This window comes from Fusarium sambucinum, chromosome II (genome assembly GCF_050947815.1).
Source record: "Fusarium sambucinum isolate potato_lamoka chromosome II, whole genome shotgun sequence".
Lineage (NCBI taxonomy): Eukaryota > Fungi > Ascomycota > Sordariomycetes > Hypocreales > Nectriaceae > Fusarium > Fusarium sambucinum.
The window spans coordinates 4,881,241-4,938,855 of NC_139293.1; the positions used below are offsets into that span (position 1 = coordinate 4,881,241).

A 57,615-nucleotide genomic window follows, 5' to 3' on the forward strand; every position below is an offset into this window, starting at 1 on the left:
GAGTATTACTTCTTTGGCAGCAGGGAAGGACTCACCCAGCTCGATCAAAGCTCGACACGCCTTTGCGAACGTCTCAAGCTGAATTGTGCTGGTCTCAATACCGAACAACACTCGGAATGCACAGATCGAAGCCGCTTGTATTATATAGTGCTCGTTGCATAGGGTGTACAAGGCTCGGAAGTGCCACATTACCCACATGGCGTTGCTTGCATGTACGTAGGACATAGTGACGGGATGAAAGGGCCTAAACTCTTCCTTGGTTAAATCGTCAAAGGGCCGGAGTACACTGATGATGAGGAGCTCGATGTTAAGGCTGCAGTATTCATGTCAATACTAGCAATGGACACTATGTAGGCGTGCGGTTGACTTACTGGAGCAGTATAGCGGATGGCAGGACCGCATTCTCCACCCTCAGTCTTTCCGAGAGAGAATACTTCTATCTCGTGAGCTCCGTGTAGAGCTCCAAAGCCCTTTGTGTGTTGCGCCGAGGCGGCCAGCCTTCCTCAAGCGGAGTCAAGAAGTTGAGTATTTGTTCCGTAATTTCCGTGAGGTCGCATTCAGCGTCAAATATCTCCCCCCTCAACGCATTTTGCAGAACCACAGAGACCGGGTATGGAAACCACCAGTAACCTGGGTTAAACTTTTTATACAGCGGTGACGTAGCTTGGTCGCGCCATGACTTTGATCTCTTCGGCTTCCTAATGACGGAACGGCGGCAAAGTCCGTGAATCGACTTCCTGGAGAGCTAGTTAGGAGAGGTCCTTCAACACAATCCAGACGCCATGGCTTACTGATCCCAAATGCAGAATCCCCATGCGATCCATGACAGCGCGTAGGCTTCTGTACGCTGCCGCAACCCAGCAAGAGTGACGTCGGCGGAGCGTGTGATCTCTTCGAGTCGAAGTGCTAGGCATCTCGCTTGCATGCGACTATGGTAACCCAATGCCGTCACCTCACTACCCAGAGCTCCTTCGTAGATACGCATTAATGCCAGGCCCTGTACTACTGGAAGGGATGGGCCGGTATCTTCCAGAGCCAATAGGCACACTGCTTCTATAGCAAAAGCCTTGCCTCGTGAGTTTAGATTACCTGGCATATAAAAGGTCACTTGGTTCTTTGTATATAACTGAAAGTTTATTTAGCGAGTATATGCATATGTGGTAGTACGGGTATAATACTAACGCAACTGACGGCTAGAAGGGCGTTAATAAGAAAGGGGGAGTAGAAGAGGAGTATATCCGGTGGGCTCGATAAAGGTGACGAAGGATCAAGGGATTTGAGGTCTTCCTCTAATATAGTCCGATCTATGACACGGTTACAGCTTGTATCCCATGTCTAAAAGAGCATCAAGAGATGACTCAAGAGTTTGTCATCGTTGGAGACTGTTGTCCATCGCGCAATTGGAAGTATGTATCCAGGCAAGTCGATAAAGACTCTATCCTCAGCATATCTATACTGTGTTTCCTTCCAGGGTTCTTTAAAAACGTGCTCTGGATGATCGTATCTGAAAAGATCTATTAGTTCATGGATGCGTCCCTGGGACCTGAACTGTATAAGCATACAGCACTCACGGGGAGGTAAGTCGAGGTTAACCAAAGCTGAGCGGTCCTTCCCTTGCTGAAAGCTGTACTTGTGGATCGCCATTCAAAGACCCATAAGGCACGGCCTGATGCGATGGAACCCTCTGAGCAGGTAATTGTTGAGGTGTAAATACGGGGGATGATGTGAGCTCGAGGAGTAGATTTCCTTCTTGAATGTCCTCCGTCACAGACTTGACGTCTCCTCTAGCCTGGATTCGACGGAGAATCTCCTTAACTTCCTCCGGCTGTTGCGTCCTGAGTGTGTCGTACAGATTCTCATAATTAACTATCTGCTCCTAGAGCTTATTATACTTTCGTTTTATAGCAGCCGACTGCAGCTCGCGCAGATAAGCAGCATATCGGCACTCCCGCCTCGGCGCGATATATATAAAGCAGCTGGGATGCCTGCTATTGCATTAGATACTTAAGGTTAAGGGGGCAAAGGGGATTATAAGATAAGGCTTTACTTATATAAACTTTTCTACGGTAATACTTATTATATATAAGTTATATTTTAATCTTTTATTATTTAAGTAGCTTTTTAAATAAAAATAAAATAAATAATAAGTTAAATAGTTATAATTAAAATAAAGTATTAGCTAAATTAAAAATAAAAAGTAATTTATAGTTTCTTTAAGATATAAATAAAAATTAAATATTAATAAAAAATAATTAAAATTAAATATAAAACTTAAATTAATTTATTATTAATTTACTTAAAGACTTATTTTATACCTATTAGTATAAATACTTTATTACCTTAGGCATTAATAGTAGCTATAATGCACTTAGTCTTTTAGGCTAGTGTATTTACTAGGGGGAAGGGGTGCTAATAGACTCTATATCTCCCTCGCATAATTAGCTTAAGGACCCTAGAGGTCTATTAAGTTATAACTGGCTAAACGTCAGAAGGAAACCTTGCCTGGTTATTTATCCTGTAAGAAGAGTCTGAATTAGTGGGGGAGATGCACTGGGTGCAGGGTTCAGCAACCTACTTGACACTATTATGATGTACCTCGAATCTGGCAACCTTTGACGCCAGGGGTCTCCTCAATTGATATGGACAAGCTGCGTTTTTCCTTGTCTGAGATGGTAACAAACTATAAAACCGGTCTCTGTGGACAGTGCAATAGCGTCGTATTTGTGACATGAAAAATCTTGTCTTTCTCGGCACTATCTGCGGTATTGTTTAAACCAGAAGACATCGCTTTGCTGACAGAGGCATATAACGATGACTTGGTTACGTCTTCTAGCCCCTACTGGTACAGTGGGATGCAAAAAGTATTCGCAGGTATGCAGATAGACCCTGACTTCTCCAGTTAGTAGCTTAACTTAGCTTAGGTATTTAATACTAGAGTATCCTCCTGATAAATATATAATGTAAAGTACTGAGAACCTGGCAAGTTACCCTCGGCTAGCTTCCGAGTTTCAGGACTATTTGCATACCTGCGAATACTTTTTGCATTCCACTATATCTTACGCAGTCATTTTAACATCATACTCAGGCACTATTCTTCCTCTATTAAGGATTAGGGTTGCAGCATATAGCTGCGAACCGATTATCTCAACTGCCTGGCCTAAAATATCTCACGCAAGAGCGCGAAATCAGATTCATATCTCAGCGATTATATTGCATACTCCGTGCAATGGCCGAGGAAACAGTCCAGGACTGCCTGGCGTTGCAGAATACTGCCCTGAATGCCGAAAAAGCTCGACTGCAACGGGAATATGCAAACCTCGAGGCACTTATTGCGGTATATACATCGGGAAGGGAATGTTATTTAAGCCACCAGCACCGGCCATCTAATGCACCAGAATCAGTAACGGCAATAAAAGACCATAGTGAAAAAGGGGGAGCGGATAGATATTCGTCAAGATAAGGCCTATGAAAGATAGTGGGGATGATCGTAGGTCTTACTGAGGTGCATTGCTTATAATCTGTTCCATTCTCTAGGGCCCCACACAAGTACGCATTGTAAATCTTGCGAGCATATTTAGGGACAATAAATCTACATCTATTAACTTCGTTTATAAGTAGACCTGTACTTGCTTTATAAGCTAATTCCAGACATTCCCGATGCGAGTTTTACATTATTACATACTTGCTTTCGGCTTCGGTCTTCTATCTGGGTTGAGGAGGAACCACGGAGTATATCGAGGAGTTAGAAGGGCCTTGGTGACTACCAGATCAGTATTCCTTAGATCTTTGTCTTTATCCGGTTCTTCGGCGTGTATATCTGCTTCAACTCGGAATTTGCAATCCGTATCAATGGAAAACGAATGGAACGAAGATTAAGGTTGTCGCAACTCCTATCAAGGTATCGCACTAACCAACACCAAGTGCTTCAAACGTAAAGTCCGTAAATAGCGGCCCAGCAGCGCTGCCTAGCGACCACACGAAGGTCTTACCCGCTATAATAGACACAGAGAAAGGCGTATACGTCTCCGTAAGATAGCTGGCATATGCTCGAATATAAAGATCAATAAATTACAAGGGAATATGCCCCCGAATGTTAGAGCTATTAAATTAATCCTGCTTTCAAGGTCAACCACTGCTATTAAGAAAACCCTGGCGAACTTACGCCGTCTGGCCCGTCCAGCAAAACTAAGATATTGTAATAGCAAAGCGTATTCGCCTAATCATAGCCGTTATTAACCGGACCCCAGGTTTAAATAACTAGCTAAGTCTCATTTATATGATTAAATTAAATATTACTATAGGGTTTCCCTTTTTAAGTAGATCCTAGAGGTTAATAAGAATGCTAAAAATATTATAGAATTTAGCTAAGAATACGGTTTTAGCTATCTCCTGACTAGTAAACTTCTAAAGTGTAAAGTAAATGCATAAAGAAAATTAAAAACGATATAAGTTGAGAGGATAATATAAAAAGCTTTTCCCCCCGGCTATATATCTCAGATAGAAGTATAAAAATAAAAGGTCCTGCGTAAAAGCGCAGAAGGCCGAGACTAATTATAGTCTATTGCCTCTTTAGAAACTCGAAGATCTTTCGTAATATATATTAGGCTTCCGCACGGTATACTCGATGCGATGTAAGTCTGTGTTAAATCTCACGTTTTGACTAGGCAGAGGCGATGTCCGCTTAACCCTGACTCAAATGCTTCAGCCTTTACCCAAATTAAGGATGCCCAGACAAGATAACAGAGAACAACCACCTTATCCAGTCAAAGTCCTGAGTTGTAACATCTCCTTCCAGTCCTTCTACTTAACCTAGCCATCCTTACATCCAGATATCACGCCCAAAATTGAGCTACCAGATTCCTCACCAACCGTCAACTTCGCTAACCGACGTATCCAATTATTATGCGGCTGCCGGTCCGGATCGTTCGCTATATGTATGATGCCTGGCGGACAATGGCTCTCCATACGTAACTTGCTCTCTTCAGTCGCTTCCGGCTCTTCTTGCTGAATGGTTATGAAACTCTGCAGTACGCTTGAGTCGCTAGGCGTCATGCGACTGAGGACTTCTTCAAGTACTCTTTTCGGCAAGTAATAGCCCCTCCCCTGATCGCTGAGACCTTTCTGCGCGATGAATAGTGTGGCCATGGCGGCTCTGGCATCTGTACCCCCCACATCCATACTAGACACTTCTGGCTCGGAGGAATCTCGCGCCATGAGAAAATCGAGCTTGGTAAGAGCCAGCAAGGCAAGCATGGCTAGGAACTGGACCAGCATCATGTTGCCGTATTCGAAGCTATGGCGGAGATAGTGGACGCGCAGAATGGTCTCAAAGTAGGCTCTGTACTTGGCAAGAGATTTCTGGAGCTCGTCTTGATCAAGCAGAAGTGGCGGCGAGCCGCTATTCCCATATGATGTTAGGATTTCGTAAAGTTGGATAAGGGCATAGTAGTAATGGAGGCTTTGGTTGATCATCAGTCTACTCTATTCTTGGTGCAATGGCGGAACGGGGGTGTATCACTGCCCCATACAAGACGAACGATATACTTACTGTAATTTGAGTTGCGATGGAAAGACGATATGTGACGGCAACAACGGGCCTGGCAATGTGCGGTACCATGCTTCTAGCTTCTCTACTGTCTCAACGATTCTTCCTGCCCCGCTTCGAACTGCTTGATTATCGCTTTCATTCGTTGAAGCCTGAAGCATGGCCGCGTTAAGGACGAGGCTGAATTCGACCCTGGCCTTGAAAGTATAACGGTACTGCATTGGCACTAATATCGAAGTCGAGGGGTACTTGAGCCAACTCTCGCCATACCAGTCGGGGTTGAGGTCCGGCTCGGGCAACGGACTTTGGGGCGGAGTTCGCAACAGCGGTGCTGTCTGGAACTGAAAACTCAGCGTACTATATTTAATTAGCGAACTGAAGCACCGCATTGGTTATGATAGGGTTTATGTTTCATACCACTGCCAATGAAAGAGTGACCAAGCCGTAAGATCATAGGAGTGGCGTAATTTCTTGTGCATTATATATGTTGTCGGCTCGAACAGCCCCAACTCATGAGCAATATCGATAGCCTGGACTAGATACGCTGACGCCAGTTTATCTATACCGAACATGTTTACAATGGTATTGATGATGAGAGCAGCTTGTAGAGTCGTCAAGCTTCTCTCACGGGATTCTTCGACAGCCCATAGCCTTTTGGCCTCAGCGAGAAATTTAGAACCCAGGCTATCCGGTTTCCAAAACTCTGCTGGTTGTGAGAGGTAGTTTTGGCAATGCTAGACAAGAGAAAGGTAAGTATAAATGCAAGAGGAGCCACGAGATATATAACTCTTAATATTCATAACGACTTACACATCCGACCGCTAGGATGGCGTTGACAAGAAGTGGAGAACAAAAGGTGCTAGATCCAGCCAGCATATCGTCCAGGAAGTAATCCTTGTGAAAAAAGGTAAACCAATCGTATTCGTAAAGAAAGTAGGCATGTATGAATGTTCTCATCAGGTCATCGTCAGCATTAACGGTAGTCCACTTGGAAGGCACAATCTCATCCATCCTAGGGTCAACAATAGAGGCTGCGTGAACCGGCCTCAAGTACTGGGCTTTATACTTCTGTTCGGATTCCGACAGCGGCGGGATACTGACTTTGCCGGCCTTATCATTCTCAGTCCACTCGTAAATCAAGGAGCGAATGAAAGGGTTCGTCGGAGTTTGCAAGTATGAGGGCATTAGGCGTGAGTAAAGAAACTGATAGCGATATCTGGTTTCGGGCTCCAGTTGAACTTGAAGAAGGAGATCTGCTGTGCTGAGTTGATGCGCCATAGTCTCGGCATCGGTACCGGCTCGAATACGACGGACAATCTCGTGGGCTTCAGCCTCTGGCCGAGTCTGTATAGCACGATAGACAGTAGCAGCAGGATGCGACACTTGAAGCGCTTCTAACCTCTGCCTATAATTACCTTCAGGTGTTTGCCGGTAAACACAATCAATATGCTTTGCTCGGCACTGAGAACATTTCGGCCGAGCACCGTTGCACTATGCAAAACATTTAGCCCACGTTTTAAATGAACCTTCAAGCGAAGGGCTACTTCCCGAGGTTAGGGCTTAAAGAGACTAGGTTTAGTAGTGACGTACCTTGATTTTCCGTTGTCGACAGGATTCGCAGGCTAAAGATGTAGAAGCTCCTCTTCGTACTAGGGGAGCTGTTCGATACTCAGCATGGGTCACTACGGGATGAGGGTGCGGAGCTGGGAGTATAGGTCGAAGATTAGTCCCCTGAGTTGATTCGCGTGTTGACGAGGTCGAAGGATCTGAGAAATTGGAAGTTCCGTTTGGCATCATGACGTTCGTAACGACGGTTGCGGCGTTGAAATATATGCAAAGCTACGGCCTCCAGCTATTTAACTGAATGCTAACCTAGTCTCCTAGATAAACCTTTCAAGGAAACTTTCAGGTAAAGCCAACGTATAATTTACTTATAATGTCCCTCATGATCAGGTAAAAGCCGCCCCTTGCAGCAGTTGTTTCTTTAACAAGAATGATGTCATGGTGGTCAAAGGATGATCCTCACATGCGGCAATCTTGCGCACGTTTTTTCCGCTATTGATTCGATGGACCATATTGACGTATCATATCTGCCTCAACTGGTCAGCCCGTTGCGCCGCAGCAAAGCCGAGGGAAACATGGGCAATCCCATCTATGACTTCCTGGGTCCTACGTCACTGATAAACCCAAATTCTTACATAATCCGGGGAGAGACTGAAGAAGCTCCATAAGGTTAAAGCTTACCAGATCAGAGGATCTAGAAACGTACACAACAGGCCTAGACGAGGGATTCCTGCAACGGGGAACAACTAAATACACACCATAACCGTGACATTATCACACCGTGGCTTGTTCCCAGTTAAGTTTTCATGATCGTATGGCATCCTGCAATCCTGGGTTAGGGGTTGTTTCTTCGGATTATCTCCTGGCGACCCTATTAGCGCATTCTCGCTGAGACCTGGATAAGATGGAGAGGATGTGTCTGTGCCACGTTCGCAGTCGCTTGGTGGCTGCCTGTCAAAACCCCTGAGCCATGCCACCAGGATCTTTGCCTTGACGAAGATCATGGAATGTAGAGAAAAGTGCAACTTGATCCCAAGTTTGCGGACGCCTCTGCTGTCCCCCTCCGAGGTTTAGGCTGGCCGCCTCCTCACCTGGTCGTTGGCCCATCAACACAGCCTTACTGCCCTGACACCCTAGACCGTGCCTAGGGCGTACAAGCCTTGGAAAAGCCTGAAATGGGGGCTAGAGGCATGCAACCACAACCCGCAGGCTCGGACAGTCACAACATCTGGCTGATATGGTACCGACAGAAGAGACGTCAGACCTGGCCTCCCTTGCAGATCCTGATGATGGGCAGGAAAATGCCAACCTTACGACAGATTTGGAATACTACCAGATGTCTAGAGTTTACGAGGAAGGAATGACCCCGGTGACAGTTCAGTGCGCACGGAAATTTCTATTGACAGTCTCCCAGCGGAGAGTAAACAGAAGAGCATCTACGTATAACGTTACTTGCCAAAAATAAAAATAAAAACCTCCAAGGGTCTTTTCCTCAGGTTATTTTCCGAGATCCCCAAGATCGAATAGAGGCTTCCCGATGTCATTCTCTTCCTGACATCCTCCTAATTGTTCAACCATTGTAATAATAAAATATTCGTTATCATGTTAATCCGTATCCTTCGTCAAAGATCGTCGTCGTGTCTGCAAATCGCATAACTACTGTTTTCTCCAGTATTTCGTCCAATTGCAGTAATGCTCAGGTTATCAAGGCTGCTGGCATTGCTTTTTGTCTCCTAGGTCTTGGATATAGCGATGGGCTTCGTTAGCGATGTACTCCTGGATAAGGGCGCAGTCGCAGTCGGTGTGCTGAAGGAGCTTCATCTTGAGGTTATAGACCTGAAGAGTTAGGTCTGTCGCACAGGTTGACAAGTCGCGGTTAATCTGCTCCATGTCCTTTTCGGCAGACTCGAGTTTTCTCTCATCTTCTTGCTTCCTGATGCGGAACTTATTGGACGCAATTCGATTCCTCTCCTGGACTTTTCTGGTGTAGGCGTTATATTTAAAATGCGCAGACGAAAGATTCGTCGCTGCAGCCTCGTTGATACTGCCACGCTTTTTTGTATTCTCGTGAACTTCTGCTGCTGCTTTTGCTTTCGCTTTTGCTTTCTTGGTGGAATCGCGTCCTGATGACTTTGCTGGAGTGCGCTTGGCGTGGTTCGGTTTCCGTTTCTGATTGTCCGATCGCGTTGATGAAGAGCGTCGTCGACCGTCCGAGTTGCTAGGGGATCTTTCAGGGCTTGTTAACTCGCAAGTTCGTGGTGGTGTGGGATACTGCTGGGAGAGGATAGAGCCGGTCAAGTTGGTTGAGGCAGGAGCATATCCGTAGTTGAGAATGAAATCCTCGACATCGTATTCGTGCTGGGCGTTGCCGCCAACGGCTTCAGACGGCCCTGGGAAGTTGGGCTGGTCAGCGGCCCAACATTGCTCCCACGCAGGATGAGACATGGTGCCAAAGTTGTCAATCGCCGACGGTTCGCACATGGGATCCATCGGTGGAGCGGCGCTTTGAGCCATGGCGAAGGCTGGGTGTATGTCTGTTTAGGGACTTAGTGTAAGCACGGAACGGTCATGAAGGGGTCGGCGTTGGACCAAGGGAGGGCCATACATACCCATTGCACCAAAATATACGAATTGGACTCGACGTGACTTGATGATGCCTTAAGGACTGAGTTGAGTAGAGATATTGATGAAAGATGATCGGCTTGAAAAAAGGGACGAAGCGAAGGAGACTCTGGACGATCATAATGGAAATAAGGAAAGAAGCAATAGCAAAGTGACGATTGTGAGACGTAACCAGCAAGCCACTTGCCATTTTGAAAAGACGTTCATAAGAGGAGCATGGGGGGAAGGGCAGGGAGGGGAATCGGCCGGAGGAGATTGACCGGACAAGAACTTTAAAGCATGAGTGTTACTTGGCCTGCAGTGAGGAGAGTACCGTAGACCATCGGGGCAGAAGAGCCAGATGGCCAAAACATGCCATACGTTCTCCTGGCGGGGGAATAGGCTACAGCCTTCATAAGAGGCGGCCACAGTGGAGCGAGGGGTTTGGAACCGTTATAACCATGCGACCGATGTCATGTTGAAGTGAATAAAAGTCCACGATGTCTAACACGAGAGGTGGTACCAAAAGCTGTATCCGTACGTAGAGTATATATTAGGGTACTATGATTACCATTTCCTGAATCCCTGCTGTCTATCTGCACCACATATCGTATCACAATTTAACCTCGATCAATTGGGATGGGAGGCACAAGCAGAGAGCTCAATATGAGCTACAAATGGAAGCCAGTACGTTAAGGAAAATCAAGTGAAGCTTCTCAAGGGTATTAGCACGCAAATTCAGATACAATTGACACTTGAAAAGAGCTACTGAGTTTTGAGATGGCGGAGGTTATCACCCGGTGGACCAGCGTTGGGGACAAGCGAAGGGCCAATTGTAGGTACTTGACACGTACAAAGAAGCAAAATGAGAGTTGAGATGAGTGAGGAAGCGGACAATGCAATGGCTGTCGGTTGCTCCAGGGTTCAATGAGGCTGTTATTGGACTGACCCACAGTAAAAACCCGAGACTGGCTTGGATAGAGGTGCAGTTACGAACTAAGTGGGCCTTAAATGCAGTAGCTCTAATGCACTGTTCCGTCGCCTTTGATTCGTTGGGTGCATTCGGTGGCTGCCAACTGTATTTAGGATAAGTCAGGATTTAATACGCTATCCCCTAGAATAAAACCTCGGAGCTATAGAACTTGTTAAATAAGGATTGTCTATTGGAATGAAAGAAGCCCTGCCGACATACTTTTTTTTTGCGGCCTGTTGATGTTTTTTTGGGCACTGTCTAGATTTTAAGCAAAATGCCCCCCGTGCCTGTCCTTTGACACATGCCCCACGACGCCCTCAACCCCCTCGTATCTAATTCGCCAGCCAAGGAACGGGACCACCGAGCGCGTCTATTGGCTGTTGCTAAGCTCTGTCCTATCAGAAGCCAAGGTTTCCTCCGTCCAGAGGCCAACGTTTTGCAGCACCACATAGCGGGGCCGCTCGCTTTGACTTAAACCTACTGTACTCGCCACGGTTCGTGGTCTTGTAAAGAGATGGTTCCCGGGAATGTACTCCCCAGTATCCTATTTGCAGGATATCAAGCATGCCAGTACCATGTGCGTCAAATATGCCTAAATAACGACGCGTAGAATGCGTCCACTCGTGAATGAGTAGAGTTAGCACCTCAACACCTAACAGCTCTTCGCAACTCATACACATAGAGCCTGCCGCTTGACCATTCCCTTTGACCGCTGGATACGAAGGCTCTGTCTGCATGGACTCGATGGCAGCCCCCGGTATTGAGCCAGGTTCGTTCCGCTTATTATGAAGCGGCCCAGCTTTCTTGTCACACACGAAATCGGCCGCGTCTGGTGAGAAACAATTTTGCAAGTGCTAGACATGTGCCAATGCGTCGCGTCACCTTTCTCATCCTGCGCCCCCCAACCCCCTTTGTCGATTTTGATACTTTGCTCCGTTATGATTAATTACGGGAACTTGTGCTGGAGATGTCACTGGCTTACGAGGAATGGCATTGAGGAGACGGGCCAGTGGGTGTTGCGATCACAGAAAGCGCACATCATCTGCTAATCTTGGCGACAACTAATATTGCCTGCACGAGGGCTTCAACAGACTTCATCGAGATCCTCCAAGCCGTTATCCTTCGGAATTCGCAATTAATACAAAAGACACTTTGAATTGGGCCATTCATCATCCATATGAACTCCCTCTCCACCTGGGGTGTGATGCCTCGAGACGTAAGGGGGCTCCATCCGGCGATTTGTCACTAGGCCGCTTTCATGTCTTTATCCGCTCATCACATTACGTGACGCCCTGTCTTGATCCTGTCCGTTCTCCTGGGCGGGCTTTTCTGCCAAAAGGCCTCGCTTGTTCATGTTTCTCGACATCTCGCCCAACTCTACCATTAAGACGTCTCCCGAGGCCTTCAAGCCCCGAATAATCTCATCGCAAGCTGAGATGCCCTGTATTCTCTATCAATCTCGGAAGGGATGGTGTGCTCGGTGCAATTCTTCATCACATCATCCCCAGCTGATCGCCGAAAGGACTGTCTGCACCAGGGTTTGCACCAGGGCTCATTTGTAACCCTCAGCACAGCAGGCCCGCTCAAGCTGCAGCCACTTTCCCGTTCATCTCTGCCACCCCCGTCCCCCTTCGACATCCATGATCCATCCCAGGCCCTCGCGCGAAGCCTTTTATTACCTCCATAATCTCGTTCAGTCGCTCTCTAAGCGCTTGGCATACTCTCAAGCGTCTCCAAAAAAACAAAGAAAAGAGGGCGTGGGGTGGGCTTTATTTCCGCGGGGCGTTAGGATCAATAACTCATCGGATTCATGGGTAAGACAAAGTTATGGATGTCGCGAATGAATTAGATAGAATAGATTGAGGATAACGCTCCAAGAATGTGTCAGTCAAATGGAATGGGTATGCTTTGGCGAGTGTGAAAAATCAAACAGAGGGCGTCGCTTGTCCTGGCCCAAGCAAAACCCCTAGACCCCAGCTGGGGCTTTATGCTAACACTGATCAGCACCCAATATTGGCCAAGGGATGATTACACTCAAATATTTCCAGCAGTGTTTCACTTCTTCGGCAGAATTTAACCACTGGCAATCACCTGGTTGCATATCAGTGGGATCCTACTAAAGTAAGAATTTGAGGTATTGTTGCCCCAGAGGTGCGTGGTATCTTGAACTGCATTTCCATCGTCCTGTCCAAAAATCTCGCAAGTTGCCTTGTTACAACCCCTTCTCTGGCAATGGACGCCGTTGTCGAGGGGATTTCGTCTGAGCTCCCCTGCGAGGTCCTTTTCCCAACCTTTCTTGATACAAGGCCTCGAAGGATTGTTGTCGTAACCTTGTTGACGTCTCTCTTCCATCGCACCTCAAAATCTCTTTAGCATTTCAGCCGACAATGCTTTACTGCGACAGACTCTCTCTTTCAGTCCCGATACTTTCACTAATCCTCTCTTGCAGCTCCAGATAACCTCTCTACCGTCCATCCTCATAACCGCAACTCCGTATAGACATACCGTTCCACGTCGTTTTATCGTCTTTACCCCTTGAACCCGTCTCGGCGTCAATGTACTGTTCGCGATGGAGTGCGCAGTATCTTGTTCACTCACCCTTTGCGGCGCCGTTCCTTTCGTGAAACGCGAACGCTATCGCGATGCCAAAACGATGATACTTATCTCCAGTTGCAACCCTCTCCTCCTGGCCTAACCAAAGAATACGATCCACCGTTTGTTTGCCGCCTTCGGAATCAGCGGCCCCCTTTCTTCGACTTATGACTTATCGCATCCGCCGACAACATTGACAAGCTCGAGCTGAAACGATGCCTGAAGGTATAGCACATCTGCGATCTTACGACCGATCTACCCGCGATACTGGCTTCGATAAAAGATTTGATGGAACGGTTTGTAGATACGGTGCTCAAGGACTCCACGATTAATACAATCGATGCTCCCGCACAATCCTTGGTGAACTTCGTCGTCGGCGAATGCATCAGTATTGGTATTATTTGCGGATAAGCCTATATGCCTATAGAACCTCGAACCATTCGTAGACCGACGTCGAATAATATTATCCCTCCTTCCCCTTCACGTCCATCCCCGCCACCCACTACACCATGACCTGTGGCATGTCTACCACGCCCGAGGCCGGCCCCTCTTGTGCAGCAGCAAGCGACCGCACGAAATACTCTGTCCAACAGGGCGGTCCAATATGGCAAAGACAAGTATAAGGTACACCTCGCGGTGTGGCATGCTGGTAGACTTGTCAGGGAGTCGGCTTGAGGGATCGGTTCTATTAGGAGGTTAGATGGGGGATGTTTATAAGTGTGGCAATGATGCTTAAGACAAAGTAACGACGTACATTTGAAGCTGCAAGTCTTTAGACATTGCCTGCTTAGTTAATGGTTTTACTCTTCGTTGACAGGCTGTCCATAAGAGGATATAGATTCCTTGAATGCGGTCATGGCTGTTAACGACAGTAGCATGACATCAGGGTCAAAGCAACTTACAGCTTCTGATAAAAGCAAGCTGCCGTATCCATCAACGTGGACATAGGTATATTCCTACAAGGCTCAGCGTTCATCCCATGCGGGATAATTCACGGCAGTCAACATTATGCCACATACCTGAGGGTCTTGTGAACCACGAAACGCCGACATAAGCATAAAATATAGGTTCAAGAGTATAGGAGTTGCGCACATGACTTATAGTCATAAGAGATCACGGTTCCAGAACTTGAAAAAGATGAGTGCCGCGTAGTCACAGATGATGGGGCTCTTTAAAGAGCTCAAGGGGTAAGAGATAGTGGGCGCCGTTTTGCTACTGTTTACCTGCCGAACCTACTATGGGTTGCCCTTTTCTCATGTTGAACAGTAGGATGGCCGCACGGGGTATTATGTGACCTAATAGTCAGCTGTCGGCGACCCTAGACCCATTCAGGAACGCATAATAAGCAGACCCCTCTCCAAGGAAGGCGGGGGAGACAGTTCCACAATACACATGCAATTAAGGACATTAAGGCGCACGCAATCCGTTTAACATCTCAAAGCACATTACAGTATTAGTTTACATTAGTGATGCAAGAATGACTTAATTCTTTATATACTATAACCCCTCAGTCTGGAAGCTGCTATAATCCCTTTCTGGCTAGCATGCGTGTTTTTATCCCTTCGCTATTCGTTCTGGAATGTTATTAATGCGGAACATTGTATACACCGCTCACCTATAATAGAATTGGTAAATCCCACGCTTATCACATTTGTTCCATTTTCTCTTTATTACCGAGTCAGTTCGCTTTAATTAGTTGTATAATTCCTACCTAGTCCCCTTTTGCACTTAATAGTGCTATACACTTACAATGCGTTCCTCGCCTCCACGTCTATCTCTCAGCGACAAGGGTTTGCCTTTAAATGTCCCCGAGTTTCGTAGGCTTCTACCAGCTCCAGTTCCGGGTCTTGAGGGTACTAGCTCTGGCTCCAACCAGGGACCATCACTGCCGTCTCGTCTCCATCCTCGAACCAACCACACAAAGATCGCTTGCGAACCGTGTCGGAAACGAAAGGCCAAAGTACGCAGAGCTCGATATATCCGTATTTCTCCTGGAGAATCTGACAGGTTTAATCCGCTAACACCCCATCTCCCGCGCAGTGCTTCGGCGAACGTCCGAAATGTAGTGATTGCATTAATAGAGATCTCGACTGCTATTATCAGGCTTCAGATCGAGATCCGCGTGTCCTAGAGCGTCTGTACGGTGAGGCGCAAGAGAAAAACACTATGTATGAACAGTTCTGCCACCTTCTGAGATGCCTGTCAGAGCGAGAGTCCAATGCTATCCTCCGCAGACTTCGCGACGATGTCGACGTTGCCAGGATAATACAGCAGGTGACAGACGGCGACCTTCTAGTACAGGCTAAGCCCATAACAAGTAACTCTCAGGTGAAAGTTACGGACTCTGTGAAAGATCGTCGAGGGCCGTTGCAGTCTCCAATTTTATCCTATACCAAGAGCATGCTGCCAGACCACATGCCTGATGGATTACCCCGATTCCATGGGCTTGATCAAGTTCTCTTTACTTCAGACAACCCCGAAGCAAAACCTCCCACTGAGGCATGGACCACAATTACCAACGACATCAATTTGGTACTGCATCTGCTAGCTTTGTACTTTTGCTGGGAGTATCCAATATTTGCGTCTCTTAGCAAAGAACATTTCCTCCGAGATTTCCGGGATGGGCGACATAGATACTGCTCGCCCTTACTCGTCAACGCCTTGCTTGCCCTTGGCTGCCGCTTTTCCACCCACTCCGTGACCAGGGCCAACTCTAAAGACTCACACTCCGCAGGCGACCAATTCTTCAAGGAGTCGCAGCGCCTCTTTGACCAGGAGACGGATCACCACTCGTTAACGACAATTCAAGCCTTAGGGATAATGTCAATTCGAGAAGCTAGCTGCGGTCGGGACTCTAGGAGCCGGTATTGCGCGGGACAGAGTATACAGCTCGCCTTTGAGATGGGTCTGCATCATACACCCGACAAGGGAGATCAGGATGAGAGTGCCGTTCAATTGGCGACTTTCTGGGGCGCATTTTCCCTGGAGCAGTGAGCAACCCTGCGGAACAGTAATAACGCGTAATCAGGAGGCTGACAACTGATATGTACTTAGTGTATATTCTCTGGCTACCGGCTCATTGCCGCAATGCTCCTATTTCCCACACCTGCCATCTAAGCCTCTTATTATAAAGGATATTGAGGCGAAACTCTGGGTTCCTTACATAGACGATGGTAAGCTGCCGGCGTAAGCGATGACAAAAGTTCAATCAGCTTGCTGACTCGGCCTAGGGGTGCCACTGCAGCTACTATGCGAGCAGCAGTCAAATGAGCGGTCGGTATATAAATGTTTCTGCGAGCTAAGTGAATTAGTTCACCAGTCTCTGTACCTCATGCATACGCCTGGAAAGTCCCTGACAGCCCGGGGTCTGTTGAACACCTTCACAGAGTATCTCAGCTGGTACGATACAATGCCTGACGTCCTGCGGCTCGGCCATAACTTCTCCCCAGCGGTGTTGTTCGCCCAGTAAGAAAAAGTATCTCATTTAGGTAGTTTTAATTACTAATTGTCACTATAGTATGTACTACCACTTTGCGATTCTGCTTCTTTTCCGGCCCTTCATCAAATTACGCATTATCGGGTCCCAGGTGTCTCCGCGAGACGTCTGCTTAGAGGCTGCAAATGCTATCCAGGACCTCCTTATGTCCTACTCGCGGTTATACTCGCTGAAGCGGGCGCCGTCCTTCATGCCATATTTTGCGCTGACCTCGTCTATCATGCACCTTACCATTATGGCCGCAACGGTGCACAGGGAGGAATTGGACACGACTGAGAGAACCGACTGTCACGTCTCCGAGACCTTCAAGTAGGGTATCGCCAATCTCGCAGAAATGACGCCTTGCCACCACATTGCCGAGCAAGCCCCCCACATTCTCTGCTATCTGGCCAAGAAGTGGAACGTTGGTGTCGACGTGGACACAGGCGCTGCTCTAGACCTTGAGGAATATGAGAAGGCCATTAGGCCATTCGCTGGAAGCCTTAATTTATTTCCGTTCACCATGATCGTTGAGGACTCTATATGCTACTGGAATATGGGACAGGAAGTGAAGATGTCGGAAAGCGTGGAGAGCCCGTTGTTTTGGCCCTTCCTCATGCAAAGACGGCCCATGCTCTTGACGGGTAAGGAGCTAGAGCAGGCGGGCTTTGCGGTGCTGTGACAGCCTGCTCCTATCCTACCTGTTCCTGAAAGGTGGAGAGCTGCATCCCCACACGGATGCTTGCCGTCTTACTGGAAACGCATATTACTGCATGCTGTCATGCCCATGGCCGACAAGCGTCAATAGACTCCAGTCTACTTCCCTTGCCGAGTCAGATGACTCAGTAAGTTCGTATAAAGATGATAGTGTATTTAACAGCGATAATAATCACACTTCAGACATAGATGCCAACCTCAGCGATTCCAGCGATGCTGACCTCGAGTTAGATAATATACTATATCTTCCAGGTGGAAGTGATTTGCCTCCAGAATTCTTCCTCCGTATACAGGATAACTTCAAGGAAGAGGATGCAGATGATACTGCATATGCTAATAGCATAACTCGATAACTTGATGCAATTAAACGAGGGTAGAATATATACGGTTAAGACAGTATATTTAAATAAAAACGCCAAATAATTCAATTTATCCCTCTCCAATACACGAAAACTAACAAAAGTATCGCCACTGATAACTAAATTGGTTACTGTAGGTTAAGCTAGCTTAGGCCTAGTACAAATAACTTTTACTACTTTACCAATTCTCTGCGCAGCGTAAAAGTTAAATATTATACTTAAATCAAAAGGAGTAAGGAAGAAAAATTAGTATTACTATTTACGTTTCGCCCTATATACTTGAAGTTTACTAATCATGCTAAACTCTATATATCTTAGTAAGGCCGAGTATTTATGGCGTGGTCTAAAGCATCGAAATTACCTTCCTCTACTAATATCTTAACCTTACAGTCTTATAGGGAGCTTTTCTAAACTTTTAAAACTTAGGAACTAGACCCTTATTTCTACGATGTATTAAAAGTCGATGAGGCTATGATATGGTTCTATCTTGATGACTGATCGGGGCTGTACATTGAGTAGTAATAGTGAGAAGTTATAAGCGCCTGAATTTCCACTCTGTATTGATTACAGAGCTTGTTTTTCCCGTTTTCTTACGACGATAGACGCCTTGTATACAAGTAATAGACAGGATGCTGGGCAAAGGCCAAGAGATCGGTATAGGCCCTAAAAGCTCTCTACCCTTATATGTAGATTTATAACAGCTGCGAGACGAGCCTTATGTCTATTAATCGAATGTGAGTCTGGTGTCTATGTTGGCTAGAGACAAATTTGAGTAATGCTAAAGGTTTAAGGGTTCAGATGAGTCTGCTTTGGCGGAACTTATTTGTCTTTAGACTGACGCTATATCTGTACTTAAGAGATCTATGAAATTACTGGAGACGTATCTTATGCTTTTGAAAATATAAAAAAAAGAAAACGAAGTTGATCCAAGTACCTCAACCCGATAGGAGGCTATGCATGACAATGACCTCAAACCTGTAGATGCTGTTCAGGCCAATGTGGTAGCGAGTATGAGCTCCGACTCGGCTAATCACGCCCGCAAGAATGTTTTGGCCTTAAATGTATGTAATCTAGAGAATATTACGTCTGGTAAAGATAGCCGGCAGATAATAATTCTAGAGGGTGGTGGTTTAATGAGGGCTAGGAATATTGCGACGGGTGATGGGTCGGTGCAGCTCATTGGTCAGCTCTCTGGTGCTGCGTTGCAAAAGATTGTATAGAGTTGGAATTGAAGTTTTGGCATGGTTAGGAGTATTAATGGAAATATTAAGGTATTGCTGACTCAAATTTAAAGGCTTTTCCTAATCTTACTATTCCAGTAGTATGGTATTTGTTGCGAGAAAATTTATCTTGGGGTGCGAGTCAAGTTTTAGTTATCCATTGTTGTAGTCTTGCTTGAGAAAGCCAATAACGGCCGAGTTAAAGTGGGTCCATCGTACCGACTTCGTCCAGTTATCATCCCATCATACAGTCAAGCTCTGGCTTGAGCTTTGTGCAAGCTATTGAGGAGGCCTCAATCAACCCGAGATTACGATGTCAGTGCATTCAGTAATTCCACAACATAACATCAGCAATAGCTACTTTAACGACCGCATTTTCATCCGCCAAGGAAGTGTTTAAGGGAACGCTTACTATAGCGCACCCCACCTACCGGCCCCCACTGAAGTTATCTGCGCTATCCTCTAATCCCGACGAGGATTCGTTTATGTGATTAAAGCTCGTTGACCACAAGCTCAACACCGATGACACCCACGGCATTGACATGCCATTATTAACCTTATTGATGTTTACTATGTTAGTTATATCCTTCAAGACTAGACTCTTAATTCTATTTCCTTTAACCTATTTCCTGTTTTCTGTTTCCTGTTTCTTGTATACGCTTTACATCATGAAGCTCGAAATGTACTACTTAAAGGAGTTCAATCCTCCCATTTCACTTTGCACATATTAATACAACATAACAACAATCACTATGAACAACAAGAATCACCTTGATATTATGACCACAATACCATTAACTTCGAATGGATACGCAACTCAGCCACGATGCAACTCATCATACAGTAACATGGTACTTGAGGCACATAATGCCCCAGTGATGCAATGTGCGGTAGCTGCACTCTTAAACTGGATATTTCTTGCTGGTTTCGTTGTGTTTCCTGGTATATTTACATCGCTAGGCCGAGCTGCCGTACTAGGTGAATCTCAAGCTGGTAGAGTTGTCCAGGGAGTCATTCAGAACATTCCTCTTCTCGTGATAGGTATTTTATGTTGTCTGGCAGGAGGCACAGGTATCGGCTGGGCAGCCTGGAGATCTAGGAGGAATTACGTGTGGCTTGTCGACCGCATCTTAATGTCTGACACTACTTACTTCACCTGGAGATAACGGCTAATTGAAGACTAGACCGGGGTTACTCAATTCAATTGTCGCGCTTCTTATGAGCTTGGTTAACATATACACTGCACAACATGGAAGCTGGTTGACAAAAGTAATAGTGACCGTGTGTGTTACCGGCGCCTGGGGAATAACTATAGGGTCAATGCTTGTATTTTGCGAGGTATGGTTACTTAGAAAGCTGAGGAGAGAATAACGATACACTGGTTATAGAAGGATCGATAGTCACATGCCGTCATAGATAATCCCAATCGGTGTCTTCTCCTTCGTCCAAATGTAGCTCCTGGGTTTGTTTCTGAATAAAATTAATAGCATAATAAAAAGACTCCGTTTCTATTTATTAAAGCCACTGGGCCAGCATTCTCTTCCCCATAGCCTTGGCAAAACACGCATATATAGTAGACTTTGGCCTGAACGTACTTTTCGGTGACGCTCCATGATAGAAAAGAATGGCGATAGTGGCTGTTGCCTGTTCTTCTGGAAGGTAGAGGGCATATATGACAGGAGTAGCACCATATCCATCGACGGAATCCACAGGCACCTTTCGATTTATGATGAAATCCGAAATCATGTCTTCGAGTCCCGCTCTCGCAGCCGCATGTAGACCATTCGTGCAGCCTTCCCCACGTAGGTCAGCTCCTCTGTTAAGGAGAAATTCGGCAGTCTTGATTTGCTCGTTAAGAATAGATAGAGCAAGGGGAGCGCTCAAGTTGATGCATTTATTGCCAGTAGTGGATGTAATGAATAGAGGTAGAAGCCCGGCTACTATCTCTGTCCTTCCATAGTATGCCGCAAGGGATATGAGGTTAAACGGAAGTGTAGTATACTTCTGAGGAATAAATAAAAGGGGCTCTTGGTGATACTGAAAGTCCAGGAAGGGGAAGAAGTTGGAAATCGTGACTGTTTCCACTTGCTCTATAGCGAAGCTAATGTCACGAAGATGATCCTCAACAACGCCAAGAGTGAACCTAAGCGGCGACAGTGTCTTGTAACGAAATAACTCTTCAATGGTAAATATAGTGATAAAAGGTCTGCGGTCAAGGAGTGTTTAGATGGGGATTAGGGATAAGAAACAAGACCTGTTTACTGCTGGGATACTACTGTCCTTATATAGTCGGACAGTGGACTCACGAAGGACGAAATCTGCCTAGCTATTCTATTATAATTACTACATGTGGAAATTCAAACTTACCGCCAACTCACAGAGTATTTGCACCTTATATGCGACCTAAACTGCTGTCCTTCCCTCTCGACCAATAAGCCAATGGACTGAGTATGTTCTGGCACACCTTGTGACTTGTGGTAGTCAGTGTTTATGATTGACCGAGCTATTGGCCATAGAACAGTAGATTTATCCAATGAATTTGTTCCGGGATGGTGATAAGGCATTCTTGTCTTCAACAGCCCTCTCTTTTATAGGTCTGAAGCGCCCATCATATGTAGTTGGCCGAAAGTTGAGACCGTTGGTGGCCTCTCTTTCCAGGTGATCCCCCCTTTTGATATACCTCGTTTGGCTTGGTGCATGTTGGAATGCTGCTATCTGTGGCGTTATCCTTGTTGCCCTTCCAAGTACTTAAAGGAAGACTTAACCTTTGATCTTTCCATCCTTCTTCATTCTCATTCATCCTTCTTCATTCTTGTTCATCCTTCTTCAGAATAAACCACAGCTGGTCTACCCCTTACCAAAATATATCCTTTCTCTCCATTATTACAGTGCCTTCTTTTAAAATATGGATACCCTTACAGCTGGTCAGAGAAGTAACCTTAATGTTATTACTGCAGCGGCTTAAATCTGCTTGTATAGCATTGAGGCTTGTGCTTCGGTTTCTGATAACGGATCACTTCCTTTCCTTGCTTTTATACAGAAGTTTCTCGACGGTATCTCGCCTTTTGTTTCCCTGGCTATACCAGTAGACGTATACGGAAATTTGAATCCCCTCTCTGCCTTCTAAAGTACTTCTGACAATAGAATGTCCTATAACCCTCCAAGAAGTACTTGACTGAATGTTTCCCCGCTATGTTGCGCTGCACTCCAAGGCTTGGATAAGATCGTTCGTCTACTTCTTGATCTTTCGAAACGGGACGAAATGCTGCAGGATGACCTTGATTTTAGCTTATTTTTAGCTCTCTGTTTCAGGCATTGGAAAACAGCGGATTTACTTCTTGATAATGGAGCAGATCCTAAAAGAGATGGGCTATCTAACGGCTTATATGGTGCTGCATATGGGGGATTGGTGGATGAGATATCCCTTTACGTTATTGAGTATGGAGCTGAGGTCGATGTGGAGGATGCAAATGGAGTAATAGCGGTTATGTACGCTATGGGGCTTGAATATCTGCAAAGCTGGGAAGTCGTGGAGTATCTTTTCCATTTGGGAGTAGATCCAAGTTTCAGAGTTGGTTAAGGTGCTAGGACTTATGCCTAGTATGCAAGGGTTATGGGCAATATCCATCTAGCAGAGCGGCTGGAGGAAGCAGAGATGTATTCCCTAACTCAGTATGCATTAAGTCGCGAGTCCAGCTGCACGTTAGACGGGTATAAGTAGACATAGGTTTGCAATTTAGTTTTGTAGGTTAGAGTATTTTAAATAGTTTAACATGGTCGTTCGGTTACTTGATACTTAATCCCGAAGAAGCAATGATATATATTGTAATTATTATAGGTCACTGCTATCGGTAATACTAATACCCGCATGCTGTGATAAGACGCGTAACCCCATAACGCAAACCGCGTTCCACTCTCCTGACGAGCTTGATCCTGCATCAGAATCTGATTCAATGGTGTATTCAGTGAATGGTGTTGAAATAGAAGAATCTCCTGCCAGATGAACTCCGATATCGAGAGGTGTGGTAGGCAGGTGGTCCATGAAGCTCCCCGCTCCGTTGTATGCTTCTTGAATTTCTGCAGCTCCCAGTTTGACATGAACCGAATCATATCTCTTACCGATTTCTCGGAGTTTGCTGGGATTAGTACGCATGGCTAAACGTATTATCTCATCCACAGACGCAGAGGCATTGTCCCGCTCAGCTATAATATTCGGGATAACCTCATAAATCCCAGGCTCCAGGTTAACCTCACAGTTCACTGACCGTCTATCCAATTAGTAAACTGGCTGGACTTTGCAGATTGTTACATTATTCTCCAGTGATCTTAATATAAAATGAAGGGTAAAGTCATATTGCCCCTTCAGGTCTTAAAAATAGCGGTCATCGAGCTAATCCACTGTTAACCATTGATATAAAGCTGTTATATCTCAAATACTATACCTGTAAGAGAATAATAACCACGATGCCTCTATGCAGTACTCTGATAAGAAATCTAGTTTTTAGGTGCCCACCTAACCATGGTATACTTGCACTTATCCAGTGCTGAGTTATCTTCCAGTAATCATTAAAAACACGAGTTTTGTAGATCCAACGGAAGTTATGTAGCATATCCTGAAAGGTCATCCAAAAGGTCCCATCGTTCTTAAACCTGTGCCGAAGCTTCTTGATCATAGAAGGGGTCCATTGTTCTAAGCCATTTGACCAGGGGCCAGCCCATTCTCCATGGCCACTAGGACTTTGCTCTCCCCATGGATTACTGACTGGTCAGCAAAGGTAATATCGCAGTCAAAACCGAACCTACCGAATCTTAACCAGCGAGATCGCATTTCCATTGTTATCTTCTATTCGGGCGGTGTCGACGATAGAATAGTCATGTCTTAAAATAAGACCATTTCTATACTTTCCACCGTAACTACCTATAGATAGATTAAAAAGTAGATTACCCTCTTTGAGATCCATTAGATCGGACCAGAGGCGTTCCTTAGAGAGTACTCTATCGCTTTGGATTACGGTAGTAACGCCGCCGGTGAGGTCCTTAACGGCTGTACCTGCCCATCCGTAATCTAGTGCTTGGTAATCTCCGTGGACTTTTGCAAACTATAGTGTATTAGGTCTGCGCTAAAGTAACTTTCAGTGTTACTTACAGCTTTCTCTAGCAGCGGTAGCCATGTCTCATTAGCGCTCCTGCACTTTGAGAAGAAGAGAGCTTCAGAGCCTGTTTGCTTTTGCTCTTTGTAAAGTTAAGCTCTATTACCTAAACCGTCGTAGAGATTGTAGTTAAAATCCTCGTTTATAAGGTATAGGTTGTCATCAATAACGGTTAGTATCCATCCCCCGTTTCCATAGAAAACGAATCCGTAAACACTATAATCTTTACTGCGGGCAATGCAAAGCTTTTCTATCAGGTCCTTCCAAGAAGCCACAGATACTAATGCGGCAAGCCACCAATAATTGCTGCTAGTTCCTTGTTTTATATCCGCGTTAAAACCATTTATAATAAACTCTGGTTTATTAAAGATCCAGGGTATACGGTGAACTGAGCCCGGCTTTGTTGATTTATTGTCGGTGTCGCCATCACTGGCTCTTGAAAGGCCGAATAGACAGTTGTAATCACAATTAAGAAAGTCTTTCTTAATATTAAACTCGGGATCAGTAAATTTATTATTAGTTCGCTTGCAATCTTTGACGATGGCTTGCACATCATCACGGCATTGCTGAACTGCTTCCTTATAGGCTAAGGTTCTGAGCGTCGAATGAGGCAGTTCGCTGTCTGGAATTAACCTATAATTGCTAGGTGGTAATACGGAAGTGACTCTGCCAGGAGTCTTGGAGTGATAATCGGACCAAAATTGAAAGACAAGGCCTTGAGGGGTTTGGACTTTAAAGCTGATTGCTTACTGCCATATGAGACGATAGAGGGAGTTGCAGCTGGGGTTTCCATGCTGCTGAGTTAATTGATTGGGAGGGGTGAGAAGACAAGAGATAAGTAAAAGCTTAGAGCTGTCTCTAACAATTAGGACTCTCTTAAATACTATAATATATTATGTATTTTAAAAGAAAACTTAAAAACATATAACGTGTTTAATAAGTATGTGCCGCAGACAAGTATGCGCTGCACTGCACTGTATAACTATAAAAAGCCTACCCTATAGTATTTTTTTATTATAAATAAAATAGCTAAAAATCTAATGAAAATATTTCTTATAATAGTATAGCTAATTTTATTATATAGTATTTCTTAAAGATTTTTAGCTATTTTATTTAATATAGAAAACTTTAATATACAGTGTATATTACAGTATAAATAGTCTTTAAGCTTTATAGCTATATAAGATTTTTTTTAAAAATCTAAGAAAATTATTATACCTTATTTCAGGACTTATATATAAGCTGTTAAAATTATAGCTATTTTAGGCTTAATCTGGATTTTTAAAGATTTCTTTAAAACCTGCATTTAAAGTGGAAATAGGAGTGCAGCGTATACTTGTCTGCAGCGCATGCTTATTAAACACATTACTAAAATACACTTAATTTCTTTTTTTAGCAGTACTCTATTAATAGTATTATAGTATTGCACCGATATATATATATATAAAACAGAAAGAAGTTACTTTAACTAAAAACAGGTAACTAATTCTAAAAAATATATTATGTAAAAATCCACTATAGTAGTTCTATTAAAGTTATACTTAAAAAACTATATATATCCCCTTTAATTGTTTTTTAACTTTCCCCTTATTACTTACTTACTGTCTCTATATACTATGGAGTCTATTCTTCCTGAGCCTATGCAACTTGACGATGACCTTGATGCAACATTGCAAGCTTTTAGTGATCTCAGGATCAATGCCCCTAAACGAAAAAGTGCAAAAAAGACCCGTTCTGATCAATGCCTTCGTTATTGGCAAAATCCACTAATCAGGCGCTGTGCACAACGACAGCAGTTCAAGCAACAGATGGATGATCTTAAAGCTTCACGTTCAAAACAAAAGACGTTTATCAGCCTATTATGCAAAATACTTCAGGGAAAAAATCCCTTGAACACTTTCTATACGAATTGCAACAAAGCTATTGCAGATTGGAGCAAGCTTCTGACTAAAACAGAAGTTCCTTATAATGCCTTAAGTACTAGCCCCTATATTATTCGCGCGTTCAAGGTTATAGACACTGTTATATGTGGAAGCTAGATATCCTACCTGCTTCGACGGTTAGCCTATGTCCATCTAATGAGGCTCTTTAGTACCCTCGAAGATATTATTAAAATCGAAAGAGAGTCGGGCCTGGTTATACGAGGATGCTATTACCGCGACGCTAGCGTTGCTCTTGATATATACATGAGTGCCCAGGATGACGTATTGGATCAAGATTGTTTGCGGTATAAGCTTAAAGAAAGAAAGAGGATAGGTAGAAGTTGGCGAGACTTGTCTAAACCATCACCTGTTTTCGTGCTTATGTATTCCGATGCTACCGAGCGGATAGTATAGGTCATAACTCATCTTTAATACTTCTATGCTTACCTCTGTTTAGAAGGGATTTTAAGAGAGTGGATACAGTAACCCTTTGACTTGTAGCAGCAAGAGTTCTTGAACAGTGCCTTGCCGAGATTCTATACCTTTGTGGGAAACTGAATAATATAGTAGCTAGTTAAAAATAATTGAAAGTTATATAAACGGAGGAAAATAGGATAGTACTAGTTTATTTAGGTGCAAGATATTTAACTCTATCTTAATGTAGAATCTGAGCGCGAAGCGACTTTATGACCGTGAATGTCCAAATAAGATTAGTGTGGTGGGTCAGCTCAGTGTGGCAGCTCAGTGTGGCAGCTCAGTGTGGCAGCTCAGTGTGGCAGCTCAGTGTGGCAGCTCAGTGTGGCAGCTCAGTGTGGCAGCTCAGTGTGGCAGCTCAGTGTGGCAGCTCAGTGTGGCAGCCTAGTGTGGCAGAGTCGTGGCTTGACATCTCTCGGGTTTAATAATAAGCCGGCCTTTTCTTCTTCTGTTATCTTATTAGCCTCAGCACGCAGGCACGTGGTAAGGTTATGTGTTATCTCTACCCTCTATGTAAACAGTCATTTCCTCCTATATACCTATTCTACTCGCCTAAGTATGGTTGTATTGCAAGACTCTGTGAGCCAGCAAGAACTACCGCTGGATGTTAAGCGCAAATGCAAGTTTCTATCAATCCCGAACAGTCCCTTAAAGAACAGCGTACACCCTTGCAAAAGACGAAAGAATCGCGTTACGGCAACTATATCGATAAAGTTCTGGGATAATTTATTGAAGCAATACCTGACTAAGAATGCACTATAAGAGTTAGACGACAGGAACACACGAGGGAAACAACCAGGCTGCCCCATCTAGCATGCTACCGAAATAACTGCACCAGTTGACCAGTATCTGCGCGAGTGCACTCCAACTCGTCTCAGGGACATTGAACGTTTTGCGCAAAGTGGAAATATAGACTTGACAGATTTAAGAGGAGTATGACCGACCTTTTTGAGAGCATGACGTCTGTTGACTTGTGTTAGTATAGGGGATTGCCCTCAGAATCGCGTATGAGTTCATCACAGTCTGGGCTAGGCCGCCGGAAGCGCGGATCACAGTCGCCGTCGAAAAAGTTAACTACAACTAACACGACCAAAAGTGGACCATACGATCGCAACTTCCAACAGAACCTCATTAACCATGGCATATATCCTGATAAATACTTATATCCCGATTGTTAACGCCCTCCGAGACCAGGAAACTTGTAAACGATAAGGGAAATTTTGAAATAGCGATGCCGCTCCCTTTCGCCTTCTCTTTTCACTGAAGATAAATTTGAAGCTTTCCAAGACGCAGATGCGCACGCCTCGAAAGAAAGCCAGATAGTCGCCGACGTTATTCCCACGATTGAGGGCAATGTCTACGACAGAAGATGTGTTGGTCGGCAGATTCCATTTACAGGTCTTGACCAACTTACGGACGGCATACTCGTACCAGGAAATCCCGATCTTTACTATGGCGCATGTCCCGAACAACTACATCGGAAGGTGAGGAGAGATCTCGAAGGGAAAATTATTCCCTCTACTTAACAGGATCTACCTATAGCACCTAATTTCTTTCTTGCGGTGAAAGGCCCCAATGGGTCTTTGTCAGTCGCCTCTCGACAAGCATGTTATGACGGAGCTTTGGGAGCCTGAGCCATCTTGAGTCTCCAGTCATACTGCTGCGAGGACCATAGAAAACAGTTTGATAATGACGCCTACACCCTCACCTCCATTTATCATGGTGGTCAACTTAAGATGTATATAATGCACCCAGTAGCACCTTCCACCGTTAACGCGGCACCTCAATATGTTATGACCCTAGTGAAGGCTTGGGTTTTAACAAGTGATGTGGACGCATTTCGTGAAGGAGTCGCTGCATTCCGGAATGGAAGGGATTGGGCCATGCAGCAGAGAGATGAGGCAATTAGGCAAGCTAACGCAAAGCTTTCCGAGGCTGCATACCTAAGTGACCTTGCATCGCACCACGGTTCAGGTGGCTCAGTTGGTTTTACTGGTTCTGATGCTTTAGTGTCATTGAACGATTCTGATACATCCACCGATGAACTATCGCAAGAGTTTTATCTGCCTAAGCGTATATGCTCCCCGCCGAAGCAGCCTTATTCTTAACCGCCATTAGGTAAGGCTGAGGGAAGTTCAGTATTAGAAACACCTGCATTGTCCTACACTGCCTTTAAGGATGGCAAGCAATTCGGTATACACCTGCACGGTTTCAAAGAAAAATAGGTAGAAATAGATCAATAAACATAATGTCAATCAATTCAAGGCTAATCTCTACTTCCGAGAGAAGGAATTATCCCAATGTCTCTAATGCATCTTGTTATCTGATATAACCCGTAGGGATGAAGTCTTAAATTTCCTCTGTATCATAAATTTCCTTTTGCGCTTATTTGCTCCCCTGTTCCACTATAACCATCTTGCTCTTGCTGTCTTCTTTCTCTCGTCTCTCAACTAGGCAAACTTTGAGGTAAGGCGGAAGGTAAACTTCTTGATATAGTGGTAGGCTTTCTCGAGGTAAGTTGATTGCACTTATCATTCCAGATTTCAGCTTAGGGCTAATGCAACAAGAGCACCATGTGCCTTCCTCTGAGTTATGCAATCTATCCCACTATAGACAGGCAGTAACTCTAATTATATTCCACTTAGAAGTATCCTTAAGTAAAGGAACTTCCCATACTGTCTCTAAGAAACCTTGTATATCTTTATAAGGACAGTCCTCTGTATAAATATAAGTATCCCGGAGAAACCTAAGGATATCTTTAGGTGCAAGTACTGTCCTGTTTTGAGGGGTAACTGGATTGCCTTAACTATCTAATATTTTAGGTTGCCCCTAGAGCTATGCGTGCGCGATAAGTGAAATTAGCAATCTCCGCTGAGCGTAGTATAGTCTTTGCTCTCTTTGTGGAATATTTCCTGGTGAGTAAAAGAGATTAACTATAGATAGAACTTTCTCCTGCATACAGAACTTAAGAGACGCTTTATCTATTGCTTTAAATAAGAAAAGGCCTTCTTTACTTAAAAAGATCGTAGATGGGTTAATCCATAGAACCGACTAAAGATCCTTTAATGACTTAAGCTTTTCTATAACCGCTTCTCTTATTTCGTAAGGCTCGCGGTAGATGGGTGTGCATAGTATCTTTGGCGGGAGGGATATCATATTTAAATGGTTAATAAAGGGTTTTTAATGAAGTGGTAAATAAGCAATGGCTTAATAGTTCAGTTTAGTAGATAACTTACGGTCTAGCTATTAATATATATATTATAAAATCTAGGCCCGCAACAAAGCTAACTATCTATTGTAAAAGCTTTGTGAGCCTTAAATCATCAAGTGTCAGCCGAATCTTTCGGCGCTTATACTAGTAAGAAACGGGGAACATTTATATACGCCTGTTTCCCGTTAAGTACCCGGTATTAGGAAACTAAAGTCAGTTTTATATAGCCTGAACTAAGGGCATGGAACTATATAGCCTCACTGTAAATAAAAGCAAGCTTAATAGCTACCAAGTGCCTGTATTCTTTTAGTCACTGATTTCTATATAATTATCAGGATCGATAACGAAGAGTTTATCCTCCTTGCTTGATTGAGCCTTTCTCTTCCTGCCTTGCGTTTTCGGGGCAACAATTAAGTGACCACTTAGCCATGCTGAATGCAAAAGCTGAATGGCTTCAGCTCTTAACTCCCTTCCGTCAATGCTGCCTGGGATAAGGGGGAGGTTCAACATGCGGCGCCGTGCGTGACGAATTACAAGTGGACCGTAACTATGGCTATCATTCTGCTTGGGCGTTTCCTACACGATTATCAGCTGAACTCTTGAGCTGGATCTATATAGATAATTACCGCTTTAATATACTGAAATTCGGGGAAGTCTTGCTGGCAACTATCCTATCAGTGGGTTAGCATATATGACTCGGTATCAAACCCAGGATAAAAGACCTTGATAGTGGAATTCTCCTTCCTCCCAGCTGAATCGTAGTGATAGATATAATTCTCTATCTTGTTTATCTCCAAAAGGCTGAAATGAGCGGGTTGGAACATTGGAAAGAGGTATATTAAGCTACTCGGTCCACTTGTCTCGCGCCGCCATTCCTCTATATGCAGCCTTGCCACTTGAAAGGGACGCTTTACTGGGTATGTGGGAACTGATAAACTAATCCTGACAGAGGGTAATTTGTTAGATAAGTGTAGATAGGCTAGAATAACCTCCTTATTGATCCACTGTCCTTCATGAAGCAATAGTAGGGAGTCTTTGAGAAAGCTGTAGTTTGCGTGAACAACACTGAGACTACCGCCCCTGGATGAGTCTTTAATTTCTTGGTGAAGCTCGTCGAGCTCTGTAAACCCTGTACTTGGGGTGAGATCTGGAAGTAGTAAACCTTCCTTTTTAAGGCTTTGGCGAAAGATTTTAGGATCTGTTCTCCCTTTCTGAAAGAGTAAGTCTATTTGCTTCCCTAGAAGTTTTAAGACGATTGTCTTCTTCGGATTTTCAGACAGCTTCCTGATTATATCGTTGACAGTAAACTCGGGAGACTTAGCAAGCTTCCTTGTTACGAGTTAGCGCAAGCTCTTCGTTCTTATGGCTATTCTTACTAAGCCTCCTTGAACAAAATACCCGCCCCAAGTCCCTCGACTAATCGCAGCTATTTGCGGCCCTGTGCGAGGTGTGTTCCCAGCCGTTTCCGTTGATGTTCCCGGTGGCCTATTGGGATGATCTGACTTAGGATCCTCGCCGATACTTGTTGTGACGCCTGTTGCACTGTCTTTGTGCCTTCTATAAGTTGGACCTGAGAGGCATGCCATTTGGCGAAAGCTATAGATACTACCGCATATCGGATTGTACCTTTCTTTCGATTGCCATATCCAGAGTCTAGAAGATATAACCAACCTGAATAATCTGATGACGGGGGAATTTTGCTTATTTCGTTTATAAATTTCAGCAGAGATATGTATTCTTTGTTAGGATTGGTTGGTGAACTGAACTCTCTTAGCTGTTGTTGGCTTTCCCGAATAAAGTCTTCGTTATCTTGGCTGATGAGACGTAGAAAGTAATGATCTGAGCAGGATGAAGGGGAAGGCGTATTTTGGCTTTGGTGCTTTAGATGAGAGGTAACCTGTGAAGCTTTCTGGGTGTCTATCGGTGATGGCGGATTAGTCTCTCCTCTATCCCTTGAAACTGCCTTGTTGATACTTCTTTCAGTCTCTTTGTTCTCGGTGGATTTGATGACTGGATTTATGGACTTGCTATGAGAGTTGAATGTCCTATTTTCGTAATCATTGTGACTTTGTTGAAGGTGATTGCTGGCAGATCTCAAGCTGTATCGAGCGGGCGCTGGATGTAAGCTCGGCTTAGAAACATTGTCGCAACTCTGCCAGAGAACTTCGGCAAAGGATCGTACTGAGCTTAGGTCTACGGATGATTTATGCTTCAAGGCAATCCTAAGAGCCTCCGCAAGAAGCTCTTCTGTCTCCTTAACTCCTAAGATGGCATCAAGAATGTGGACAATTTTCTGAGCGATTATTCGGGCGGTAGTTGTCACGTACCGCATAAAGTGGAAGGGGAAACCGCTTGATATAAGTAAACGACTTCCTAGGAAGTTAATAGACGCATTTACTATTTTTAGTACCCTGTCGAAATAAAGCCTTCTGGTAGGTGTCCCCCTAGAGCGATCATACTTAGCCTAGTCTAGAGGCGTTTGTAATTTAACACTACCAGAGTCATAGCGAGACTCAGAAACTTGATACGAGATATTGTTTTACTGTAAATGAGCTGGTGAGACAAAGAGCTCTCCTTAATGTTTTTCCCATAGATGTTTTACAAAACGATTAAGCTGGACAAATTCCTTTGCTCCCCTGCACAATGGACACTCGAGAAACCCTCGCGAGTTCTTAAAGTTATGCGGAAGCGGCTGGACTCCTTTGTCCCTTACTTCCTTGGTTAGTCGCCTGTAGATGCGTTGTGGGAGTCGTTCTGGCCATGCAAAGAGTCCCAGACGTGCCCCAAATTCGCTCTTGTGAATACTCGCCAACCGGGGTAGCACCACATCCTTTGCTTCTTGCTTCGAACTGGCAATCTCGGGAAGTGCACATGGCGCTGTAAGGCTCAAGGTACTTGGCATCTTAGGTCGGGCAGGGTGAGCTCGTGAATACGATGTACGCGGTGGAGGTAGTCTAAGGTGCAGTGGGCTCGGTCTCCTCGGCAAGTTGCCCATGATGCACCCGGCATTGACTGGTGTGTGGTTTCTAAATAGGCCGTCTGCAGATAGATAAGAGCTTTCTGTAAACTGACTATCCCGCATGTGTGCTGCTGAGCGTAGCTGGCCATGGCTGGGACGGGGATCAGAACAATAATGGGCACCGCTCGGCTTCCTGTCTGACAGTTGGTTCGTTAATGCATCAAGGGTGTCGAAGTTTTCTTTCCTGGCCTCAAATGCGCGATAGAGGCTATAACGTTCCAGAAATGCTCTCACAGCATGATAACATGGGACGTTGGATGGCTGGAGACGGGACTTGTCAAGGGGCCGAAAATCCCGAATATGAATCCAGTCTGTTGCACGGCTCTCAGGGAATCTGGGCCCCATAAAATACACAACTGGGTATTTACGCGCATGAGATGATGGCCCACCATCTTCATACCCGTTGCGCCACTCAAATTGACCGGAGGTGATATCAAAGACAACACAGTCGGGCACATTCTTTGATAGACCTAAGGTCTCAATTGTACAAGAAATGCCGATATTGCGCAGATTCGTGAGCGATAGGACAAGTGCCACAAGCCAGCGTTGCGATTGCTTGTGCCACGCGTAGTAAAGCTCCCCGGCTTCAGGTGTCGCAGCCTGCCAGATACTTCGGCCATCTGCCAGCTTAGCTGGGGCTTCGGGCTCGCCTTGGTGCGACCCTATGAGTCGCCTCTCGTCAAGTTTCGGTTTGTTCTCTTGACAATGCCGCTTTCGCTCCTCATCAGGTGTTGACGAGTGCCTTCTTTTCTTAGGATTCTAAACACGTTAACAAGTAGCTTGTACAATAGAGGGCACTAAGACCTACACTTTTCACAAAGATAGTTATATCTTCTGTGATAGCTCTCTCCTCGTCCAGGAGATCGCACAGCATACCATCTTGGCCAGCTAACAACAGACGCAGTTCTTGCAAGCTAGTCTGATCTGTGGAGCTAGCAATGGAAGACCACGAGTCACTGATATTGCTGGCAACTAATAATGTCTTTTTTCTGACCAGATCAAGGTCAGGTACCCGTTCAGCTGGAGCCATGTTGGACAGATAATGATAGAGAATAATATTAAAAGAAGTTTTAAGAAACTCAATTAGATGCTTATAAGCTATTGTAGTTATTATGCTCAGTACAGCGCTCCCCTTCTTATATAGTCAAATTCTCTTTGCTCTGCATATTCAAGGTAATAAAGTCCAAATTTAGTATATATAAGTACCACACCCACTAACTGGAATGTGAGATACAGGGGGGGCAACAAGGTTCATTTAGCGGCACACGACAGGGCGCCTTACCCTTACCAATAGACGAGATTTGCAAGGATAACTTTCTTTACAGTCTAAAAAACTATCAATTGCGCAAGTTAATACAGTACACAAAGATACACCCCAAAACTCTGCATAAAAACTTCTTAATTTAGGGCCTTAATTCTCAAAATTCTACAGAACCACGAAAACTTCAACTAAGATTACGCATTAACCTCCTCTCCATCGTTCTTTCCTTCAATTAGCCGTCTTTCTATACAAACTGGCGACAAGCAATCTTGTGGTGAATATCTGATTAGGACAGGGTAGTTCTTGCTCTAAGCTTCTGCATAAATATATAGCTTTCATTCGGTGGTAGTATGAATACTTATAAGACTTGCTTCTATAGGAGGCCACGACTCCGATAACTCGGAGGAATAAATGTAGTAGCGTCCATTGACTTCAGCGACCATATAAACTCTAGCACCGAGTTTAACAAGCTGATCGCTCTTGCTGATTAGGGTCTTACACCTCTTGTATCTCAAGGTACGTTATAGTTGGGCAGATGCGAGCTTGCGCGGGAGTGGCTTTGTGATTCTAAACGTAGAGGGGATCTCTTCGAGGCGCATCATGTTGTTACTTTCTGTGCTCGTTTATCGAAAGATGTGGTTCTGAAAAACTGGGCTGTGTCGTTGTTATATAGTGCGTTTTGTTCTTCAGCTTTCAGTTTTCTGCTTATGCGTCAGCTCCAAGACCTCGGCGCTTATCCGACAACTTTCTGTTTTCTGTTTCAAGAAACGTCCCCCCACCGTTTACTAGTAATAGCATACACAACTTCAAGGATGTTTACCAGTAACCCTCCATACCAAATGTTTACCAGTAATAGTATAGACAACATAAAGAAAGCTTACCAGTAAACCTCCATACTAAATGTTTACCAGTAATAGTACAGACAACGTAAAGACAGGTTACCAGTAAACCTCCCTATCCTCTACCCAATATTTACCAGTAATAGGATACACAACATAAAGACAGCTTACCAGTAAACCTCCATACTAAATGTTTACCAGTAATAGTACAGACAATGTAAAGACAGCTTACCAGTAAACCTCCATACTAAATGTTTACTAGTAATAGTACATACAACGTAAAGACACCTTACCAGTAAACCCTCTACTGAACGTTTACTAGTAATAGATATATAACGTACTGGCGTCTAACTGTGCAGAAATACGAAAAGAATACAACTTAGACCCCGATCCAAACGCGATTGAAAGCAACATTAAGCCGAATCACAGAAACAAAGGACTACCGGTACCTACATCCCCCAAGTACATGCTTTCACCCTATCTAAGTCTTCTCCATCTTTGCCTCGAGGAATCGGTGTACCATACTTCTGCAAATGGCCATGCATGATTTTAAGACCTGTTATCGTTCCCTATTTATTAGTGAGGACTATTTTCGGGAATAATTTGAACTCTCGCTGTTTATTATGCAGGTATCCATAGGAAGCAAGACGAAAGCCCTTGCCCCAAGGTAAAAGGATAACTGCATTCTATTCAAAATCCTCAGGACTGCAGCCCTGCAAGTCCTCTCTGCCTCCTACAGGAATAGTATAGTCTGACCCATGTAAGGCATACCTTTCCAGGATGCCGCAATACTCAGAGCTTGAACCATCGATAGATGTAGTTCGTTGCACAAACGGGAATTGCTAGTTAAGACTATTAAGAGCATAGACTAACCACTTTCTGCGATGGGGATGTCGCCTAATAATCTCCGCGTCGACTTGCTGTTTAGTTTCAGGGTCCATGATTTGGCAAAAATCAGCTCCTGGGTCCTCTGGTGTCGCTCGCAATTCGCGCCTCATGTTTCGTCGCTCTGCGGAATTATAGGTGCCAACACCCTCGGCCTGTAGTGATTCCAATCCTTCCATTACCCGGAAAGCCTCCTCTGCCCTCAACCACATCACGTTTTTGTCTTCACCAAACTTAAGTTTTTGGAAGGTCTTTGGATTATCTAGAAATTCCTTCTGTTTTTGCTTTATAACTTCAGGATCTCCGTTTTTAGATGCTACATACTCCATCCATATAAGAAAGTGAAGAATAGTGTCCTGAGGGTGACCCTGTTTAAAAATTTCACACCCATTTTCAATATAGTTCGATAAATCAGCATCATCGCAGCACTTCGCGGACAAAGCTGGTAGGGTCTCGTCCACGGTCGCTAGAAACGATTCCTCGGCCTTTGTTAAAGCTTTTGAGGGGGCAGTGCCCGCTGAAGTAGTGCCTGATGAAGTGGTGCCTGTAGCCGCTGAAGTAGTGCCTGTAGTGCCTGTAGTGCCTGCAGTAGCCGCTGAAGTAGTGCCTGTAGTGCCTGTAGTGCCTGTAGTGCCTGCAGTAGCCGCTGAAGTAGTGCCTGTAGTGCCTGCAGTAGCCGCTGAAGTAGTGCCTGTAGTGCCTGCAGTAGCCGCTGAAGTAGTGCCTGTAGTGTCTGTAGTGCCTGCAGTAGCCGCTGAAGTAGTGCCTGTAGTGCCTGTAGTGCCTGCAGTAGCTGCTGAAGTAATTGCTGCTTGCGCAAGTAATTCCTGACGTTTCTCGTCGGACATATTGTTCAACAACGAACGAAGTTGTTCTTCATTTGGATCCGTCGGCTTCGGACTGCCAGGCCTAGAGCCGTGTGGGGTAAGCAAAGTGGCCATCGAGATTGTAGTATCAGGATAAATAAAATGGGAATTTCTTCGAGGATATGTTATCAGCTCTAATTATAGGACAGATAATTAAAGTGACTGTTGGCTTCTTTTATAGATGCAGTCTACATGTCTAGTGGGCCAGGAAGACTCTGAGCAGAGTCTTGCATATCACAGGAAGCAGAAAGGGCTACCTGCAGGACAATGTTTACTGGGTTCTGAATTCGGTCTTCTGAAATTAGAGAGGCACCTATCAGTCACGTACTCATTCACTTATAGTCAGTATAATTAACATTCGCTGCCCAGTGCATAACTTAATAGACAATTCACAACGTACCTAGTTCATTACCATGCCACAGCAAGAGCTCAAAGAACAGCTTCCTGTCAACAGGCCACCAACACCAAATCTATTTGTCAGTCCTCTCTACATTAAACACCAGCTTAACTCAACATTGCCTTCCACAGCAACTGGTATTTCGCCCAGCCGCAGGGAAATATATCAACTGTCCCGCGTAGAGCTATTGCGCTTACTGCACAGAAAGAGAAGAGATACAACCATCCGCCAATTGAAAGCTATGGAGCTTACCCATATTTCCCAAACATCATAGGCATCAGAACTTTCTACCAAAAGAGGCAACAGTAAAGAATCTAGTCTATCAGAAGCTGTGAGGGGCTTGGTATTAGAGGACTGCGTTGAACAAGGGGATCAAACTTCTGTATCACGATGCAAGCTGTGTGGAAGATCTAATTAGTGCATAGACACAACAATAAGGAAGATTTTATAACAGAGATCAAAATAGTACAAATATATTCGCACGACTAACCCATACCGCCATTATACAAGATTTTTAGAAGAGCCTAATCATCAAACCACGTCGATGTACTCCTTTCTCTCTTTCGTCGCTGCTCTTCCGCATCGTCCGGGGACGCCTCTCGATGGCGCTTCCGGGTCGGTGGTTGGCCACTGAGACTGTGTTGGTGCGCAGGCCTGCTGCTGCGATCATCCACCTTGGTGATTTCCAGATCCGCCCAGCTCGGCTCCAATGGTGAGATTGACTCGCTTGTCGACGGACAATTCAGTCGAAGCGACCCAAAATCAAGGACGCAAGGCGAAGGGCGGGTTTTTTGTGACTGTGACTGTGACTGTGTCTGTGTCTGTGTCTGTGTGTCTGCCCTTGGCCTCTCTGGTAGACTGCCAGCATTCTGCCAGGAAGGAATTAGGTTAGGGTCCGTTTTGTAACGGAGTACTGTGCCGTCTTCCTCATTCTTGATGTAGAGGGCCACTCGCACGCCAAGGTTTGTGAGATCCTTGCATTTTCGCATAAGGCCCTCTGTGCGAATCTTGAAGCTGCGTGCTCGATCTTGGGGTTCTTTCCAGGGTTTAGGCATGATTAAGAGAGACTGGGAGCGTTTCTGTATTATATTATAGAGAGATAGCTAAGAAGCATGAAGCATAAGTTGGGTGAAGGGGGTTGGCAGCTTTATGTCACAGGATGGAGAGATAAGAGACTGAATCTAGAACGATATTTCGTTAGGAGCAGCGCTGTGAACAATAGAAGCTGCTATTTTTGTCAGTCCTCCGCATTTTAGTAACCGCGCGCTTAAGCTTCTGAAATACCAGCTCCATAGGTAGGTACATAAGCGCTCTAGCTCGCCGACGCGGGATGGGGAGACCCTCTAGTCCCTGCATAGCGCACTATGGATTTTGCCCGCATTTATCTGTATATACTCTGTGGAGCACTAGCACTGCCCGTGCTCTTTATCGTGATGCGTTTCATTTACCTTTCCGTCGAGCCACACCTGCGAGTCAGGGCTACACGGTTTAAATATTCTAAGATCAAGTTCGGCAGTGTTGGTAGAGCCACTGGTTTGCAACTATTAACACTTGTACTGTATTTTGCAGTCAACGGTTTTCTTCTCGGTATCGGCATCAATGACTGGGCGGAATTGGAGCAAAGGGCTGCAGCAATCGCTTCGGCAAACTTGATGCTTGTCTTCCTAGGCGGCAGAACTAATTCCCTGTCGGACTTTGCTCAGATTTCCCTTCCGACGTATCTCTTCGGTCACCGCTGGATTGGAGTCGTCGCGACTTGCGAGGCTATGGTCCATTCAGGCCTGGCCCTATCACGTCGTCAAAATCTTGATGCTTTATCCAAGTCGGGTTATATTGTAAGTTCTCCTATCCTACCCTACTTTTGTGTAAATATCAAGTCTGACTAAGGATTTGGCTGCTGGTGGCTTGCTACTGATCCTCTTCTCTGCTGTGTTCCTCCGAAAACGATTTGGGCGATTTTTCGGTCTATTTTATCTGCTATGCTCTATGATAGCACTTGGCGGTCTCGTCTGGCATATCTGCCTTTAGAAATCCGCTTCGGCCAGGATACCAGTATTTGTCTCTTGTGGGCTATTGGCATGCACTTATCTCTATCGATTAGTCCGTATGTTCGTTCTCGGGTATACAGAAGGACTTTTGAAGAAAATATGGGATGACGGAAATATCATGCGGATTTAACTAGGAACTAATAAGCTAGTCCCTGTCTTTCCAGGTTGCTATTTTTATGTTTTCTTCCGTGGTCTGCTTCCTTTTTATGACCTCTTCCATGGTTATGCTATGATGCCAGTATGGGGATAGCCGGACTAATATATGAAAGGTGGAGTGTCGGAGCTAATCTTCCTGCTCATGCGTGCCTATGGCCACCACTGCCGCTTATTGAAATCCATCCTACCAGGAAGCAGGCTCCGGCTCGATGGTCCGTATGGCAAAGACCTTAAGCTTCATACTTTTGAAACTGTTGTACTTACTGCAAAGGGGCTGGGTATCTTAGGCATACTCCCTTTCGCCCTCCACCTGGCCGCTCGAGGCGACATGACAATAAATTGCGCGATAAGTCTGCAAGGCTACGGGACTCAAGTGAGCCTGTCTTCGGCGACCTTAGTCGGAATGTAGACTTAATTTGGTGGTTGGAATATGATGACCAGGACAGGTGGGTCCAGGATTAACTTCGAATCCTACAGGGAGTTGACGATAAGGTACATTGATCCAATTGTCAAAACCTTCACTTATTAATAGCTATAAGTTCTTGGTTGTTTGGTGTGTGTACCCTGTAAAGAGAAATCCAGAATGCAAGCTTCCTTTCAAGAGTGATGAATATTGGTCGAGGAGATATAATTTTGGCTTCGAAGAGTTCTCAAGGGAGCTGCGCCAGGAGGCCTGGTACCCAGGTCGGACCGTGGTTATCAGTAAGTACCTATTCAGGCGGGAGAGAAATTTATAGAGCTAACTACCAGTAGCTTCTGGCGATGATAAATTCGTCAATATAATGCGCGATTTAGTGGTATAAAATACGATATCGAAACGCATTATTAAATTCGCTGATACAGAGTATCATATGCAGCCGGGAGGATTTAAATTATTATTCTACAACTCCCCCAGCGTATAAGACTTATAGGTAGCTATAAACAGAATGTCTCCCCCTGCGACTGAGATCGAGATGACAGAGATGGATATTTCTGAATAGCGCGAGTATAAAATAAAGGAAATTGTCTAGCTAGAATAATTTATTATGCTTTTTTTCTTTCTTTTTCTTTTAAGATACAGTCGCAATACTATTTAAGGTAAGAAAGAAAAAGGCATATAAAGTTCAGTATAAACTGCAGATTAAAAACTAAGGTATATAAGATTAAGAAGCAGAGAAGAAAAAAAGAAGGAAGAGAGAAATAAGCACCTTAAGGTATAATATATCAGTTTATTTTACTATATTATTTATTGCTTAAATCTAACTCTGCCTTCCTGATGGTATAAATCTGCCTAATTTATCGCTTAACACTTGAATTTCTTCCTATAACCTAAAAGCTTCATTCCCAGTCTCAGATAAATAATAATGGTCTCTTCTGCCAAACGAACAATCCAACCCTTGATCTTCAATAAGCTTCCCTAACTTATAAGGACAGTTGCTAACGCTCTGCTCTCCAATCAGTTGATCACCAAGTCTAACATCTACCGCGGTTTCTATCGCGTTTATCTGTACTCTGAGGACTTTCAGGAAAGGTTCCCTATTGCGGCAGTGTGCCAAGATTGTTGGCGTAACTAAGGTTTCGGCAGTCCATGTGGCTTCTGCCCCACGATAATGTACGTTGGTATTCCTCTGAAACAGGTTCCTGGCGAGACTTATCATCTCTCCGCCGGGGGGTATGCGACATAAAAGACGTACTAAAATCGTTTCCGGCGGAGAATAAAGCGCCGGTCGGCTTGCTGCTTTAATATAGAATAAACAAGAGAGCATGCGTTAAGCGACAAAGTGGAGAGACAGGGCGTTATATAGTCCACCCATGTAGCGTACAGTAAAACCAGGGTCTCGGCAATGAAAAGCAGGGGACATCCTATATTTCTAATCAGTTTTTTCATTTTTGCTCTTCTTCCCTCATATAGGTTGGGCATAACTATTAACTTATGCTGAGTTTTGCTCAACAGAATAATGACCTTTAAAAATGAAAACCATGTTCGTACCCTTACAGGTAGCCGTTTGTCCCATCCTCTAAGTCAGATTCTTACCAAAGGAAACAAGAGATTGACGCCTGTTAACTTTAGGGTCGCTGAGGTTCTTCAGGTGATATTGACAATCCGATAAGCTCCATCCCTCCAGAAAGATGGTCTGGACAAAGAAAAGTCCTGTTGTGGTGTCAGCATGGGAGCAAACGGGATAGACATTCTAGTTTTGACAAACCGATGCCCGATCCAACTACAAGATCGAAATGTTCTTGCAGAGACAGGGGCAGCCCAATGCTGGATTGTAAATCTTTAAGGAACTTGATCATGGTCCATTTATTAGCAGACGTGCCCCCCAGCTCAAGCACACGGTTGCCACCAGTCGGCGGTTGGAGAAGGATCAGTTCTCCATTACGCTTTCTGCACAGAGGACACTTCGTAACTCGTATGTCTGGTGAGGCGGGGGAATCTCGAGTACCACAAATAACAACACAAGCATCGCAAAGCCGGTGCTTGCAACCTAGCGTTATAGAAGCCGATCCAACCACGCAGACGAAACAGACATTACTCGCAGTGCAGTCACGCCAAGCGGACTGGTATCGTTCAATCAATCGAAGGTGAGCAAGAGCTGAAGAACCATTATGTCTTGCCATGGAAAACTTTACAAAGTTTTCGCAGACCTTTTCTAGAAATCCATTCCCCAGAAAGCTTTCCGCCTGGCATAACGCGGCCCTGTAGGTCTTCTCGAAGGTAAGGTGCGGGGGGAAAACTGAGTTCACAGTGTTAGTGGATATGACGATGGAACCAGTGGGTCGGTTGGACAGTTACAATGCATGTCAGGAGGGTGAGCGTCAAGCTCAAGGGCTGACGCTATCACGGTCACGTAATCGAGGTCGACATCTTCCGTGGCCGAAACAAAACGAATTAACCTTTCTGCGAGTTGATGTTGCAGAGGGTTTCGAAAACGGACGGCTTGGTAAAAGTCAATCTGCTGGCCGGTGGCCTGCCCGAATTGGAGCACAGCAGTTTGGAAGAAACGCTTGACATGGTCGCTACTAAAGCCATATCCCGCCAGATCTCGAAGGGCAAAGGACTCTTCTGTCTAGCATTGAAATTCCGAGGCAGCTTTCCAGGTTGGCACCAGTCGCAAGCTCTCGAAAGCTGTCTCTCCCTGCATATATATAGGGGAGGCCAGCTTCGTTCGGATGTTATTCGCCTCTCCGGAGGCGGAACCTATGATTCTCGACTGCAAGCGACTTTCAAAAGACTCCATTTGTCTTCTATTGCGCCAATGATACAGGATCATGATTCTTGGTGGGCAGGGGATTGTTGTTAATCTTGCCCGATGAGCCTAAGATGCGAGAATCTCTATCACTGGTCCTACACCGCCTAGATTATCAATAAATAATAGCACTGTTGAAGTAAACGGAAAAAGCAGTTGCTAATATATGTTAAACGCGAACTGTGATATTCTGTGGGGCGGGCTATCTCGATTTAGAGGGTACTGGAGAGGGTGTAACGCCTTTTCTCCATTGTGCCGATATTGCTGAGCACTGTTGAGAGTACTATTGTTATGCAACTTATAGTCCAGAATGAGTGTAGCCAATTGTAATGGTCTTAGGAGAATGCCAGTATTGACAGGAATTTTATTACTGAGGCCGATAGTTCGATAAAAGTGTCGTTTCTTAACCCCCCCAATGGAGAGGACGATTCTGGGTTGGAAGGCTTGACAGTCAAAGACAGAGTAAGCTAGGCGGTGCTCCACGAGAATGGGAGAAAGCTCCTGCTTCTCGCCTAAACGCACATCAATCCAGTTATGAGCCGATATTGTTATGTTCTTCCCAAGTTTCCAAGGCTATAGACAGCGCCTTTATGGCTATATGTATATGGTTGTCTCAATCTTTTCACATTTACGAGTCTCTGTTTTCTGTATACATCATGTTGTCAGCCCCCTTGTCTCCCGAACTTTAGCGCTGCTGAGAGTTTCCTGTAAAGTATGCACCAAGTTCAGGAACCTGAAAGCAGGTGTAGAATAAAAGGATAAAGCAAGATGCACCATTTTATCGTAAATGACTATACAAACTCGCGATGTATGCATAGATAGCATGGAGCTCATTAGGATTGTCCGCTGCCCAGTTACTTCGCTGCTGCCATATGGAGGTGGAAGGCAGACTGACCTTAATGTGGTTAGACGACTTGCCAAATATTTCGACAAAAACGAGTGTAAGTGGGACGATGAGGTCAACTTCGTCTATGGTATTATCACGCATAACGATCTAAGGCAAATACTCACGGTCTTACAAACCTCCGAAAGGGCACTAAGGCACACAGTTCTTCGCAAGGAATATCCGCTGCTATCGGATCGGCCCATAGCCTGTCTCGACGGTCGTCATAGGATTCGTGCTGCTGTGAGGCATAAACCGCTATCTTGGTGGGTGGTGAAACTCCTGTGTGTACAGGGTACCTGGATTGAATTCCCTCTAAAGATAGCGCTGTCCACAACCGATTATTAGCTTATCCAGGACAAGATTGAATCCACGTCAAGAGAAGCTTCATATTCTGACGCAGAGGTTTACCGATTGCTTTGAAAATATAACCAGAAGCATGATGCGCTAAGATTCAAAGAGAGACTTAGTTGACTTTCAGCCCTTAAGCAAATCAGCATGAAGGGCCTACTGAAGCGGGAACAGCTTGTTCAAGGTCTGGATGCTCTCTTGAAGTTCCCTGGCATTATGGCAGGCCTACAGCTTGGCAATGTCTATAAGCACCTGGCTCTGCATATTAATAAAAATATTTCCCAGTACTTTTATTACACCCTACGTATTTGGGAGTTTATCACCGACGATGACCATCGTATTAACGCAGCAGTTGATATCGAAACCGTCCGGTGCCTATAATTCCATGCTCCAGTCACCAGCTTCGGAGACAGAGTAGCAATCCACCGTATGTTTAACCAAGGGATCCTCTTCGAGGGGCTGAACCACGATCTGCGCAAGCAAGTTCGGGAATGCGTGTTGTCTATTTAAGTTATTATTCCAAGCATTGAGACTTTCCACGAAAATATGAAATACATATCGATAGGCGCTAGGATATTGAGGAAGTATATAATTGATACCCCCATTCCTCCCCGACCCGAGTCCAACCGGAATAAATTGTCGTTATTCGAGAGCCTCGCAAGTTGCTGGTCAGCGGAGGCACGAACGGTTGAGGTGGAGGATGGCAAAATAGCAATAAGCCCAGGAGTTCTAAGTGTTTGGCTTGCGTATAGGACATTGTTCGTTGCTGCTCTGAGAGGTTTTGCACAATTGTCCTCAGATTACCCGCGGCAAGATGTGAGAGGAGAAACCATGCCTGCTGTGGCAGAAGCGATTCGCATTGCCTCGCTTTCTTAACTCGCGCAGGAAGTCGGATTCACGAATTCTAAGACAAATGATAATCTAACGTCACCGCGTGGTCATCCAACACTTCAACAATATGTTCCCTGCAGTGGTCGAGCACCGGATTGGAGGGCAGGTATACCTTTTACCAAGAGCTATTATCAGGTCCGACTGCAAGCCTTCTATCAAGTGCTAAGCGATCCTGTCTTGCAAGGAGACAAAGTTAGCCCTCTCTTTGTATTCCGTGATATTATTAACGCATTCTTTGAGAAGAATGTGGGAGTTAAATATCAAGGCCATGTTGATCTCCCTTCTCTCGATTCTCGGGCGTCTAACACTCTGGAATCTGAGGTGAATTCCGAGCCAATCCAGGATACTGAGATGGAGGATTCGGATAGAAACCAACCAGCCGAGATATCAGCGGCACGGCTTGCTCGGCCGCCCATACCCAATGCACTAAAGGCTAAATCTAGACGGATCAAGAAGCATAACAAGAGGAGGACCGGGTCGCATGTACCATTTGTACCGGAAGTCCAACAGTCTGCGCAAGTTGAGACAGCCTCAGATGAGCTGATGTATGACCAGGCTTCGTCTAAAGCCCTATCAAGCGATCAACATGACAAGGCCGGGAACCCTGAAACTAGTATTGAGAGACGAGCTTTCCGTGATATCGCACCTTATAGGTTGGAGAACGAACTTCCCCATGGCGAACAGATCAACACCACCGAAAGTCAAGAATACACTATTGAGAGACAGGATTATTGTGATCCCCAGCCGCTTCACGATTTAGAGATATCGCCAAACGAATTGCAGCTAGAAACAAGAGGAGCCTCAGACCATATACAAGACGAGACTTTTCTCCATAACCAGACTATCACCAGGCTAAACCACCGTAGCCCTGCAAGCGTCTCACTCGAGGTAAACAATCTCATAGAGATCAACCCAATTGATAAAGCGGCTATACAGCTAGAATCACAGGCAGACCTATTCAATAACTTAGAGAGTATTTCTAAGCCAGACAATCAGCAGATCCCTCAAGAACGAGATCAGCGAACTCCCCCACCAATTAATAGTATAAGAGAGGAACTCATAGATGAACAAGCAAACATCATTTCAACAGCAGGATCGGCAAGGCATACCCCAGATACTGGAGAGCCCGAGACACTGCCTTTACGGGCAAGCGGGGAACCCAGATACGAACAGGCAACAGTAGGATCAGCAAGGGATACTCCTGAAGAGCCCGAGATACCGCCTTCGCGGGCAAGCGGAGAAATAGTTGGATCAGCAAGGGATACTCCTGAAGAGCCCGAGATACCGCCTTCGCGGGCAAGCGGAGAAATAGTTGGATCAGCAAGGGATACTCTTGAAGAGCCTGAGATACTGCCTTCACGGGCAAGCGAGGGATCAGCAAGGGATACTTCAGATGTTAGAGAGCGTGAGACACTGCCTTCGCGGGCAAGCGGAGAACCCAGCTATGAACAGGAAACAGTAGGATCAGCAAGGTATACTCCAGACTCTGAAGAGCCTGAGACGCTACCTCTTCGAGCTACAGAGCGGGTAGGCAGACCCAAGCGGACCGATGCTCCATCCCTACAACTGGAAGCGGTTGCAGGGAAAAAGAGAAAGCAGGAGACGACGAATTCTACAGATACTAGTTCAAGCGTAAGCGTTCCTCCTATCCGAGGTATGCAGCCACAAGCTCCAAGGAAGCGAAAAGCTCCAAGGATGTCAGAGAACCTCCCATAATAAGAGAACAATGTTGCTGCCGCTATGGTCGATGTGACTGTCGGGTTTCGCCGTCCCCATAAAAGGTGACTAATGCAGTTGTGATTGGTTACCGGTTGTCTGGTAACCTCAGACTAGCTCAGGTAGCTCACACCATCTTTTCTAGTCTACGTATCTCAGATGGAGACTTTTTTTTACATTTGTTGGCGCTAGATCGATGTGCATAAGCGGCACAGTCGAAATAACGCGGCCTCATCACCAGAACTGCTCTAAAGTCCAGTCTATTTGACCCTGGCTGCAACCTGTTGGTTGTTTGTATTATCACATTATGAGACCATTGCTTATCAAGCAGATAGAAACTTTGCCTCGGGTACGCTTACGCGAAAATAAATGGGTAACGGCAAGAATTTAGCGCAAAGTGCTTGTGTATCTATTTGTACAACAACCTATCGGATCTGCCGTTCATGCATGGGGCCTGCCATGCGTGTGACCATGCATCCTGTCGAGATCACATGACTGCTACTTCAGCCTTGCACCTATCACGTTCGTCGACGTCTGCCATCTCATTCTCCAACTGGCTTGCAAAGCAGGTAAAGAACTTGTCCATTCCCTTTTTGATCGTCTAGATAGAGCTACGCACTTCCTCTTCATGAAGGGATCGCTGTGCCTCCATCCTGTCTTCGAGATTGGCAAGGCATGTTTTCAGCTCTCCCATTAGACTGCCTACACGGCCAAGCCCATGCTCCATACGATCAAGTCGGCGAACGATCTGGCTTTGGAACTCGGAGCTGTCGACTGTCAGTATCTCTCGCTTAGGTTAGTCATGCCCTCGCTTACTTCTGGTTATTATTCTCCATCTGCTCTGGTCGTAGAACTAGATTCAGTGTGCATAGCTGAGGGGAACCTGCTCCTGGAGTACCCAGGGATAGCGACGGTACACCCGAATAAGTCAATAGGGGTGTGTTGAATACGTTAGGCTCGCTGTATGTGCTGGAATTGTGCAAGGGGACGGCGGTGTTGCTCAGGTCGAAGCTGGAATTCCAAGAGTCAAAGAATCCATTGTTGGCAGGTTGCCTGTCTGGTTAGGCCCAATAGGGGCTTCCGGAAACACCACGGTTCATATTTTGCTGGTTATGTAAAAACATTGCTGATAATTAATTTGTTAATGGAATAAAGCCGGTACCCTGACCTTATATGCTTAAGAGGCTGGCTGAATTCAGACGTGATCTGCTGCATGTGCGAGTTTGTGTGTGTCTGTGTGTTGAGGGATGCAATGGTGTTATAACCAGCCGAGAAGGCCCACCTTCATAAGCGCCGCCCTATTCTTGTTTCTGGATTTCAACAGCGGCTAACTTTTTAAGTTCCGGCTTTCTGTTTACTGTAAAATGCGATGAGCACGAAGTCAGGCATTATATAAGAACCCATCAATACACCGTCTAGATACATTCATCAACCATTGAGTGCAAAAATGAGAATTCTTATTTTACTGACTGTCTTTTTCTACTCTGCCATGACCATGGCGAGCTTCCCTTCTATTTGTCTCTATAACCCGGTTGCAATGGAAGCCGGGATATCTCTGGTAACCATGAGGTAGCATGCGCCCCCAGCAGGATTTGCACACTTTTCTGACTTTCTAGGATAACAAATCCTGACTTAGCGTCATATTCTGCATCCCTCTATTTTAAGAACCCAAACTATCTCCCCATCAGATACAATTTTGGGCCCATGACCTGCTCCAATACGGCGCTAGTTAGCTTCCCAGTCCCCCTCAACGCTCCTTCCGGGGGGGCATACATTCTATAGTAAGGAATATACAATGTTTCCAAGGCCTGCAAGAGACTTATAAATTCGTTTAGGCAATGCGGTAGTGAATCACCAACATGCATTCGCGCCAGCATATCCGGTGGCCGCCCAGGTATTAATCTCGATATCGGACCACTGAACTTCGCTTATAAGAATAATTCGATCGACATCTATCCAGGCGCAGCGCTTCTAGATATCCCGGAGCTTCACACAAGACCGCATTCTGCAAGTATTGTCACAAATTTCATCACACAAACAATAGAGAAGTCAACAAGTCAAACTGTCCAAGTAATCACTGTAACCAATACAGTAGTAGTAAAAGACAAGGAGGAGAAGACTCGTTTCGTCTACCCGACCTTTACGCCCAACCCTTTCTGGTCTCTCATATCTCAAGGCACTAGTCCTGCGACTCCCACTGCCACCCCGACTCCAAGCAAGATAGACATCGGCACAGTGGGTACAGTTGGTCTTCCTAGAGCAACCATAGGTGAGTTAAAGCCCAACATCATATCTCACATAACTTACTCTCTTTCTCAGTACACTCAAAGATAAGCTTCGTCAAAGTAACTAATACAGCTGGTACACTGGGTTGCTTTATATCATATGTTACTGGTTTTGCTATCCTTATGATTTATCTTTGAAACTGTCTCATTAATACATCACATCCATCTTCCAGGTCCTGGTCAACTTGTGAATTCCGCGTTGTTTTGGTAAACTAGTTACTCATTTAGGGGTCAAAATACATACGCATCTTATTCACTGCTCAGATCCTCGTGCCCTCATTTTCAATGAATAATTATCCGGACTCATTGCCTTCAGGGTTGAGGGACTAAAGGGTACTCTTCGATAGGTCTGCCATCGGGGTTAACACAAAACACGCCTCAATAAAGGGAGCGTACCTTTTTGATGGACGACATCCGAGTGTCAAGCGCATAAAGTCTCTCTCTTAACTCAGAGGCAAGCCTTTCTACAGAATATTAACAGTTACAATACTCAGCTAAGCGGTTACAATCGCATATAAATTTTATATCAGGAAACATAATGCCATTAAAGACCTAAGAGACAGAGCTACCGCGAGAAAAAGGAGGATTTATATCTGTATTTATCTCTGCCAGAAGTTATAAATAAACCACTCTGTTCACTGCTCCCCTCCCACACCTAGTCACTAGACGCATTCCCCTCTTCCATGGATTTCCATGGTGCTGCAGGTGCGAATAGGGTGTCTAGTGCACAAGGCTCCTTCTCGGAGCTGGGTAAGACCTAAGGAGATTTCAGTGTATATTCAACACTAGATGTAATTATACCTACTTGTTTGTTCACATTCCTCAATAGTCTCAGGTTATCGTCAACTAGATACGATATTTCCTCTGTCATTTCGAAAGTTCTTGCTTAGATATTCTTAAGATAACTCTCCAGTTAACAAAGCGAGTCCAGCATTGCATACAGCCCCTCTTAATAGGATAGCATCAGGTTCTTAGTATCTTAAGCGATCTGGTTATTCATTATAATTTTGAATATAATAGTAATAGGAAGTAAAGATAAGGACTAGAGTAAAGGAGACCGACATAATGTCGCTCTTTATGTGAAAAGCGAACTTAAGGCCCACACCACCCAAAGGCAAGAAGGTATATAGGGCACTGCTCCTACTGGACAGGTTTTCCGTTATAATGTGACAAGATATGCTTTGAAGCGCCCGGATAAGATTTCCGTGAGAACATGGGTAGCGGCCATCAAGTCTGGACGTATATTTATACTGAGGTTCCGGCACATAGGCAATCTCCTTCCGGTCTTTCTCTATAAGCGAAAAGCCTCTTGAACCAAAATGTCTATGCCAACCTCCGGGGGTAGTACCCCTCACACGCCTTCATCTACAGCTAAAGAAAAATGCAGAATAATCAATCCACGTTGGAAACGTCCTTTGGTTATCCTCTTCCAACAAAAAGAGCACCCGGAGATTAACACCCGCGAAGCGGCTTCTTTTATTAAGGACATCAAAAATACTATCCACTATCTCACCGAGAGAATATTAGAGATGGAAAAGAGGATTAAGGCTATTGAAGAAGGTCAGTAATTATTAATGTCGTGATTAAACAATAGCTAATTTAGTTAAGCCCACCAGGTTTACATCCCAGAAACTTCGCAGATAGATAGGACTGGAGCTATATGAGGCTATATATCAATTTATGTCTACAAATCCTTAGTTTTATTCAATCTTCGTTCTATCTTATCAATAGACTTTGCTAAACATGTTAGCTAAGTGTACTAAGATAGAGCAGTATTACTTTACAATCTTGGTTATCCGCTGCAACCCAAAGCTCTTCCATCCAGTTATCAAATTCCTTCCACGAGATCTTGTCCTATTCATAGGCACTCAGCAAGTCTTAAGAAAGGATTTTAGCTCTCCCCTGCAGTATTTTTTTCCCTTTGAATGGTTTCCATGCCCCAATATTGTGGCATATTTAACTCCAGCAAGCTCTAAGCTCCATGGTTAGCAGTATGCTAGTAGGGAAAGAAAGGCACTTCGCGCTGGAAGGTTGCAGCACTTATAGATTTATTCGCAAATAGTACTATTGACACCAGGGGACGGAAGCATGGACAGCGGACGGAAGCATGGGCAGGGGACAGAAGCACGGGCAGGTAACATAGACGAGAACAAATAATAGCAAGCTGATCAGATACAAATTGATAACCAGGAAAAATCTATAAAAGACAATGCTTACCGCCATAGTTCATCATTCTAAAAAGAACTTTATATCATAAAATTGACATTTGACCCTAAGCCAATCATGCTGCCTCTTCGAAAGCTCATTCAGCTATGGGGCAATGATCGCTTTGTCCCTGGGGGGCATCCTGTTACTCATGCTCTACCTACCAGCGATGAGGAAAGGAAGCAAAGAGTCCTAGACATAAATCAAGATAGTACGATTGTTCAGGATTTCCGAGATGGCATCGCCTTACTAAGCAATGCCATCAAGGGGCTTAAAACAACTCGAAGATTCAACCAAGACCCAAATTCGTTTCATGGTCAGCCTCAGGAGGTCCTCATAAGTCATAACTACCTGCTGCTCGCTCATATACTTCGCCTTGTCTTTCCTGAAGGGATAATGAGTGAACTTCGGCCACGAAAGCGGGCTCTGGATAAGGGAGACAGCTTCGATGGCCTCAAAGGGAAAAGACAAAAGACAGAACACAGAAGCTTTCTGACCCTAAAGGGCCCTGGCCAAAGTATGAAACAAGAACATGCCGGTTTCTTTGCACCGCAAAAAGAACCGAGACAGAAACAGGTATTCGGTTTCTCGGGTTTCAGCACTCGGCCCTCAACGCCTGCAGGTGGGCTTTTCAGGAGTCTCAGAGGGAGCCAGGAACCACCTAGTACTGTTTTTGGCTCATCCAGCTTCAACACTCCAACACCTTCAGATGGTTTTTTTAAGAGTCTTAGGGGAAGTCAGGAATCACCTGGTACTGTTTTTGGCTCATCCGGCTTCAATACCCTAACACCTTCAGGTGGTTTTTCCAGGAGCCTCAGAGGGAGTCAGGAACCACCTGGTACTGTTTTTGGCTCGTCCAGCTTTAGTCAATCTCGAGTGCCTGCAGATAACCTTTTCAGAGAGGGAGACCAGGAACCTGGTACTATTTTTAGCTCATCCGGCTTCAGCACCCAGTCTCCGACAAGTAAATTATTAGAGAGCATTAAGGAGGGGGAAGGAACAGGGTTAAAGAGAAAGTTACTAGACCCTTCAAAGGACTCAGATATACAGAGTCAAGCGAGCTTTACATCTGCTTTCTCTGATATTTCTTTAACAAGTCAGAAGGAAACTCCCGGCGGAAAGCGAGTAAAACTAGCATAATAAGAAGCCTTGCTAAGAGGTTAAGGTAAGGATAATTAATTAGAATGTATTTAGTAAGTAGCTTTTGAATATTTATATATACCTCTTACTTTATTAGTCTATAAGAAGTATATAACTAATCAAGGCGTAGATCATCCTCTCGGTAGCAGTTCTTAAGCGGCGTAATGCTGCAGCGATTAAACGTAGTAACTATTGCTACAAAACGAGTTAGCAAGAGACACGGCACGATGGGGGTTAAAGGAGGAGGAAGTGTCTTAAAGGTTAGGGTAATAGTTAAATCTTAGATTAATAAAGAGATATAAAAGATAACTCTTTTAAGATATTAAGATATTTATTTAAAAGAAAAATCTATTTAGAGAGTAATAAAAGAAGATATAAAGAATTTACTTTATTTAATACTTGTAATTGAGGTAAGAGCTTTTTAAAAGCTTTAAAAGTATATAAAGCTATAAGTACCTTATACATTCTCAAGTAGTGTTTTGCGGTTACTAACAGATGCAGTAATACAGACAGCTATGAACTTCCTCATATCTATTAGCATCCGTCGAATCAAGGGGGGGATACCAAGTTCTGTAGCAACAGAAAGGAAAACAAGAAAGCTACACCAGCCCAGCACCCATATCACGCCAAGGAAAATCGTAATGGCCCGGCAGTGTCTTGCGAGGTCAACCTGTCCGCTAGCGTCAAACAGTGCCGACCACCCCCATAACACTGACCCCACATAGATAGCGATAACGGTCAACGTTTCTGTAAGAAGGCCGCAAGAACAAGAGATAAGAGCCCATAGCGAAGGAGATATATCTTCCCTAATGCTATAGTAGGGAATTAGGCCCCACGGGATGACGATAAAGAACAGGGTATGGAGAACGAGAGATGTAAAAACTTCTCGGGCCCGAGACTTCACTTCCTCAGGAAGCGATGGCAAAAGCTTGTGGTGAATGAACCAAGTAAGATAGACGAATGCGATCTGGATGCCGAAAAAGACAGCTAGCATGAGTACTATCTGCAACAGGAGAAGTATACCATGGATGGTGAACTCGAGTAGTTTGATAAATATCTTGATAGGTTGAAGTGAATGTAATGGTTTGATAGCGATTAGTATTGGGAGGATGGCCCGTTTTTAAAATCACAAGTTACTTTATTTTTAGCTCAGCAACTATGGAATAGGCAGACCTAAGAATAGTGCACACCTACCTACGAGTTTGTACATGATACCCTCCCAATTTCACGCTAGTAGCTTCAAGCTACAAAATACAGAAACGCTTTACAGTAAACTGGTATAGCTATGTTATACGGGTTTAAAAGAGAGGGTGAGTTCCGGGACATAGTCGCTGCTGAGCTTGCAACTTAAGATACTCTTTAATTGAATCTATCCAAAATATCAACCCCTTTAATTCTCGAGAGCAACTCCTTATCTAATGCTTCCAAGGATAAAATACCTCTGATTTTCTATAGTGGAAGCAACGGCATCCGTAACCCTACAGATAACCTTGTTCATGCGGTATTAGCTGGAGATGTTACTCGGGCTCGCTAGCTGTCAATTCTTGGATTCTTTATTCCCGCATCCGACTCCTGGGTCATCTACCAGGCATGCCTTCAAGGAGTCAAGATGGTACATTCTCTCTCATTTAATCCTAGGGCGAACCTCAATCGAGTCATGCCATGGCAGATAGGTAACCGAAACTTGCACTTTCTACTATGAACACCTTCAGATCGCTTTCTCGGCACTAAGGTAATCGTTATCATATACCTCTTCCAACACGGGGCTCACCCCCTTGACCCGGATCGGTTAGGTAACACCGCTCTGCACATACTCGCAGAAGTTTCAGATCAGACTGAGACCAATAGCTACGGCATTTTAAAGGTATTGCTAGAGGATGAGAGTGATTTTATTACTGCGACAGTGCGTGAGGCATGCCTTGCACGTATTGATGCCCCCAACATACCTGTAGAGGCAGGCGAGGGAAGCACACCATTAATGCGCGCAGTAATGCATGGGCATCTGGAGTGCGTCAAAGTTCTTCTCCAGCATGGTTCCAGTCCTTATTTAATCGGACCTTCATATTAACCTCCTTTATTTCATGCTGTCGCCAGGGATTCTATAGAAGTTACTAGAGTATTACTAGAGTATGGAGCCATGGTTACTCGGGAGATCAAAGAACAGTCTCGATCTCTAGAGATGATGATACTTCTTATAGAACATCAGGATCCTCAGATGGGAAACTATAGTTCAGAGTCATCTGAAGACTAGATTACATGATAGCTATTTCTAGGTTTCATCTCTTATATATCACTGTTAAGCTCTTGCATATAATTAATTATCAGTCACTAACAAGTCCTTAAGGGCAATATTTTTATTTAGAGTATAATATTGCTATTTACCTTGTTGTGTACTCTTATGGCATCTGGCAGCTTGTATGCACCTGGAAGGCAGTTTCCAGCTTTATGTTTTACGTATTTGCAATACAATAACCTAAAGCTAGGAACCTGTTTCTTCCCACACCTAGGGGAACTGGGTATAAAAGACCTGCCATCTCCCCAAGGAGGAAAAGATGCATTAGCACACCATAGAGACTCTTCCACTCGACCTTATGGTTAAGATTGCCTGGGCTTTAACTTCTACCCCTGATATAAGAAACTTTCAACTAGTAAGCAAAGCATTTACCTATGCCGCTTCACCTGTGCTTTTTCAACGTTTCCAAGCCATTAATACTCTCGGATGTCTGGGTTGGCTTTACGAGTTTCAAACCGATTTTCCAAATTCAGCCTCAATAGCCAGACATCTAACGCTTCATCACGGTGACTGGCCGCAACTTGAGTCACTCAATGCCTGGAAGACACATCCGCAGGCACTAAGCCACGTTGATCTTTCCAAGCGAGGAGAGATACAAGCTTATACAGCTTACAGACGTTTCATCGGTCACGAGGTAGCACGAAGCTTTAAACTTGATATATCTATATTAATAAAGATCCTGGAGAATTTTCCTAGCCTTGCCAGCTTAACAATATCCCACATATACATATAGCAATCGAGGAAGCTCAGAGATAATTATTATAATTAACTATATTATGTTGTCTGCGTGATTCCCTTCTGGAAGCCGTCGATTAAAGATATAATAAGCAGACTACTGCTAATCTTATCTTACTTCCCCCAGATTACCAAGTTAAGTGTCTTAGGCGCTTTAGATACAGAGAGGTTAAAGCGATTAGTAAGGAACCAGAGTATTCTATCTCTATATATTAGCAACTTAGTAGTGCAGGGAGATAAGCATAATGAGGTATAGAATTTCCTGCAATCTTTTCCAAACCTCAAAGAGCTTATCTTAGGCATGGAGTCCGGGGGATAGATCAGCAAGCAAAGGATAGCTCTTAGGTCTTTGCAATAGCCTAATCTCCGGCAAGTGCATTTCCGCTACCTATAGACATCAGAAGATAAGCTAATAGATTTTATTAGACGTCATCCTATATAACAAATTGCATTATGCAATATTACACTTTTTAGCGGCTTATAGGAATCTTTTTATTACAGAATATAAGCAATATTAACGAGACCACTTCACTTAATAACTTATATTACAGTTAGAGGCATCGAGATTGCATTCAATAAAGCAGTAACTTCGCATCCCGGCTGGGCAGGCAATGTCTATGCTTTAAAACCACGAGTTTATCTGCTACTCAGTGGAATTAATAGCAAACAGGAGCAGAAGTTTTAGAGGGTTGCATATAATAGCAAGAAGAGCAGTATTTTATTTCCTTATTAAATTGTCTTTATACCGAGGGGAAAAAAGGATAAACAAAAGAAATAGCATATAGGGTAGCTGACTAGCCCAAACAAGTATTGCTAACAAATAAGCAGATTCATCGGCTTATTAGTCAGCCACCCTCTCCACAGTCCTTGCAAGATAGCAGCTGTCAGAAAATTAATATCCGTGCTCCTCCCAATAGAAAATGAGCTCCGATCCGCGTAATATAATGTCTTAAAGCATCTCTCCGGCCCAACACAATTCCATAAAGCTTTCACAATTAACAAGAAGGCGACGCAGCGCCTTAAGCTAAGAGGAATTCAGATTTTTCCACTCCTATTTCAAAATGTTAAAGGGGGGGATTGCGCTGAGAGGAACGAACGCTAGCATCCCAGGAAAGTCGCCGCAAACCCTATTCCACATCCTTCCTTCATCCAAGCTCTGTGACAGATCGTTAGCAGTTAAGCCCAGTCGCTCAGCAAGCTCAGCTTTTGCATTCTTATTGAGCCGCATCTGGGACCATGCGCATTTATTGTCTTCAATCTGTCATGCAATAACGACTCTGGCGTAACATAGTTAGAATTTGCCCAATAGTGATTTTAAACTGGCATTCTTCAAGTATGCTGCACATTGCCATAATCCATTATCCCCAGTATCTGTGATAAGCTTTTGCTCATCGCGGTTTCTCCACGCCGTGACTAGCTCCGTAAATTGGGCAATGGCAGACGGGCTAGAAATCGCGGCTGCCATCCTCAAGACGTGTTATTCATCTAAACTTGGATAAGCTGGAATAGTAAATGACGGGTTTCCTTTACGAATGATCGTCCATATCTCGGCAAATGTGTCAGAAGCCTCCACGTAAGCTCATGTATTCCTCTACGCTGCTTCCAGGGGTTCTCTGGCCTTTCTCTTATGGCCTTTCTCTTACAGCCTCTGCCGCTGAGTGTTGTTCGGTGCGACCCCGGTCTTGCAACATCTAAGTCTACCCACTTCACGTAGAAGCCACTCCTCCCGAAAAGCCCTTTCAGGCCACATTCATCGCAAACTTCAAGCGGATCATAGGGATCCATAAAGTTTGGTATCTTAGAACGGCGGAGATAGTTGATAGATATAGCCAGGGAATCTTGAATGTTAAGCACTTGGTGATATTGTCCTCGCTGTATTTCGATTAGGTCTCCCCCACGTTGGATGAGGATTTTGACCCGGATACCAGCCGCCCGAAGCTGCAATGGGTCAAAGAAGATATTTAGGTGGCAGACGAATTGTGGACAAGGTTTACATTCGTAGTTTGCACAGACCCATTCCTCAAATTTCTCAGTATCCTCCTCGTTAATCAGGAGGAAAAGTTTTGTTCCTGTAAACGCGACATTGACAGACCTAAGTCTGTCGTCCTCTTTATGCATTGCTGTACCTAAATTCTTCTTCCCGAGATGGGTATAGATCTCGTTCACGTGCATAAGACCCCTGACATTAGCAAGCAGTCGACCAGGATACAGATCGCACCAAGCCCAAAGCTCGGATGCCATAAGTCCACAGTAGTAGGAGGCGCTAGGACCGGGATTTATAAGGAAGTCTGCTAAGGCTTGGGATGCTTCGTTAGCTGTCATAGGGCGTCCTGAACTTTCAAAATCTGGCCATTCAAACTCTCGTCCAGTTGCTGGGTCGTCTCGATAAATATGAACGCTGCCATCATCTCATCTCTCGAATTCGTTGAATTTTACATCTGGCTTGCCACTTAGTACAAGACTTTCCTTAATATCTATCTCAGAGACCCGTTATAGTATCCAAGGCAGTCTTGCCTTATTCCCATAACTAGATAATAGTATAAGCCTCGCTAGTATCTCAGGCATTTCCACGCCCAACTGATCTTGCTCCAAAACAGGGATGTTTGGGGAATC

The 57,615-nt window shown here is 44.7% G+C and overlaps 10 protein-coding genes across 10 annotated transcripts in view; 3 read left to right on the top strand and 7 right to left on the bottom strand.

Annotated features, from left to right (window-relative positions):
* FSST1_008563 (fungal specific transcription factor domain-containing protein) overlaps positions 1 to 1,644 on the bottom strand; it is a gene marked incomplete at both ends in the record, with an annotated part of 1,767 nt that extends 123 nt beyond the window's left edge. The window contains 6 exons of the mRNA XM_083225457.1: positions 1 to 313; positions 372 to 433; positions 707 to 737; positions 792 to 1,126; positions 1,183 to 1,304; positions 1,572 to 1,644. The exon at positions 1 to 313 is cut by the window's left edge and continues 123 nt beyond it. Coding sequence (XP_083084524.1) covers positions 1 to 313; positions 372 to 433; positions 707 to 737; positions 792 to 1,126; positions 1,183 to 1,304; positions 1,572 to 1,644 — 936 coding nt within the window. The remainder of the gene's footprint in view (positions 314 to 371; positions 434 to 706; positions 738 to 791; positions 1,127 to 1,182; positions 1,305 to 1,571) is intronic.
* Positions 1,645 to 4,809: 3,165 nt separating this feature from the next.
* On the bottom strand, positions 4,810 to 7,339 carry FSST1_008564 (Zn(II)2Cys6 transcription factor; the record flags this gene model as incomplete). Its single annotated transcript, XM_083225458.1, has 5 exons — positions 4,810 to 5,458; positions 5,549 to 5,902; positions 5,963 to 6,279; positions 6,356 to 7,036; positions 7,136 to 7,339. 5 exons carry the CDS (start codon positions 7,337 to 7,339, stop codon positions 4,810 to 4,812), a joined length of 2,205 nt encoding a protein of 734 aa, XP_083084525.1.
* A 1,473-nt stretch (positions 7,340 to 8,812) lies between these two features.
* On the bottom strand, positions 8,813 to 9,553 carry FSST1_008565 (bZIP transcription factor; the record flags this gene model as incomplete). Its single annotated transcript, XM_083225460.1, has 1 exon — positions 8,813 to 9,553. One exon carries the CDS (start codon positions 9,551 to 9,553, stop codon positions 8,813 to 8,815), a length of 741 nt encoding a protein of 246 aa, XP_083084526.1.
* Positions 9,554 to 15,024: 5,471 nt separating this feature from the next.
* On the top strand, positions 15,025 to 17,083 carry FSST1_008566 (uncharacterized protein; the record flags this gene model as incomplete). The annotated part of the gene is made up of 5 exons (XM_083225461.1): positions 15,025 to 15,234; positions 15,315 to 16,264; positions 16,329 to 16,447; positions 16,505 to 16,739; positions 16,792 to 17,083. The coding sequence occupies 5 exons, from the start codon at positions 15,025 to 15,027 to the stop codon at positions 17,081 to 17,083; spliced, it is 1,806 nt and encodes a 601-aa protein (XP_083084527.1).
* Positions 17,084 to 17,104: 21 nt separating this feature from the next.
* Positions 17,105 to 17,431, top strand: FSST1_008567 (uncharacterized protein; the record flags this gene model as incomplete). The annotated part of the gene is made up of 1 exon (XM_083225462.1): positions 17,105 to 17,431. One exon carries the CDS (start codon positions 17,105 to 17,107, stop codon positions 17,429 to 17,431), a length of 327 nt encoding a protein of 108 aa, XP_083084528.1.
* A 14,946-nt stretch (positions 17,432 to 32,377) lies between these two features.
* FSST1_008568 (uncharacterized protein) lies at positions 32,378 to 33,851 on the bottom strand (the record flags this gene model as incomplete). Its single annotated transcript, XM_083225463.1, has 2 exons — positions 32,378 to 33,580; positions 33,630 to 33,851. 2 exons carry the CDS (start codon positions 33,849 to 33,851, stop codon positions 32,378 to 32,380), a joined length of 1,425 nt encoding a protein of 474 aa, XP_083084529.1.
* A 1,912-nt stretch (positions 33,852 to 35,763) lies between these two features.
* On the bottom strand, positions 35,764 to 36,654 carry FSST1_008569 (uncharacterized protein; the record flags this gene model as incomplete). Its single annotated transcript, XM_083225464.1, has 1 exon — positions 35,764 to 36,654. One exon carries the CDS (start codon positions 36,652 to 36,654, stop codon positions 35,764 to 35,766), a length of 891 nt encoding a protein of 296 aa, XP_083084530.1.
* Positions 36,655 to 37,593: 939 nt separating this feature from the next.
* Positions 37,594 to 38,124, bottom strand: FSST1_008570 (uncharacterized protein; the record flags this gene model as incomplete). Its single annotated transcript, XM_083225465.1, has 1 exon — positions 37,594 to 38,124. The coding sequence occupies one exon, from the start codon at positions 38,122 to 38,124 to the stop codon at positions 37,594 to 37,596; it is 531 nt and encodes a 176-aa protein (XP_083084531.1).
* A 6,855-nt stretch (positions 38,125 to 44,979) lies between these two features.
* FSST1_008571 (uncharacterized protein) lies at positions 44,980 to 46,344 on the top strand (the record flags this gene model as incomplete). The annotated part of the gene is made up of 1 exon (XM_083225466.1): positions 44,980 to 46,344. The coding sequence occupies one exon, from the start codon at positions 44,980 to 44,982 to the stop codon at positions 46,342 to 46,344; it is 1,365 nt and encodes a 454-aa protein (XP_083084532.1).
* Positions 46,345 to 46,945: 601 nt separating this feature from the next.
* FSST1_008572 (uncharacterized protein) lies at positions 46,946 to 47,559 on the bottom strand (the record flags this gene model as incomplete). The annotated part of the gene is made up of 3 exons (XM_083225467.1): positions 46,946 to 47,111; positions 47,161 to 47,397; positions 47,513 to 47,559. 3 exons carry the CDS (start codon positions 47,557 to 47,559, stop codon positions 46,946 to 46,948), a joined length of 450 nt encoding a protein of 149 aa, XP_083084533.1.
* Between the last annotated feature and the right edge of the window lie 10,056 nt (positions 47,560 to 57,615).